We start from the raw sequence: 72,089 nt of genomic DNA, 5'->3' as shown, positions 1-72,089 counted from the left end.
TCCCTACTGAGTGACCATTAGAATTTTTTGTTTTTTGCTATAATAAACAGTCCTGCAATTATTATCTTTGTACATGTCTCCATGTATAAGAATTTTTCCAGGATGGATCCTTAGAAGTAGCATTTCTGACTCAGAGAGTATACATATTTTAAATTCTATTGGTTATTGTCAAATTGTTGCCCAAAGTAGATATACCAATTTATATTCCCACCACTGGTATATAATATTAACTCTAGCTTTGTTTGAATATCTCTTCAACATTTTTTTATCTCCATTGTCTCTGTGTTCTCCTTCTGAAATTCTGATTAAACTGGAATTAGATTTTCTTACTCTATCCTACATATATTTTAAGAGCTCATTCATATTTTCTACCATTTTCTCCATTTCTGTTTCATAAGGGAATTCTTTTTCAGAATCTTTAAATTTATAATTTTTCTCTTGTATTAAATTATAATCTCAATATTTTATTTCTTGAAATTATATGGAGATTTTAAATAAAACTTTGTTACACTGTGTTATGTCTTGTTATATAGTTATAATTTTTATTCCCACTTTTATTTCTTGTTACTCATTACATATATTTATTTTAAAATTTATAACTAATATCTTCAGTCTTTTCTGTTTTGTACTATTTTGTATGTCACTCATATTAGCTTGCTTCTTTAGGAATTTGGTGATTTAAAAATTTGAGCTCATATTTCTTGTAATTTTATCACCATGAATCCTTTGATGGTTGAAAAGAAGATGTGTTCCTTTAGAGATTTGGATCTGCTTCTGCTGGAGGAAACAACAAACCCAAGTTGCCTGAAATCACATGGAATGTTAAATGTTTGAGGGATCAAGTAGGTGGTACATTCTGGCCTCAAATTTACATAAGGGCAGCTTCCAGTTGTAATTTTCAGAAAAGGCTTTTTTTTTTTTTTTTTTTTTTTTTTTTTTTTTTTTTTTATCTATGCTTCTCCCAGAGCTTGGGATAAGACAGGTAAGTCTCCTTACATTCTTTCTTTGTGGGCAGGTTTTGATTTGGGATTTCTCCATTTGTTTGAATGTTTATTTGATTTTTAGTTTGCTTCATGCAAATGTCTTTGGCCTTCCTCCCATCTTGACTGGATCCTAGCCTTTGTTTACTTTCCCCAGTGAGTGTAGGAAGGTTCCACATGATGGGATAAGAACAATCTTGGGAGAAAGATCTTGAATTCAAGCTAAGACATAGTACGTATTTATAAAACAACCAAAGAGACATGACAAGTTAGGTGCTTCAGGATACACTGTGAGCAAAGAAGTGAATATGAGAACAGTATTTGAAGCCTTGGCTGTTCAAGACACTGGTTACAAGTAAGAAGAGATTTAGGAAGAGAGACCAAGGTACACCTACCATGAAAGTCAAGTGAAAAAGCATTGACCAAACATAGTGTGTATATTCCATGCATGTTTTAAATAATTTGAGTGCATATTTAAAAGTCAGGGGAATTAATATGAAAATACAAAATTCCTGCTTCTGTTGAAAAATCAGAGTTCTGTCATGAAATGGTTCATATTCAAAGAGCATCAGCTAGAGTTAAGTGAGCCTATTTGCTTTAAAGAAGCCATATATTTTCTCACCTAGATGGCAGCCATTATCTACAGTACCTGCTGGCCTCTTCATGCATTTGCACTTATATCCTGACCTAAGCTAATAATGGCTCTATCATGTTATTGTTGAAGAGGACATGGACCTAGATGACTATGGATAGAAAACCACAAACTTACTCGCACATTGATTGGCCTTGAATTGGCTTTCCCCAAACTGGAAAAATATAAGGGGTTCTATATTTTATGGGAACCATGGCTTAGGTTGTAGGGTTCCTGCCCGTTTACATACAAGGCCCCACATCAGGGTATGACTTCAGTGTGTTTGCAAGGCCTGATATTGGCCCAGAGGGAATCGAACACACAAACCCATAAACAGGAAACATGGGCCAAGCCAAGGAATAACAAAAACATAAATGTTTAAAGGTGTCTGTTAATACCAGTGGATGAGAGAGTTCCACCCACAATAAGTTAGGAATTGTGTTGGAACCACTTGTAACACACGTCCCTAAAGAATGATTTAAGCAACTTTGTGGTTCAAGAGTTATGAGCAACTGAAGGGGGAGAAGAATCATCAAGTGAAAGTCAGATTTATGTGACAGCATTAATGTGAAACAAATGTTCAGAGAAGAGTTTGAGGACTGAATAGATTTTGTGATGATGGACTATGAACTTGAGAGAATCAAAATGGAAGTATCTCAGGAAATGGGAACAGGTGAAACACGGAGCAGAAATGGGTTCACGTAGATATCAAAATGAGATAGATACATGATGAGCTTGGAGTCTATGGACTTTTGTGGCATCATAGACATATATAAAATGCTTAGTGATTTATCCTGGTGGATTTAAAGTTATGATTGTTAGAAGCTGAGGGTGACTGATGGGAGAGTAGGGTGTTCTCTGATCCTTACAGCAGAGTTGAGAATGCCTGGGGAACAAATTGTTCCTCTGAATGGGATCCCATCAGAGGAGAGAAAGACTAGGGAGCATAGTTAAGGGGCTTGCTCTCGACCCTGCTGGGAGAAGGGCAGTCTTATTTTGTGTGAGCAAGAAGGCAGCAATCAATAGAACTGGAATTATAAAAAACTCAACAGAGAAAACAAACAATTATTCATTAATATAATTCAGGAGACTTGGATGGTGTTTCTCAGTGGTTAGAGTATTGGCCCAGACACCAAAGGGTTGAGTTCAATTCCTGGTCAAGGGCACATACCTGGGTTTCTGGTTTGATCCCTAGCCCCATTTGGGGTGCGTGCAGGAGGCAACTAATCAATGTGTCTCTCTCACATCCATGTCTCTCTCTCCCCCTCCCTCCTTATAGTCCACTCTCCCAGAAAAATCAATAGAAAAAAATATCCTTGGGTGAGGATTTAAAAAAAGAAAAGGATGAATACATATATATATATAAAACCCTAATATGCAAATCAACCAAATGGCAGAATGACCTGCAAAACGACCAGTCTTTATGACATGCACTGCCTCCCCAAGAGGGAGGCGATCGGCAGAAGCGATCGGGGGCGTGGCCAGTCAGCTGGTGGCTCCAGGCCACCAGCCAAGGTGGGTGCCAGCGGGGACCCTCTGATTTCCCTGCCCGCAGGTTGCCCCACAGATGGCCCTGATTGCTGGTCAGGCCTAGGGGCCCTACCCTATATATATTGTGAGCAGTCTCTTAGATTTAAAAATTAAAACCTGACGCGGTTACTCTAACACTTAAAAAAAACAGGATGATGCAGCGATGACATGCATGGACTCTGGCTTGCAAATTTTGTGGTCAGCCCTGATTCTGACACTTATAACTGTGTGACAAAGCCAATTACTCAACTTCTCTCTGCTTCAGTTTTTTCACCCATAAGATGGGGAAAATGGTACTACTGCCTCAGAAGGATCATGTTATGTACTATTTTTTATAATCAGGGCAAAAAAATGTAGCTGCCATAAAATAGCAAGATACCTTTCACCTGTATGAAAAGTATGGTCACTGGTGCATGCAGCATCCAGGTTTGCTAGAGAGATGTCCAACTGCCAGTTTAGGCCCAACATCCTCTGAGGGGTCCTGGATTGCGAGAGGGCGCAGCCCGGGCTGAGGGACGTCACCCCCGCCCCCACCACAACACTGTGCATGAATTTCATGCACTGGGCTTCTAGTATATATATAAAATTCAAAAAAAATTATAAAATAGATAAATTCTGAGTCTTTACATGATGATATACTGCCATATATCAGAATATTTTATACAAATCAGTCAACAACACATTTCCTGGTTATTTGATCTAAGGCCTTAGACATTTTTCAGGCATCCATTTAGATAGCAAAAACATATATTTCCTACAAGATGGAAAAATTCAGTCTGGCTTCAACCTTGTTCAAAGCAAAAGTAAAAATAGAAGAATATTGAGCAATTGTCATAGAATCTCCAAGATAAAGAACTTGTGATCCAAGAATTACATCCAGCCAAAGTGTCATTTATATAAGGCAACAGGCAGGTAGTTTTAAACCTCAAAGAACTAAGAAAATGTGGCACTAATGATCCCTTTTGAAAACACAATTTATCAATAAATACCATTTATTAATAAATTCAGCCACTTAAGAAATAATCCATAAATAAATAATTTGGGAACTGAGGAAGCTATGTTAAAAGATTTGCTTCTGAGCTGTGAAACTTATTTAAATACACTATTAAAGTACGTTGGTTTTACATTTGGTCTTTATAACTGCTTTGAGAGATGTGGTGGACACATTATTCAAGATATTTCTTAGGAAACTCCCTTTGTGTCAAGAGGACAAAGGACAGTACCTGATTAGCCTGAAATATTATTTGATAAAGAGCACCAACTTAAAATAAAAAGTATAAATTTGGGCAACATCACAGGGGGAAAAAAAGCTTCCACGTTTACTGTTTGTGGTGTGTGGTGTGTGTATGTTTTTCTCCCTAAAAGGACACAAAATCAGCAACAGTGAAATTCTGGGAAGACCCTGGAACCAGATAAAACAATCTTATTAAGCACTGAATCACTGTTAAAGGACAGTTACCCAGCAACGAACGACCTAGTCATTTTCTCCAAATCTTCCACACTGCATTTTTTTAAACAACCTCATAAAAGTAGGACAGACTGAAAAATCATGGAAAGAGGTGGGAAATGAAGAGGGCTGAGGGAGGGAGAAACCTAATATTATTTGACTTCAAATTTGATCCAGATACTCAAAGACTACACAAGGTTAAGCAATTCAGGCAACAAAACACATGCAATATCCTTATACCTCAGTCAGCTGAAGAGCAGGCAGTAGGAGAAAAATAAATGGGCATAGAAGCTACAAAGGGTACAAGTAACAAAAGAGATTTACAAACACTGGGACAGGAAGGAATCTGAGGCTCCAAATCCCTTCATTTGGCAGGTGGAAGGGAAGCTCTGTGACCCACTGCACATAAGTGCTCAGTAGGCATCTCACTAGTGGGTCATTATTCTTTCTACCAACCACACTGCTTCATACTAAATACAGGTGTTGTTAAATGGCAACATCTATCATTAAGTAATTATTAACTAGTTAAATTTGGCAATAATGGCAATAACTCTCTGTTCTCCTAAGAACTTAAATATTATAATACTACTAGAGGCCTGATGCACGAAATTTGTGCAAGAGAAGGCCTTCCTTCCCCTGGCTGCCGGCACTGGCTTCCCTCTGGCACCTGGGACCCAGGCTTCCCTTGCAGCCCCAGCTTCGTCTGGAAGGTCATCCAGAAGGATGTCTGGTCTAATTAGCATATTATGCTTTTATTATTATAGATTCTTAAAAAAGGCAGCTTTCATTGGTTACACAGTTCTAGGTTATGTGTATTACTGAAGTTTCATAAATCACTATTTTTTGATGACCACAAAGATGTTGTTCACTACTTAAATGTCAAATTGGTAAGAATTCTTCAGTGTAAACACCCTGGCAATCAAAATTTGAAGCATAGCCTCATTCTTATGGGTGAATATCTGTCCAGGCATTCAAGTATCTTTAACTAAGGGGACCTAGAATCCAGTCATTTTCTAGCATTGATATGCCATTAAAATACTGTCCTACCAACAAAATCACTGTATAAAATACCACTGAGTAACTATCTTAAGTCAGTTAGGGCTACTATGATAAGTTTCCACAGACTTGACGGCTTAAACAAAATTTCTCTCTGAAGCCAGGGAATCTGAGGTCAGGGTGCCAGTGTGGTTGGGTTCTTGGTGAGAGTGCCCTTCCTACTTAAGTCCTCATATGGCTCCTCCTTGGTGTGTGCATGCGGAGAGAGGGGGGTGGAGAAGAGAGATGCAGAGTCTCCTCTTTTTGTAAGGACACTAATCCCATCATGGGAACCCCACCCTTATGACATCACTTAAACCTAATTACCTCCCAGAGGCCCCACCTCCAAATACCATCACATTAGGAATTAGGGCTTAGTATATGAATTTGGGAAAGACATCTTTTCCACTGCAATGACCTACTTATCTTATAATCTACCTTTAAAAACAGTACCTTAGGCCCTAGCTAGTTTGGCTCAGGAGACAGAGCGTCACTGGCCTGTGGACTGAAAGGTCCCAGGTTCGATTCCGGTCAAGAGCACATGCCCGGGTCGCAGGTTCAGTCCCCATTAGGAGGTGTGCAGGAGGCAGCTGATGAATGATTCTCATCATTAATATTTCTATCTCTCTCTCCTTCTCCCTTCCTCTCTGAAATCAATAAAAATATTTTTTAAAAATAGCCTTAGGATTAAATGAACAGGAGGCCTTTAACACCCATGGGTTCTACATCCTCAGATTCTACCAGCAGCATCAAAAACATATTTTTAAATGTCGCTGATTGTGTACTATGTAGTTAGGCTTACAATGGTTATATCTGTATTGAACATATACAGACTTTCATTTGGGTGATTATTCCCAAAACAATAAATTGTAACAACTATTTTCTTAGCATTTACATCATTTTAGGTATTATAAGTAATCTAGAGATGATTTGAATTTTGTGGGAGGATGTGCATAGCTTATACACAAATACTGTACCATCCTATATTATAAAAGGCTAATATGCAAATCGACCAAACAGCAGAACAATCGGTTGCTATGATGTGCACTGACCTCCAGGGGGAAGCCACTCAACACAGGAGCTGCTCCGTGGTGGTCAGTGCGCTCCCACAGGGGGAGTTCCACTCAACCAGAAGCCCTGAGCCAGGCTCATGGTGCAGCTGCAGTGGTGGGAGCCTCTCCCGCCTCCATGGCAGCAGTAAGGATGTCTGACTTCTGGCTTAGGCCCGCTTCCCATGAGAAGTGGGTCTAAGCTGGCAGTTGGACATGACACAAGGGTTTCCTCAACTTCGAGAGGGCACATGCCGGGCTGAAGGAACCCCCTTCCCCCCGAGTGCACTAATGTCATGTACTGGGCCTCTAGTTTTACATAAGGGACTTGAGCATCCATGGATTTTGGTGTCTATGGGGATCCTGAAACCAATTCTCTATGGGTACTGTGGGGCAACTATACTTTCTATAAACACTAGAGAAATCACTTAATTTATAATAAGTTAAAAGGATTATTCTAGAAGATCCTTTTGAGTTAAATAGCGCTTTTGTAAACAGAGAAGGGAAAAGAATGTTCTAGGTATGGGATATGGTGTGAGAGAAATCTTGACATTCAGAGGGTAGGATAAAATACCTACCCATGACTCTGAGGCTGGAGTTATACTAAGTGCTTTATATAGATTATACAACTGTAATTAAAACCCCTATACATTTGATTATTTTATTATTGCTATCTACAATGGAGGAAATTTAGGCTTGGAGACTCTCAGCCATATAACCCAAGGTAAATCTGACGAGTAACAAAGCCAGGACTTAGAGCTAGGATTCCTGATTCCAGAGCTAGGCTCTTGGCCACCTCCCTCTGTAGCCTCTCTCATAATTTCATAGAGTAAGTTTACATCCTTAGAGTAAACTTGCTTTTTGAAAAGACTGGTTTCATTTTTTTTTTTTTTTTACCTTAGCATTCAATAGCATGCTTGATTTACTTTCTTTTTTTCAAGAAAATTAATAAGTAATTAATACATTTTTAAAGCTAATAACTCAATTCACCATGATTTTCTTTTTAGTAAATATGGCCCATTTAAGACAATATAGAATAGACAGCTTAGGTGTACATATCGGTTAACAAAACACTACGTTGAGGAAACTACTCATTAAGAAATCAAGAGTGGAACCAGACATAGAATTTAATATAAATCTCAAATTTCTGTGTTAAGTTGAATTTCAATTTTGAATTGAAATGAAGAAAGCTTAAATGTGAAATAAATAAGAACATGTGAGTTTTTTCAAATTTTTGCAAAAACATTAAATTTATTACATCCATTTTTGGCATGTTTTACTTAAGTCCATAAATAACTAACAGGAACACTTGAAAACAAAAAAGTATAAACCAAGACATTTTGAAAATTACAATTGACTAAATAATTACTAATTTTAAATTTTTGGAATAAAATATGAGCATATTTGTAACACAATTTTTCAGTGCTTTTGAGAACTATTTTTAATTTCCCAGAAAAATATCTTAACAAATAACTATTAAAAAACATAGCACAGTAATCCCACTTGCAGGAATACACCCCAAGAAATCAGAAACACCAGTCAGAAAGGACATATGCACCCCTATGTTCATAGTAGCACAATTTACAATAGCTAAGATTTGGAAACAGTCTAAGTGCCCATCAGCAAATGAGTGAATTAAAAAACTGTGGTACATCTACACAATGAAATATTACACTGCTGTAAAAAAGAAGGAACTTTTACCATTTGCAACAATATGGATGGACCCAGAGAGCATTATGCTAAGCGAAATAAGCCAGTCAGAGAAAGATAAATATCATACGATCTCACTCATTTGTGCAATATAATGAACCACATAAACTGATGAACAAAAATAGATCCAGAGACAGAGAAGCATTGAACAGAGTGTCCAACCTATGAGGGAAGGCAGGGGAGGTTGATGGGGGGGTGTTGTTAGAGATCCACCAAACGACTTATATGCATGCATATTAGCATAACCAATGAACACAGACACTGGGGCGGTGGGGGCTTGTCCTGGGGGTGGGAGTGGCCAGGGAGGGGTCAGTGGCGGGGAAAAGGAGACATATGTAATACTTTAAACAATAAAAAAATGCCCCCAAAACCCACAAAACAAAGCATTGTACACTTTTTGTTTCTTCGGCCTACATTGTAGTACTTCATAATAACCCGCCTGAAAAAAAATACAAAATTACAATTGGATTTTCCCAGGGCACTCTCAGGTATATGAAAATGGGAAATTGAACTTTTAAAAAATTTTATTTATTTATTAACACCTGAAATGATTTTATCGACTTCTGGGAATCACTCCTTATTCCTTAAAGATCTTAGCTCCTTTCTTACTATCTCTCTCTAAGACATTAATCCCATTTTATATTTGGTGAAATTATATATATATATTCTTGTTGATTGGACTGAAAGCTTCATCTCTCAATTCCTCCATAGCCTCTTTTCCAGCGATTCCCCATGATCATATCCCTACCCTGTCTTTACCAATCACGGCAGATTCTCCAAAATCTCGATTTCAAGTGTCTTATTCTCCAACCCCTGCTTCCTATCTGTCCAGCTTACTATCTCTAGTATGCTAACTCCAAAGATCCTCTACTACATTAATATCTAAGATCTACTGATGCTACGACCTGTCTATTAAACTTCATGGTCAATTATTATGATCTCTCATATCAACTCCATTCTCCATCTCTTAAAGACTTGCATGCATTTGACAAAACCCTCCCTATAGTTAAATTCAATTACCTAGCTTCTCTGCCCAGTACCCATGCAACTGAATATTCCTGGGGAGGGGACAGGAGAAATGAACACTTGAATTTCAATGACTACAAATCCTATGTGAGTTTTTCCCCCCTAGGTTTACTGAGCTGTAATTGACATGTACTATTTTATTAGTTTAGGTGTACAACATGATGATCTTATATATGTGTATATTGCAAAATAATTACCACAATAAGTTTACTGTAATTAACATCCATCACCTCACATGATTACAATTTTTTCTTGTGATGTGATCTAATCTTTTAGCTGTCAGGGCCAGCCTGACAGGGTTGAGCCGGGCTGAGGCAGGGAGGTGGGAATTGAGAAAAGAAAGAAAGACAGGAAAGCGGGGTCGGGAGGACTCCAGCTCTCTCAATGAACTGAAGCGAGTTTATTAGCTATACAATCCTATTTATACACAACACACTGAATCGGAGGTCTGTCAAGAGGAATGTATTCTTTGTTCCTCTTAATCTCTAAGGGAGAGATACAGCAGAAGGACAAGTTCTCAGTACAGCATATCTCAGTAAATAGTCACAGACTTCTTGGCAAGCTATGAAAGGCTGTTCTCATTCTACAAATGTTAACCCCATTCTACTGATAATCGCCATCCAAACAAGTCTGGGAAAACTGTGTGGGTAAGGGTCCCAGCCTTCCTAGCCCCTTCAGGTGCAAGGACCTTGCCAGCTTACATCTGGCCCCCAACATTTAGCAACTTTCAATTGTATAATATTGTTCATTTTAGACACCAAGCTGTACATTACCTCTACAGCACTTATAACTAAAAGGTTGTACTCCTTGACTACCCTCACTTATTTCACCCAATTCCCAATCTCTGCCTCTGGCACCACCAATCTGTTCTCCGTGTCTATGAGTCCTGATTTTTAGTCTCTGCATATAATGAGATAATATAGTATTTGTCTTCTCTGACTTATTTCACTTAACATAATGCCCTCAATTTCTTTCCATATTGTTACAAGTGGAAAAATTTCCTCCTTTTTATGGCTGAATAATATTTCATTATATATAACTAGAGGCCTAGCTTGCGATTGAAATTGTGCGAGGAGGCACCCCATGGGGGGCCGGGACCTGCTCCTGACTCACTGCAGCGTTGTGTCGGCTGGGGTGGGGGTGTGCCCTGAGGTGCGTAGCGGCCGCTCAGAGCATGCCCCTGGCCGCCACGTTGTGTCCGCTGGGGTGGGAGCAGGCGCTCCTGTGTGTTGTGTCTCCACTCCGGCCTGCCCCCAGCCCCAGCCTCCCCGTGGCCGCTGGGGTGAGGGTGGCATGCAGTCCCCTCCCGCCCATCTGCGCACAGTTCCTCCTGAGCAGTCATGATGCTCGGCTAATTAGCATATTCCCTGTTTATATAGATAGATATCACATCTATCTATATAATAAAAGCCTAAGTGACCATTACCACAGAACAACCGGTCACTATATGTGCACGGACCACTGGGGTCAGACGCTCAGTGCAGGAGCTTCCCCCTGGTGGTCAGTGCACTCCCATAGGGGAGCACCACTCAGCCAGAAGCACAGCTCATGGCTGGCCAGCACAGCTGCCACCGCGGGAGCCTCTCCTGACTCTGCGGAAGCACTACCAAGCAGCAGCAGCAGGTGCAGCAGGCTGGGACCAGCTCGAGCTGTGTGGCGCCTGGTCCTGATTCGGGCTCCTCCCTGGCCGCCTGCTGCTTGGTGCACTGCTACAACCCCCAAGGGGTCCCAGACTGTGAGAGGGATGTCTGACTGCCAGCTTAGGCCCGATCCCAGTGCCGTTCTCTGTAGAAGGCAGTCAGTCTGAACAACTCAGTGACTCAGGGAAGCACAGGGAACTCAGGGTGAGCCTGCCTCCACGTTTGACTCACCCACTCAATGGTGTTTGCAGGACAGACCATGGTGGCCCAGCCCATGCATGTGCAGCAGCTGCTGAACCTCAAGCAGCAGGCTATGCAGCAGCAGAAGGCCATCCAGCCACAAGGCAGCAGGCAGACATCCCCCCAAGGGGTCCTGGACGGTGAGAGAGTACAGGCTGGGCTGAGGGACACCCCCACCCCCAGTGCAAGCACCGAGCCTCTAGAACAGGGGTGGGCAAACTTTTTGACTCAAGGGCCACAATGAGTTCTTAAACTGGACCGGAGGGCCGGAACAAAAGCATGGATGGAGTGTTTGTGTGAACTAATATAAATTCAAAGTAAACATCATTACATAAAAGGGTACGGTCTTTTTTTTCAATAGTTTTATTCATTTCAAATGGGCCGGATCTGGCCCGCCGGCCATAGTGTGCCCATGGCTGCTCTAGAATCTCTAATATATATATATATATATATCATGTTTTCTTTATTTGTTGATTAACACTTAGCTTGTTTCCATGTTTCCATGTCCTGGCTATTATAAATAATGCTATATTACAATATACATGAGGTGCAGATATGTTTTTAAGATAGTGATTTTGTTTCCTCTGAATATATATCATATTTTAATGATACCTAGTATAAAACTTTATTTGCATTCACAATCCCACAGTTGTTGATAACTATTTACTAGTAAATCCTCTTTCTCCTCAAAGCTGTCACACCTTCTCTCCCAGTCCTCAATCTCAGCTCCTGACTCATTTTCCTGATAAAATAGATGCATTCAGAAGACAACTTCCACATGTTCCACATCTACAGCATCAGCACACACTCTGCCTTGGAGCCTCTTACCCCTGGATAGAACAACCGCCCAAACTCATCTAAAGCCAGTTCTTCCACTCATGTGCTAGCCCCATCTCCTTTCCTGGAGACATCGCTGCAGCCCCCCTCCCTCCTGCATCATTAATCCCCACCTCACTCTCCTCTAACCCCTCCTGCATAATTTTACTAACATATAGCATTTTCTTATGTTCCCCATCCTTTCCATTTTGATAAGGTGCTTTGCTCATGAATCTCATTAACCACTTTTCCCCACAGTCAGATATATAGATAGCCACATCTTTTAGCATAAAGTACCTCCATTTTACATTTGTGCAGCTTTAAATGAGTTGTTTAAAGCTAATAGGGAGCATGAGTTAGTAATAAATGAAGATCTCTATCTCAAAAGGAGATCTTAATGAGGAGGTATACTTGATAAAATTATGTCCTGGCCCTACCTTTATATCACTCCATCATGAATGTAATGCAACTTAAACAGCTGACTACTGCAAAAGCAAGAAGAAGGAGCGATTAGGCAATCTGCTGGAGAAGTGTTTCCAGATGTGTCTGAGGAGCAATGCTAATAGGGACAGCCCTTTCCTCGAGTTAATAGGGACAGCTCCTTTAATCTAAAGGACATCATCAACAAATGATGAGGATTCCAGCAGCAAGGCAAACAAGCTCCTCAAGATAATGCTGAAAGTTCATGCATGCACACAAAAATAAATAAATATGATAAAGCATCTTCTTTGAGTCATGGCTCTCTCAGTTAACTTATGGCATTCAAGAGCAATCAGTTGGACACATCATTTCCTTGAAAATGATGTCTATTTTTTGACAGAGCATTGGTTGGATTGCAACCCATACTAAATTATGAAGCTTTATAAGCTTATCAATGGCAACAGAACCTTTGATGGAAAATGTTAAAGAAATCGCCAAATGTAGTTCAACTGAAATTCTAGATTTGTCTACATTTATTCTGTATTTCCAAATTATTTTATGCTTGACATTACTTTTCCAAGTTTCTTTAATGGCAGATTAAGTCTATTAAAAGTGTGTGTGTTCAACACAAAAGAAGAAAGGGCAGACACATCAAAGGGGAAGATGCTATGTGGATCATTCAGCAGTATTCTCAAGACACTGCCTCGAAACATTCTCTAAAATGTTTGCAGGTTAAGTTAGATAGAGTGGCTATCTCAATACCTTTGCTAAAATAATTAACAAAAATCCAAAAATAATCAATATCGCTAAAATGACTCGGATATTCCCTAATTAAACTTTACAAATACTTTTTATTTGTACTCTTCATTTCTCTCATTTAAACCCTAAACGCTTAAATGTGCTTTAAACCATCAACCTCCGTTTACCTCTCCCACTCCATATCTTGCTATTCTCTGGCCCAATTCTACAAATTTAATATTCTGAGCAAATTGAACTCATTTTTTATTTCCCAAATATGCCATGCTCTCTCTCCTCCTAATTCCTGCATATTCTCCATCTGAAAAATGTTGCCTCTTCATTTTCCCTAGTTATCTTTAAACTCATACAGGAGGTGCCACCACCGCTCAGAAGTCTCCTCTGCTTCTGTAAGAATGTATTAGACGCCACCCTACATTTACCTAGTACACTGTCATTGCCTATCTACAAGGCCCATATGCTCAGGGGGTCTCTAATTCATCCTTGTAGTCCTAGAACACAGCCCGGAATTTTCTAACGGATTTTGAAATATACAAGCTATCACAAACATGATCTCATCTGATCACCACACATCTTTGTGAGTGGGCAAAACCAATGTTATTTCTATCACCTCCGTTTACAAAAGAGGAACATGACATTCAGGGAGGTGAAATAGCCAGCCCAAGAAGAGACAGATAAAAGGGGCAGCAAGAGTTTGGTTCTGGATCTTCATATTATACACCATATACTCGTTTCATGTAAAACGTCTAAATTAACTACACTGTTTGAACACAAACTTTGAAAACATGAGTGATAGGTGTGAAAGTATGCATTGATTCCTGAAAATTTATTATTGATCTCAGAAATTAACCAGCATTCAGTTACAAATAGTGACACTGGCACTTTGATAAGGTTGACACAACTCAAAACTGAAAGCATATTAATTCTAGAAAAGCTAATTCAATTGTTTTCCCTGAATAGGTAACATTTAGTGTTGTATTTATGAATCTTGTCTGTGAGGAGACCAAAAGTTTTAATATGGGGACTTGTTGTGATTTCCCTATGTTATTAAAACCTCACTGCATTGGACATCCGTTTTTGAAGAGGGAGTAATTACGTTACTCCCTTAACCTTCTCCACCAAATATGCTGCCTACCAAATCTTCACATTTTACTTACTAACCTTGTTTTATGAAAAGGTACGAAAGTAAAATAAATAGCAAACAAACAAAAACATTGCATACTTGCTTTAAAAACTCACAGAACCAAGTGAAGTAAACATGATTGAAAATAGCTGACAAAAACCACTCTGTCCAGGTATTGTTTTATGGCTTAACATAAGTGACATTCATTAGACAAAGACAGTCAAATGGCTGATTTCTGCACAGAGAAGTTGGTATAAAAAAAGTAGGTTTTATCTCTTTTGAGCATTTTTCTAACCTGCAGAACTTTAACTATGTGTATCAAGTTTTCTGAATCAATGTAGAGAATTTCAAGAAGTTCTCACATGAGGTGAAGTTGCTACAGAATCAGGGAATGCAAAAGGAAGTGGGACTCGGTGTCTATATCCCATTTCCTTCAGCTTTCATGTCAAATAATATGTAGTACTTTGATAACGTGGGTATCTACTCTTGAAAAGCTACATGGATGTTCTATAAACTGGATTTTGAACCTTGAAATTTAAGGACTTTCCCTAGTGAAGTTGTGTTACATAGCAGGCACTGCAATACTTTTCATGGCATTGCTTTCTTTGTATTTCACAGTGTGTTGAGGTAACATGATCCCAGTGACCCTCCTTATAGGATCTGGGGCTAACTATGGAGAAAGAAGATCAGCACAGGGTATGGAAGGCTACTTGAATTTGTGGCTGGGCTTTCTGTCCCCACAGACATCCGATGTATTAACAGAATCCCTGCTTTATATTGCTCTTAAAATCACAAAATCTAAAGAACATCAGGATAAGCAAGATATTAAGAAACCACCTAATCTTTTACTTTCCCTGGTGAATAAAAATTAAAAGAGTTCTCTGGATATATATATATATATATATAATTATGCATGCCATATCCTCCTCTGAAATCCTCAAAAGTATCCTGGTATGTGAAAAGTTTTATAAAAATGTTCATTAAAGAAATCTTTCTGACTTTGTGTAACCTAATCTTCTCCCTTCACTCATATAACACCATCTTTTGCCATCCTCTGAGAACATACTTGGAGACGTGCTGACCTAGCCAACCCCTTTTCTGATATTTGCATCTCAGATGACATTGTCTCACTGCTGTTGTATCCTTCCAAAATGTGGAAGAGGTGTCTGTCCCCTCCCACCTCATGGCAGGACATGACAGTCTGTCCCATGAGGACATTTCAGCTCTGGGTAGACAGAACAAAGAAAATGTGTCCAGTGTGAAATGCATGCCTCTCTCCAAATCCTTTATTCAGAATTGGTTTGCTAAGTGTCACCGGTGGTGGTAACTATTGGGTTACGTGGTCTGTTTGTGCGTGTGTGTGTTTGTTTTGTTTTGTTGCCCAGACAGCTTTCTCATGTCCCTTCTTCTGGAAAGAGAAACTGCTCTCCTGCACTGTAGATTCAGTTATTGGATCATCCTGTCCTCTTCCTGGTAGCTGTGATGACTCCAAGGATGAGCACATCACAGAACAGGGCAATCAGGGTCCTTCTAGGAGATTGATATGTGGGGAAGAGCAACGCTCTTACGGCAGCATTCCTTAAACTGGGAGGACGTAATGTCTATGGCTCGCCATGACCTGCTTCCCAGGCTCAGGAAGAGAGCCCATGAAGCCAGACAGAAACAAACTGTGGACAAGGAGAGTCTGGTTAGGCTGAGTTCCTGGTTCTCATGCCCGAGAATCTGAGTTTCAAAATACTTAAGATACTGCGAAAAACAGAAATATGCTTCCCTGTCTGTGGCCCATAAATTAAGTCAGTGAAGGTCATTTAAATAAAACCTATGATTAGGAACACCCTTCTTCAAAAGGATCAGATTATCATTGCATAACTTGACTCAGAGATCCTGTATACAGAATAAAATTTAAATGTAAATTGCATTTATGGGAAATTATTTCTGTATTATACGTACTTTTACAATGAAAGATAGTTTATTTCTCAAGGCTTAAAGGCAGGCAATATTTTATCTTTATATAATCATTGTGCACTGTATTATCTCGATTTGGTCATCTTAGGTAATTGTTAAAATTTGTAGATGGAATGGACCCAGAAATAGTAAATATGGTTTTCCCTGTGGAAATATCAGTAGTTTGCATTTTGGTGCATGTTGGTGGGGGAGGAGTTGGAGGAATAGAGGGGGTGTAAAGAGCAGAATTCTTTATTCTGACTTCTTTACAACATCCTTCTTTGAACAGCCTGTCCTAGACACAGAAGAAAGTGTCTCCTTGCTCTCTGTGCCGTTCCTGTTTAGCAAAAGTTTTCCTCGAAGATGTTATCGACTGAACAAAATGTTTTCTGTCTAGAACATTGGGTCAGCAAGTCAACAATTACTACAGTGAAAATCAAAATGATGCCCAACTGGCTTAAACTCCCAGAACTCGCCGCATGCTGATAGTGTTTAAGAAGCGAAGTGGCGGAATGCCAGCACATGTATGCTCGTGACCTGATGGATGCGCCCAGAGACGTGCTTAGTGCTTGGGTTCCTTCCCGCGTGGCACCTCCTGCTGCAATTTATTGACACCAGATGTTCTTTATATCAGTCAGACTTGTAGCGATGTCTATTTAAAGTTAAATGGAGTAATTGAAGCCAGAGCATTGTACTTTGAGTGAAGTAAATCAAAGCCCATCACAGTCATAAAAATGCAGACGAGGGAAAGCATGAATGAGAGAAACCCATTATAAACAGAAAGCCAGACTGTGAGAGACCAAAAAGCTCTGATTAAAATTTATCATCTCACACAACACTGATAGAAATCAATTGGTAACTGGTCAGAGCGCTGACGCCAGAATGAGTGGGCATGCCTCACTATATAAATTAAGCAGGAGGCTTTTGTCATAATGACCTCCTTCTCCTTGACAGCTCATGGAAAACAATTCTTCACTTGAATCGCGGTGGGGATCAGATGCAAGAACTCTGGCTAATGATAAGAGACATGGACTTGAAGTCCAATCATTTTGCTAGTGTAATGCTTGAGACAGAGGTTTTAACAAATCCAGGCTTAACTAATGATTGATGGTAGGAAATGGAGACATGTTTTAAAGTCTGATTTAAAAGAAAACTATGACAGGAAGGACAGTGTGATTAGAAAGACTCAAAGCAAACCATGAACCATGAGCATTAATAGATGTGGATTTTAATAGATACAGGTCTGGCAGCCGGCAGCCAGCAACCTGCAAGAACTTAGATTGCAAAGAAATGAGAAAGTATTACTCCTATTAAGCGGAATCATCAGAGGCAATCATAAACACACCAAATTATAATACTAATTTAAAAATACAGAAATCAAAGCTATCATGACTAAAACTATAAAGTACAAGCATGGCAAGATAATATTTTGAAGAGGTTAACTGACGTTTTCCCTTAGGGAAAAAAAAAATGGTTTCCAGGAATTTTCCCTATCTATTGCCTCACACAGGCAAATGCTTGACCCTGCATTCACCATTTCAGCAAAGAAAGGAGACAGGACACATGGCAGAAGCAGCCCATCAGCCTCTGCCTTTTAGTGCTCCGCGCGCTTACATGCCTGTGGAGAAACTGTAAGAATTTAGAATAAAGTGCACAGGAAAAGCAAAGGGAAAAAAGGGTGTTTCATGCCCTGATTCCCCAGCAGAATGCTCACAGTGGGCTCTGGGAGGGCAGCAAACCTACAGTGAGGGGAGGGAACCCCTGTGAAATGGGTCCGGGCAAGCAGAGTTCTGGACAGACAGGTAGAGTGCTCACTGCCATGTGATGGAGTAGAAGCTGTGGGACCATGTCCACACCTTGAGTCTGCCTCTGACGGGGAAGATAAATGCTGACAGACTAGAAGGAGCCTTGAGGTCAAGAACATGCTCACCTCAAGAGGGATCTGTGTGGCTGGACTAAGGACTAAATAGGGAGAGGTAGGTCTCTGGGCATCCCTGCTCAGATAGATGTGCCACGGAAGCCCCTGGAAGAGCCCCCTCGTACTCCCGCAGAATGAAGTTTTAAAACCAAAATTAGGTTGTGACACAGAAAAACAAATTTTTTAGACTTAAGGTTGAGGACTCATATTTATAACTATTATAAAAGAATTGCAAATGCCTCTGAAGGGAAAAACTGTCCTATATAAAATGGAGGGAGGTATAGAAAATATTGAAGAAAAGGAAGAAATAGCTACTGCATGAATATAAGTTGTTCTAGAGTGGCGATTTTCAGCTGGTAAAACATGCAATACCTGACTATTTAGTCAGGGGCACTGACTTCTTTTCCCTTAGACTGTCAAATTAAAAAAAAAAAAAACACAACAGCCAATAACAATAACAGCCATCTGATGTGAATGAATCAAAATTATACCTATTTTTTTGTCAGATTGGCAAAAAATTTAATATATTTTTTGGTGTGCTACAGAATTTTAGTAATTAGTTTATGTGTGCCATGAAATGCAAGAGGTTGAAAAATCACTGTTTTAGAACATCAAAATGGCAAGTCCAGCAAAGGGAAATGTGTGGCTTCCGTAATCTATGGAGTTCCCCATCAAGGTAGGAGGAGGGCATCTAACGCCTTTTCTTCGTAATGGTTTTGAACCAACCTAGCCCTTGGTAATGGCCATGCTGATACATGACTCCATCAAATCACTATCCCATTACAGCAACCTGGGAACTTCAGGCAAATCCGCCAAAGGAAAGTCATCTTTCTTCAAGGTAAAAGCTGTATCTGTCGCTATGAAGGCTTGGGCTGCGCTATTGGCAGATCATACAGCAGAGCAGAGGATAGAGGAAGGCATCAGTTATTTATAGCATCCTATTGAGCCACTAAAATTCTAAAACAATAAAATGAAAAGACTAACTATTACACCTCCTAGTTGTTTTGTTTGTTTGTTTGCTTGTTTGTTTTTAAGAAATTACAAATTGTGTTAGGACAAACAGATTTGCGACAGTTTTAGGAAATTTCTCCTATTCTTTTCAAGTGGAAAGAAATTATTCATTTTTGACAGAAACATGTTAAGTGTTCTCAAAGTATTCAGAATATAGACAAAATCTTGAGAGAAAGCAGAAAAAAATGGACTAAGGCTTACTAAGGAAAAATGCTAAGTATGTGGAAGCATATGCATTCTTTTCTCTTCACTGAAGTAACTATAGGAGGTTAGAAAAAAACATAGGAAATAACTTTATAACCTCCAGATAAGAATTTCTGAAATAAGATGCCAGAATCACAGACCATTAAAAGAGGGTGGATAAATTTGTTTTTTAATTTAAAATAAAAGACATGTAAAATTAAAGGGTGAAAGGCAAGTTATTGGTCAGCTGCCATACTTATAAAATATACAGAATAAAGCATATGAATTTCCCAACTATGCTAAAATTGTGCACATATACACATGCATGGTGAGATATCATTTTACACACTCATAAGACTAGTTACAATTAGTAAGTCTGGTTAATACCAAGTTTAGAGGAGAATGTATGAGAAAAAAGACTCATGTTGGGAGAGCAGGTTGATGGCACAATGTGGAGGGCAGTTTGTTAGAACCTAGTATGGCTGAGAACACATATTCCCTATGAACCAAAAGTCCTGCTTCTCTATTTCCAACCCAGGGAAAGCATTTATTACAGCATTATTTTTAATAGCAAAATATTGAAAATAACCTAAATATTATCAATAGGGGAGTAGTATAAGTAAAATGGGGTGAGTAATACTATACTATGATTACAGAAATAACCTAGATTTCTCTATATAAAATTTATTAGACCTCAAAAATATTTTAGTGAAAAAGCACGTTGTAGAATATGTTACAGTATGACACACATACATATATTTGTGCATATAAAAATACTTTGCCAGTATTCAGAACTAGTGACAAAGCACATTATTTGTGAGATTTGTACGTCTTTTAAAAATGAAGAAAATATAATAAAATATTGGCAAGAATTAATTTTGGATATGAATTATTTCTTTTTTTGACTTTGTATTTTTTATATTTCTTAAAATAACCAAAAATAAAAAGCAGAGCAGGAATAATATAAATGCACTCTTTTCCATTCTAAATAAAATATTTAAGAGATAATTTTGGAACACCAGACCCCAAATTAGACGGATTCCAATTGTCACTAAAAATTCACACAGTTGTTACATCAGACCAATTTTTGTGTATTAAAATAAGACCTCTTTAAATGTCTTAGGAGAGTAAAAGTGCTGATGTTTTGCTAACTTCTTGGGTCATTTTATTAATTTATTCTTTAAATACCCCAAATCCATTCTGGACTCCAAAATAAACAAAACTTATAATTATTCTATTTAAATAAAGAAAGCTATCTGCTAGGTGGAAAGGAAAGGAATGAACCGAAGTAAAGGCTTTTTTAGCCTTAGAAAAATATAAACCTCATTTATTATACACAGCATCAAATTATAGCAATTACTTACGCCAATATTATGTAGGTATCCACACTGCATAAGGATGACATTGAATAAATGGTAACTTTGGTTGGGGAGAAAAGATATGTAGGTAGAGAACAATAGTAATTGTATGATGATTACATCGGTTTCCTAGGATGCCAGAACAAAGTGCCACAAACTAGCCCAAGAGAACGCAAGTTTATGGTCACACAGTTCTGGAGGCTAGAGCCCAGAATCAAGGTTCCTCTGAGGGCTCTGAGGGAGAACCTGTCCCCTGCCCCTCTTCTCCTAACTTCTGGTGACTGAGCATTTCTTGGAGTGACTGCATCACTCCAATCTCTGTCTCTGCCTTCATGTGTCTATGTCTGTGTTGTTCCCTCATTTTACAAAGATACCATTCATATTGGATTAAAACCAACCTAATGACCTCACCTTAATTTGATTAGATCTGCCAGAGTCTATTTCCAAATAAAGTCACACCCACAGGTACTGGGAGTTAGGAGTTCAATATAGAGTTTTTTGGGAAGACACAACTCAACTCATAACAATGATATAGTTCAGAATCCCTGAGAAAGGCGATTAGAGCTGCTAATGGTGGAGATGACTTCTGAAAAGAAGTGAGACTTGAGATTGAGACCAGAAAGAACCAACCAGCAGAGAGCATTCCAGGTCAGAGAAACCAAATATGAAAAACGGCAGGGACAGAAATCACATGCATTTAAAAGAATCACTTTCTTGCTTAGAATTAGAATTGTCAGTGCTCAAAAGAATATTAATAATAATGTGATCCAGCCCCTCGACTTGGTCTTTTCATTAAGCAACTCACTCATTCAATAACATTATCAAGCAGTAGGTAGCTGCCTAAGTGCAGGAGATATAATATTGAGTTAGAACAGGCAGAGCTCCTGTCCTCATGGAGGAAAGAGTTAATGAAGTAACCGCAGGAACAAATGCAAAGCTTGTTGACAAATGCTGGGATATAAAAAATGCATGCAGCTCTCTCATATGTTGCGGCTCTATTTGAGAACACATAAAAGCCCCATTTGATCTAGTCAAGGCAACAATGTTTGACTGAGAAAGTGACAGTTCGATCCACATCTGAAGCTGAAAGGAAATTTCACTCGTCAAGAAGGAAAAATTCAGCTTTCTAATGAAGGAAAGGCTGTGCAAACACCCAGGCAGAAAGGAGCTTGGGGAGAACAAGGGACTGGAGGGAGCCATGATGGCTGAGGCAGAGAGGGCGAGAGTGGGCATGGTAGAAGATGTAGTTAGAAATGAAAGAAAGAGCCAGAATATGCAAAGTTGGATAAGATATATTAAGAAGGGTTACTTTTATTGTGGGAACAAGAGAAAGCTTTAAAGATTTTTAAGCAAAATCGTGGAATTATTAAATTTACATTTATAAAAATTACTGTGGCAACATATTATAATTTATAGGTACAAACCCTAAGAATCAAATAAATTGTTTTGCCAAAGTCAAAGAGCTATTTAGAAGCAGAATGGAGCCAAAACCAAGCCCCCTGGCCTTTTCCTTTGTGAATAGCAAAACTGTAGGGTTATGTAAACACCTAGAACCATGTGACTTCTCCTTCAGCCTTCTCCATCTAAGTAAATGCCATCTACCTAGTTGCCCAAGTCCAAATTATTTTAGCCATTTCCAGCTCTTTTTGTCACTACCATATCCAATCTGTTAGCAAACACTATCAGTTTTTGTAAATGTTTCCTTGAATCCATTCATTTTCTTTAATCCCCCTGATCCCAAACTAGTCCATACCATCCCCACTAGTGGCCTGGACAGTGACATAGCCTCCCAAAGGGATTTCACCATAACCATTATTGACCCTTGAAAAATCTATTATCTGTGCTGGTACCAAATTTGTGTTCTTTTTAATGAAAGTAATAGTATATCATGTCACTCTGCTACAAAAGCCCCTGTGTGGATTATCAAAACAATTTACCATGGCCTGCAAGATCCTCCTTGGTCGTGCTCCTAGCTACCTCCTCAGGATGAACTCCGACTTTTCTCCTTAACCATACTTGGGCCTTATCCATTCCTCCAACATACCAAGGTTTTTCCCATCTCAAGGCTTTTTGTACTTGCTGATCCCTCCCTGGAATGTTCTCTTAGCTCTTTACAAGATAGAGTTCTTCTCATATTTTAGATCTCAACTCATGATTCAACATTTGAGAGAGAATGTTTTGGACAATTCTATCTAAGTAGACAGTTAATCTCTAACCCAAAAGCCTGTTTATATATATATATATATATATATATATATATATATATATATATATATATGAAAGAGAGAGCGAATATCTCCCAAAATTCTCATCAAAAGAAATGACTTTTGAAAAATCCTCCTTGGAAAAAAAAATGCTTATCTCATGGGAAATGTTAAAAATATTTTAATAAAGAGTTTATCTTTAAGGTCATAATGTATTTTTTTTTCTAGAAAATATATCTGAAACAAGGACACTGTGAACAGTGGTATAAGGACAGTTGGAATCTTGGTCAGAAGATACCTTGACATATTGGTTTTCAGGAGGCAATGCGGCAGCATTCCCTGTGTTAAAACAAGGTGTAGAAACATATCTGATTACTAAATGAGAAGCATTTGGGATTTAAAAAACAAAATTTTTAATTTGAGCTTCTTATAAAACTGCTTTTTCTAATGACTCAATAAAAAGGATCCAAATTGCTGATTTAGTCTGGTTCATTTTCTATAATGTAAACAAAAACTAAGTGGACCATTTCAATTTGAATGTTCTTTCCCCAAAGTTACTCTGTCTGTAAAATTACTTAGAAAATAAGAAACTATAAACAGATTTCACATGTCTGTGTAACATGTGTTTAACTTCTGATCATCTAGCTAAAAAATTATACTGTTTTATTGATTAGAGTATTATTTATTCATTTGTATCATTTGTTTTCAATCAATAAAAATGTGTTTATGATGGTAGATTTTCATAATTGAACATCAAATATTAACAGAATAACTACTATGTCCCAGATCCTGTGTAAAATAATAGAGATACAAACAAATAAAATACAGTTTGCTTCTCCTAGTCCATAATTTCAGGGTACAACCTAGAAGTGAACAGACAAGAATACAGATTCTAACACAGTTAGTCATTGTTCCTAACTAACTGAATGATTCTGGGGAAATTTTTTGAAATATTACTTGGTTTTCTCATCAGTAAGATGGGGATAATAACAGCACCTATATCATAGGGTAATTAATATTTAGTACATTAAGTAGAATTCAGTTACCTAATCTAGAAAGTGAGGGAAATTGTTTTGGAAAGGAAGCAAAATTTGAGATATTAGGAGAAAGGCAGAATTTGTGTTTAGAGAATGAACCACTATTTTAATAGTATATATATATATGTTTAATTAATAGTATATATTTAATCTTCTGCATGATATAGATAACATATAGAAACCATATGAGCTAAAATATATATATATTTCTGATGTTGATCATTTGTATCTTCTTTTCTTGTCCTAATCAGTGTTGATAAGGCTTGTAAATTTTATAGATCCTTCATTTGTACTATTATTATGCCTTATTTTTGAAGAAACGAAAGTAAAGGTAAATTAATTTACCTAAGATCACAGAACTGATAAGTGGTAGGAAAGGAAATAAGAAAATCTCTGCTTAATCTATGAACAACTCGAAATGCTCAACCTCACTAGTCTATGGGGACAGCAAGAAACACTTGCCCTACATAGAACTATAATCAGAAACAGATTCCTCTACACCACCAACCCCACCAAGAAATAGAATCAGAATCCTTAGCCTGCCCCGAATAAGGGTGAGTAGTAAGGTGGAAAAACCCTAAGCTGAAAGGCTAACACAGAGGCTAGGCAACAGCAACTTAAAAAACACACCCATCTTTTAGGAGAGTTCCCAGAGTTCAAGGTAATGCTGGGACTCTTATTGCAAGATATTCAGAAATAACTTTCATAGAAGATCAGCTAAAGTTATAAAATATATAAAAAAAGCCTATCACCAAGAAATAGAATCTATAGGCCCAACACAAGGAATACTTTATACCTGGGAATAGAGATAATGGAGCAATCTTAAAATGACTTTACATAACCATATTTAAATTGTTCAAAGAGATAAAATAGTATTGTCCATTTTTTCAGCATTTCCCATTTGCCCTGAATTATACTTTACATGACATGTTTGATTAAACTTAATAACTATATGAGGTAAAAATGAATGTTTTTCCCCTATTACAGAGTGAAGAAAATGAGAGGTTAAGTAAGTCATCCAAGGTTATACATCTAATAGATGAGGAAGCCAGAATTTAATTTTTCAGAGGCAATTTTTAACAAGAGCCACAGTGTCTTTAAAGGTCTAGAGCCACCCAATTTATTTCATTTAATTCAGCGGTTCTCGACCTGTGGGCCATGACCCCTTTGGCTGTCGAACGACCCTTTCACAGGGGTCGCCTAAGACCATCCTGCATATCAGATATTTACATTATGATTCCTAACAGTAGCAACATTACAGTTATGAAGTAGCAATGAAAATAATTTTATGGTTGGGTCACAACATGAGGAACTGTATTTAAAGGGCCAGAAGGTTGAGAACCACTGATTTAATTCATCATTTAATTAATATGCATCCACTGCTTGTTAGAAATCTGAGGACTTACTGATAAGAGAATGTAGTTGCCCTTAAGAAGGTTGCCATTTATAACAAAAACAGAAAGGTAAGTTGATAAATTAAAAAGCAGCACTATCAACCAAAGGACTTGTATGCATGCATGTAAGGCAAACCAATGGACACGGACAACAGGGAGATGAGAGCATGAATGAGGGGGGGAGTGGGTTGGGGGTTAATGGGAAATGAGGACACATTTGTAATACCTTAACCAATTTAAAAAATTTAAAAAAGCAGCACTATTATGATTTGTGAATGCTTTTGAATAAAATTTACAACATAAGTCATTCAAACCACAGGTTTTTAGAGGAAGATAGTTGTTTAGAAGGAGAGAAAGGGAGTCATTTGTAGAAGAAAACATATGTGGCAATGTCTGGTATAAGTCACTGTGCAGGACCAAGAAAGAATAAAACTCACTCCTTGTTAACTCAGAGTGTAAAAACACAACCAAAACACGTCAACTACAATAAGGGGCCCAATACAAGATAACCAGTTCTCAGAGATCACGTTTACCTTGAAGTGGAAACTGTATGCACAAAAGACTTTGAATTTCTTTAAAAAAGGTTCCATAGAGAGAGACATAGGGTACATAGGCCCTCAGACTCAATGGAAGACTCTGGGTCCCATCTTAGTGGCCATCCTCATTCTGGAACCTATTTCCATGACCTGCCAATTTGAGTGGGAGGCAAAGGGAATAAATTATGGAGGATTTGTAGCCCTGGAGGAAGCAGCTTGGAAGCAGGTAACAATCAGCCAGGAGCTCTGGCTTCCTTGTGCACCACTCAAAACTAAAGGGATCATTACCTCAAGACACACAGCTTGGGGAGCTCTAGTCCTAAAGACCAAGAGACCTTACAATTCATAGTAGATAATGAATGTTTGGAGATATTATTTTGCCTTCTATTTAAGGGAAATGATTTATCTACACCTGTTTTCTTCCACCAGAAATGAGATCAGTACCTGCACTGTTCTGGCTCTGTTACTTGGTTTATTCTGCTCCAGGGAGAAGTGAGCTATGTGATTGATGAACTTGGTAGACATTTCTTCCTCATTGGATATACCTTTCACCAGGTCTCAGCTATCCCTCCAAAGATAGGCTTCTCTACAACACAGAGAAAGCTGTGCTTATCCACCTCTTCCATTTTTTTTTAATATATTTTATTGATTTTTTACAGAGAAGAAGGGAGAGGGAAGGGAGAGGGATAGAAAGTTAGAAACATCGATGAGAGAGAAACATCGATCAGCTGCCTCCTGCACACTCCCCACTGGGTATGTGCCTGCAACCAAGGTACATGCCCTTGACCGGAATCAAACCTGGGACCCTTCAGTCTGCAGGCCGACGTTCTATCCACTGAGCCAAACCGGTTAGGGCACCTCTTCCGTTTTTGTATGAATAAATCTGGATAAACACACTTGCCCACAGATAGAAGCCATGACTTCCAAACTCATCTCTACCTGTAAGAATAGTGATATTTTGATATTCCATTTTCTATGTTGTAATATTCCTCAAAAGAATCAGTACACAGTGTAAAAGAAAGATGGATTTCATTATACTCTCTATATATCAGCAGTGTCTGATAGAACATCGTGTCATGATAGAAATGTTCCATAGCCTAAGCTGTCCTATGCGGTAGCCATGTGTGTTAGCGAGAACATGAAATGTGGCTAGTGCAACAGAAGAACTAACAAAATGCTGGCTAGGATATGGAGGAAAGGAAAACCCTCATGCCCTGCTGGTGGGAATTGTAGATTGCTGCAGCCACTATGGAAGACAGTACAGAGTTTCCTCAGAAAACTAAATATGAAACTGCCATTTGACCTAGTGATCCCACTCCTAAGAAAATACCCTAAGAAACCTAAAACATCAATCAGAAAAAATATATGCACCCTTTGTTCATAGTAGAGCAATTTACAATAGTGAAGACCTGGAAACAGCGCAAATGCCCATCAGTAGATGAGTGGACAAAAATGTTGTGGCACATTTCCACTATGGAATACTATGCAGCCGTAACAGAGAAGGATCTCTTACCCTTTGAGACAGTATGGAGGGAGCTGGAGAATATTATGCTAAGTAAAATAAGCCAGTCAGAGAAAAACAGCAAATCCTAATGCCTCCCTTTTATTCTCCTTTTGTCTTTGAATCAGAGTGAATAAATGTAATGGCTTATAGGGCTGGCTAAATAAAAACAGTAGGCCCCCCTTTACCTACAGTTTATCTTCTATGGCAGTGGTTCTCAACCTCCTAATGCCGTGACCCTTTAATACAGTTCCTCATGTTGTGGTGACCCCCAACCATAAATTATTTTCGTTGCTACCTCATAACTGTAATTTTGCTACTGTTATGAATCTTAATGTAAATATCTGATATGCAGGATGTATTTTCATTGTTACAAATTGAACATAATTAAAGCATAGTGATTAATCACAAAAACAATATGTAATTATATATGTGTTTTCTGATGGTCTTAGGCAACCCCCGTGAAAGGGTCCTTCAACCCCCAAAGGGGTCGCGACCCACAGGTTGAGAACCGCTGCTTTATGGTTTTATTAACCCATGGTCAACTGTAGTCCAAAAATATCTAATGGAAAGTTTCAGAAATAAACAATTCATAAGTTTTAAATTGCATGCCATTCTGAGTAGCGTGATGAAATCTCAAGCAGCTCAGTTCTGCCCTGCCCTGGACGTGAATCATCCCTTTGTCCAGCCTACCCACATTGTATACACTCCCCACCCCTTAGTCACTTATTAGTTATCTTGATTATCGGGTTGACTGCCCAGTGTTTGTATTTAAGTAACCTTTATTTTACATTTTACTTAACAATGGCCCCAAAGCACAAGAGTAACTGCTGGCAATTCGGATATGCCAAAGAGAAGCCATAAAGTTCTTCCTTTAAGTGAAAAGGTGTATGTATGTGTGTATGAAAAAAAACACAAAAAACACAGCGTGTATAGTGTTTGATACTATCCGTTTCGGACTCCCACTGGGGGTCCTATAACATCTGTGGCTAAGCAGTGGGGGAGGGATACTGTAATATGTTTATACACAAATTCTATCTTGACTTAATCCCTAGCGAGTGAATCATGATGGAGTGTGAGGGTGTGAGAGAAACTGTTAATAAAATGTTTGGAACCACCAAGGCCAGAAAGACTTCCCAGAGATGTGTCATTGAAGAAAAACTTTAACTAGCTTAAATGTGGACACTAGATAATAGGGCCCTCAGTGTGAGTCTCTGTGAGAAGAAAACAGTACCTACTTTAAAACTTTGCCCAGGGTTTTAATCAGTTTGGTTGCAAGAAGCCAAATACAAATAAGCAGTCCTCAGTAGAAAGAGATGTTATTGAAATTAAACAGGTATCTCTGTAGGTTGTATAAGGACCATATCTGTCTTACTTATTCCTCTTTCTTGGGTGTTGGTGGTGATAGTAATACATGGATGAAAACTGAAATGATACTCTACAAGGCAAGGGAGTTTAGAAGGGTTTCACTAACAGCTAGACGTGAACTAGTAGTTGAGGGACCTGTTCACTCTCTGTCAAGAGCCTCATGGTTTTTCCTCATCTCAGCTTCTCTCTCTACAACTGCTTCAGTTTTCTTTCCACAGGCAACTTCCTTTACTGAAACATGGTCTAACCCCACTCTACACAATCTCTGATCTCCCTGTTTAAGGGATCTAGACTAAACATTTAGTGTCTGTGTTCCACTTACACATTCCTCTTATTGATTCAGCTGAAGCCAAGAGCCCCAACAGGGGCAAGGCAGGCAAATTATCACTATAAATGCCACCCCTAGGATTAGCTTTGCTAATGGGATTTAATTGAAATGGATGAAAACAGAGTACAAGGGAATTAGTCTAAGGGTTCCATACACATTATTCATTTAATCCTAAAAACAAACAAACAAAAAAAACCCTCCAAGTTTACTTATACTATTTTCTTTCTATAGGTGATAAAATAAAAGTTCAGGGATGCTGAGGCCCATGCAAGATTTTTCCAACTGAATTAAACATGGAGTGAATATTTTGTGCTAATTGAAGCCTAAAGTTAAAGTAGGCAGTACTGAGAAATATAAGAGCAGGAGCTATAGATTCATACTTCTATGGATACAATCCCTAACTTGCACTTACTATCTAGTAATCCAGGGCAAGTTATTTTCATTTCTGTGAGCCTGTTTTCTCAGATACAAAATGGGTATTATACCGAGCTAATAAAGTTGTTTAAAGATTGAAATGATGGATCTGAAATGCTTATAGTGGTGCTTAGGACACACGTCTAGCAAACATTTTCTACTGTTATTAGCATTTTGAGGCTCTGAAAAAATAGAAAACAAAAATTCAGAAGTGCAAATACTGAATGGTACTAAACATGAGTCTGTACAAACTCCTCCAAACAGGATGACTTTTGTGCATTTAAACACTTCAGGTGATTGATTTTTATCCTCATTGACAATTTTTTTCCCCTTCAAAGGCTATTAAAGTCATCTCTGCTCTCTTGCTTATCTGCACACTCTAAGGCTTGGATGTTTAGGCAGTGCTCACTTCACCCTCCACAACTATTTAAGGAAAATCAAACACACGCCGAAACCAGTTTGGCTCAATGGATGGGGCGTCGGCCTGCGGACTGAGGGGTCCCGGGTTCGGTTCCGGTCAGGGGCATGTGCCTGGGTTGCGGGCACATCCCCAGTGGGGGATGTGTGGGAGGCGGCTGATCGATGTTTCTCTCTCATCAATGTTTCTAGCTCTCTGCCTCTCTCCCTTCCTCTCTGTAAAAAATCAATGAAAAAATATTTTTAAAAAAGAAAAGAAAATGACCAACATTTATAAAAAAAAAAAAAAGAAAGAAAATCAAACACACATAGCATTTGGCTAGCCATCCCTTCTTTCTTTCAAGGACAAACAAATTAAGAGAGTTTTGGTGAAATTGCAATGCTCTCTTTTTTTTAAATTATTCTTCTATTTTATTCATATTTTATTTCTAATGATATATATATATTGAATATATGTTCAATATGTATACTAGTAGGTATAATAAATAGAGATATAATGGACATATCTCATTATGGTAGTTTTGATTTGATATATGTATGTTTTGCAAAATGATTATCGTATAAGTTTTGTTATTATCTATCACCATACATAATTATATTTTTTCTTGTACTGTACTTTTAAGATCTACTCTCTTAGAAACTTGCAAATATATAATACAGTATTCTTAATTATAGTAACCATGCTGTAACATTACATCACCAGGATTTATTTATCTTATAACTGAAGTGATGCTGATTTGCACTAAAAGCTACCAAAGCAAATGCTCATGAATAGAAATCTACATTTAAAAATATTTGAACTTTAATAAAAAAAGGAACTAGGGTTACTACCATAAAGGATAAATCTGCAGTAAGAGCAGAATAAAAGGTTCTAAATCTTTCCACATTAAAAGCATGTGTGTGTTACTCATAAAAGTGACACACACACACACAGGTCTAATTGTTGCATAAGGAATCTCTATAAGAATTTACAGTTCAGAGGGGCCCAAGCTGTAAGTCATTATAAGCATCAGAATAAGACTATGTCCTACCTAATCCAAAATTCTTCTAAGAATATTGACAATATAATTAAAAGTAAAAGCAGAATGTTTTAGTGCAAAAGCCCTTGCTATTAATGCTACCCTTAATATCTTGGAAATTCCTTTGTCTCCCAAGATATAGTTATCTAAGTTTTACAGCTCAGCTCATGGTAGCTAAACATTCTGAATATCCCTGTCTTCATCCCCCGGTATGCCCCCTAAGTAGCTGACTATCTCATCATAGTAGTCGTTTATAATATAATTGATTGTATTATAATTTAAATAAACCATGGTTCATCCATAAGAAATATGTATGTAACCACTAATGCATATGTTACAGAAGAATACCTATTGACATATAAAATGTTTCACATTATGCTTTCAAGTAACAAAACAAAATATTCTTCATTATCCCCTTTGGAAAAGAAATATATAAGAATATTAATGTTGGTTACTTTTATTTAGTTGAATTGCATGTGTATTTGGTTTTGCCTGAAATTTTCTACAATCAGTTTAGATTGTTTCTGCAACAACAAAAAATATATGTAATATATAAATAACATTTATTTATGTAAAATATATAAATAAAATTTATTTATGTAATATATAAAAATAAATCATAGATATTATAAATATGTAATGGGAACTCTTTAATATTAAAATCAATTCCACTGCTTTTACTAGATATTTTTCAGGTAGCTGGGATCCTTCTCTAATTCAAACCTCTATAGCACCTAGTGCCTCTACCATGAGTGTGGCATGTATACTGGCTTGCCTTATGATTACTTTGTAGATAGGTTTTACTCTAAAAGTAGTAAGAAGAATAAAGAATGCTTTCCCTAACCGGTTTGGCTCAGTGGATAGAGCGTCGGCCTGAGGACTCAAGGGTCCCAGGTTCGATTCCGGTCAAGGGCATGTACCTTGGTTGCGGGCACGTCCCCAGTGGGGAGTGTGCAGGAGGCAGCTGATCAATGTTTCTCTCTCATTGATGTTTCTGGCTCTCTGTCCCTCTCCTTTCCTCTCTGTAGAAAACCAATAAAATATATTTTAAAAAAATAAAAAAATAAAGAATGCTTTGCACATGCTGTTACTATCCCCAAAGCCAAACAGAATACTAAAATTTCAGCTAGAAATTACAGCTCAAGGTTTCCTGCTTCCTGGTTAACCTCACACTTTACCAATCCCTGTCTATTGCCAACTCACTCACAAAATTACTAAATATATAGACATATGTCTAATTATTAAGTATATAAGTATATGTCATGTATTTATAACTATATCACATATCATATTGGAATTCAGCAAGCCTTATCAAGATAGCTTTTTAGTTCAGGAAAAAATATATAATTTCAACAACGTGGAGTAAAAAAAAAAAAATTAAGTGATGAGGATCCAAAGAAAATATATGTTTAGCATCATTGTTGTATATCTGGACCCTTCAGAGCCCTGGAGACTTTCTCCAACAATGGCCTACTTACCTGAAGGATATCATGGACTTCCCCTTAAATTCAGTTCAGAAAAATTATTTGTCACATGTAACATCCAAAATGTTTTTTAATATTAAGCTATATAAACAATATGAAGAATGTAAAATAGAAAATTTAAAATGGGGGTGTGGAGGTTAAAATATTATCCTGAGTCATCTCCTAGCAGATGCCATAGGAATTTTGTTGGCATAAGTTCAAGCCAGTGAATATTGCACTCTTAGAACATTTGACATATTTTTGGTGTCTTACATTGCTGACAAAATGTCTTGTATAAGTCAGAGTATTGAAAATTATTTTATATATTCTACATACTGAGCACATACTAACTGCTGAAACAACTGGTAAGCAAAACATTCATAATTCTTGTCCTCATGGAGCTTATGATTGAGAGAAAGGCATGAATCAAATAGTCATGTGAATAAACATACAATTGTATGTATGTATTACAAAAGAGAAGTACTTGGTTCAATAAAGAGTGATTTTGCCTAATCTAATGCCTAGGGAAAGCTTCACTGAGAGAACTGAAAATTGAGCTAATAGAGGGAAAATTAAGAGGCGTTCAGTAGACAAAGAGAGATGAAAAAGAAATTCCAGATGATGAAAATAGCATAGGCAAAGGTCCAACAGCAAGGAGAAACAAGAGTTTGTAAGAGGCAGAAAGAGGCAATATAGCTGGAGGAGAGAGAACAAGGAGAAATGGAATGAGCAACTGCCAGGGAGTCCACGTAGAAAGTTTAGTTTTACTCTTATAATAAGAACAATGAAAGCAGTTGATGGTTTTCAATAAGGTGATATATTCAGCTGTTCTTTTCAAGGGAGCATTCCTACTATAGAGTGAGAACAGATTGGAGAGAGATGAGATACTGACAATCCATTAGGAGGCTCTTGTAAAGTTCCAGATGAGAAATGGTACCTTGACCAGGGTGCTGGTGGAAATACAGCAAAATAGATGAATTCTAGAAATGTTTAAGAGGTCAAATAATAGAGCACGCTAATGCATTATATGTGGAGGTAAGGAAGAGAAAGGTATAATTGGTGATTCTAGAATTCTGACTTGCAGAAGATAGAGAAAATTGAAGGAAAAACAAGAGTAAGAGGTTGAAAGGGTCATGAATTTGGATTTAAAGATGCTCAGTTGGAGGTGCTTTTGAGGCTTTCAAGATGAGAGATATGTAAAATTAAAAGATATAAATTTGTGAGTCATTGACATATAAGTGGTACTTCAAATTAATGACCTGAACGAGAATCTGTAGAAGAGACTACAGAGGGAAAGGAGACAGCCTACACTGAACCATAAAGAACTCTAATATAATGTCTGGGTAGAAGTGGGTAAGCCTAAAGAGAGACAGAGAAAATCAGTGCCTAGCAAAGAAAGAAACAAACATAGCAACCAGTGAAAAATTAGTGTTTCAAGGAGGAGCTGACAAAGAAAAATGCTATTGGGAAGTAAAGTAAATGAAGACAGAAAAATATTACTGGAATACAGCAACATTAGAGATCATTATTATCTTAAATAAGAGCTATTTGGGTGAAATGAGGGAGGCAAAAGTAAGATTTTAGAGAACAGTAGTGCATAAAGGATGAGTAAATGAAATAGCTGGTGACAAAGATTTTTTTTTTAATATATTTTATTGATATTTTACAGAGAGAAAGGGAGAGAGATAGAGAGTTAGAAACATCGATGAGCGAGAAACATCGATCAGCTGCCTCCTGCACATCTCCTACTGGGGATATGTCCGCAACCCAGGTACATGCCCTTGACCGGAATCGAACCTGGGACCTTTCAGTCCGCAGGCCGACGCTCTATCCACTGAGCCAAACCGGTTTCGGCTGGTGACAAAGATTTTTATTTTGCTTTTCTTCATGAGAAAAGCTAATAGGAATGATCCAGAAGAAAGGAGAGTTTGCATGTACAAATGAAAGGACTAATCTATAATACAAGAAAGCCAAGAGACATATGAAAACATGCTCAAAGTCACTAATCATCCGAGAGATGCAAATCAAAACAACAATGAGGTACCATCTCACACCTGTCAGACTGGCTATCATCAACAAATCAACAAACGACAAGTGCTGGAGAGGATGTGGAGAAAAAGGAACACTCATGCACTGCTGGTGGGAATGTAGACTGGTGCAGCCACTATGGAAGACAGTATGGAGTTTCCTCAAAAAACTAAAAATGGAACTCCCATTTGACCCTGTGATCCCACTTCTAGGAATATATCCCAAGAAACCAGAAACACCAATCAGAAAGGATATATGTACCCATATGTTCATAGCAGCACAATTCACCATAGCTAAGATCTGGAAACAGCCTAAGTGCCCATCAGTAGATGAATGGATTAGAAAACTGTGGTACATCTACATGATGGAATACTATGCTGCTGTAAAAAAGAAGGAACTCTTACCATTTGCAACGGCTTGGATGGAACTGGAGAGCATTATGCTAAGTGAAATAAGCCAGTCAATGAAGGAATAATGCCACATGATCTCACTCATTCATGGATAATAGAGACCATTATAAACTTTTGAACAATAATAGATACAGAGGCAGAGCTGCCTCAAACAGATTGTCAAACTATTGGGGATGGTTGGGGGGCAGGAGGGAGGGGGGTAAGAGATCAACCGAAGGACTTGTATGCCTGCATTTAAGCATAACCAATGGACATAAGACACTGGGGGGTAGGGGAGGCCAGGGGATTGTCAAGGGTGGGGGGGAAAAAAGGACACATATGTAATACCCTTTGTAATACTTTAAGCAATAAAAACAAACAAACAAACAACAACAACAAAAAGAGTATTTCATTAGATTATAACTTTACAAAAGGTAGGGGTCTTTATCTAGTCTGTTCACAGATTTATCTCTAGTAGCCAGAATATTACCTGATTTATAGTGGCTAGTCAATAAATATGTAGTGAGAGAAAGACACAAATCTGTAATGTTTTTTAGGGGCTGTGATAGGAAGGAATTCAAAGCATATGAGGAAGGATTAGCCTACTGAGGAAGCGGAAAGCTTTTTTATTATAATTAAGATTACAGTATAGAGGCAGATCTGGGAATATCTCAATGCTTAGTGAAGTTTCTAATCTAAGGCTTCTATTTTCTCATAAAGTAGATGACAATGTTGGGGTTCGCATTCAGGTGAGGGAAAAAGAGAGGAAGTTAGATAAAAGGAGAGAATTTCTGCAATTGTCATTGATGAGTGTGTGAGAGATACGTAGTAGAATTGACTGGTCATGATGAAGGCCTCTTTGAGGCTGGTGATCATGAACTCATAGTGGAACTCATCTCCACTTCTGTGACTTTTTCCAGCATTACTTGGACTCTTGTAAACAGATAGAGAGAGATGATTTGTTCATTTCAGGGTTGGAATTGGGGCACACACCATAATGAAAAGACATATTTCCAATTTCTATTGAAATTATTTAGAAAACTCTGCTCTATCTACTGTCACTGTCACTAGCCAAAATGGTGATTGTGACTACTAGTAAATGTATAAAGTGGTATAAAATAGTTGAATAAGATAACATTAGCTGCTATAGCTAAGAGGATTTCTAATCATAGCAGAGATAAAAATAAGCAAAAATAAATAGGTCTTCCTAGTAATAGAGAAGAATCTTTCAAGTGATATTCAGCCAGAGCAATAACAATAACAACAAAATTTCCCTGGATTAAACCCAAGAAGCCAAAAATCCTCCTTCAAAGGTAAAGGGATTTCATAATAGCCATACTGGGCATTTGATAAAGGAGGTGTTTGCATATCAACTAAAATGGTTAAAATTTTTGCATTATTATCCTGTTTCTTTATGTGTTTTTTCTGCAAATAGACTCAGTGGGATAAAAATAAGAATTTTGCTTAAATAAAAATAGGTTTGTGATTAGGTAAATTTAAAACACTGGATTAAACAGTGAGAGAGACTTTTGTACATAAACATATACCAGGAATGTCTAATGTTTGATTATTGTATACAGATTTTCTAGGACTGTTTGAATAGGACAGCCTTTTTTTTATGAGAAGTAACTTAACATTATTATACAATTTTGTTCCAAAAAACTAATTCCACATTTTCACATGGAAATTCATTATAGTGCTAATCAGACCGTATTTTTCCCTTCTATATAACCTTAATTCTTCATACTTACAGTAGAGTCTCTTAATGTGGAATTAGATTACCTATATCACCATCCTGTAGCTCCTCTTAAAACTGCAATTTTTTGTGCCTTAACTTAGAGCTGAAGAATCTCTGTGATGGAGCCCAGGAATCTGCTTTTAAGCCAGTGCCCAACTATCAGCTTAAGGTTTGAGAACTGAAGATTTAAGTCTACGTCCTCTAACCATCTGTCATCACCTGAGTAGTAAACTTTTATATTCACTTGGAAACTGATATGCAGTCTCTTCCTTTTACCAGAACCTGATTTTTACAGGCTACCTATGACCCTGCGCTTTTATATTAGCATCTGGCAAGAGATTCCTTCTTTATATTTTCCATCTCCAGTTTGCTTCTAATTCTTTTTTAGTGATATGAAATCTTTTTTAAAAAATATACTTTATTGATATTTTACAGAGAGGAAGGGAGAGGGACAGAGAACTAGAAACATCGATGAGAGAGAAACATTGATCAGCTGCCTCCCGCACACTCCCCACTGGGGATGCTCCTGCAACCCAGGCACACACCCCTGACTGGAATCGAACCTGGAACCCTTGAGTCCACTGGCCGATACTCTATCCACTGAGCCAAACCGGTTAGGATGATATGAAGTCTTTTAAAAGTAGAATTTGCTAGCTAGACACTTCATGTAAAAACTTGCCTGCTAATGGAAAACAATACTATCTATGGTCTATACCAGTAAAGAAGAGAAATAAGAGATTTCATCCATTCAAAAATCTAGACTGACTTGTTTGATAGTAAACAAACAACTTTTTTCTTTTTTCTTGATGAGAAATAAAAATTACAAAATTCACCAGAATCCTATATAATAATATGCAATTCGACTGAACAGCGGAACCACCATTCACTATGATGCACACTGACCACCAGGGGGCAGATGATCAATGCAGGAGCTGCCCCCTGGTGGTCAGTGCACTTCCCCTCAGCCAGAAGCTGGGCTCATGGCTGACAAGCACAGTGGCAGTGGCAGGAGCCTCTCCTGCGTCTGTGGCAGCGCTAAGAATGCCCAACTAACGGCTTAGGCCCGTGAGGAGCAGGCCTAAGCCGTCAGTTGGACATCCCCCGAGGGTTCCCGGACTGCGAGAGGCTGCAGGCTGGGATGAGGGATGCCCCCCAGACTGCACGAATTTCATGCACCGGGCCTCTAGTATGACATAAATTGCTGTTTTATTTACCTGTATAAACAGAGTTTAATGTGATTAAATTTCCAAGTTCTCTGCTGACCAAAAGTTCAGTGAATAAAGTATTTCAATTCTTATCAAGCTAGAGAAATATTTAAAACAGCCATAAATTTAAATGCCATAAAACACTCCACATTAATGTTGTATTAAAATCCAATGAATATTAGTGATTCAGAGTATAATTCAAGCCATTTTCTGGATGCTAATAATTTCTTCATTATCTTTGCATTTTAAATTTCATAAAGTTTCTGGTAATTTGAAATCTAGACCAACAGACCAGAATTAAAAAATCAACAGAATTCACCAATGTTTATTCTTATTCTGCAACTAACAAACAAATCCTTACTCTCCCCTGGGTCTCAGTTTCTATAACTATAAATTGGAATAGGAGAATTAGGGTATATTTAAGTTCCCCTATAGTTTAAAACTCCAATTTCAGTATGTTTTTGTATTGTACATTTAAAGCACACCCAGAATTTAAACATGCTAGTCTGAAAAGCACTGCTTATGTATATCACACTCCTCCAAAGACATGAAAGAGGGTCTCCATTAAATTTATCTGTAGATGTTAAAATTCTTGCCTCCCATCAGTAATAAAGTCGATATTGCTTTTCCTCCCGTTGACTCCAGTGAAGTGTTAAACTAACCTTAAAAAGGGAGATAGTTTATTCCATAGAAAGGACAGCAACTTGCTTTCAAATGTGGGCATCCATTGCCTTTACATTGCACTTAATTAGGGTGAGGAGTGCACATTGGAAACGTTTGTATGGTAGTGATTACTATTTGGAATGCAGTGCCCCGATTGAAGCAGTAATAACTACAAGTCCACACAACTTGTATCAATAGTTGCAGCCATGCAGGAGCCACAGCTCCGATGTTATGTCTCTTGTCACTAACATGTGCCATTGTGAACCGGCTGCAGCATAAGGCCTGTCTGCTTCCTCACAATAGCTCTTGCTCCCCGGGGAATAGAAAGGCAGACAGCAGCTTTTCTCCTCTTTTCAACAGACACTCCCAGGGTCTGTTACTCATTATGTTTGGAAGAAAGGACACAGGTTTCCACAAGCAACTTCAGCTTGTATCAGTTCCGAGATCAGAGAAAATGAGGTAGGTCCTTGAGACTCTTTGGAAGACAAACTTTATTGTTGTTGCTGATAAAAGTAACATTCACAAACATTCAGCAACTTCCAGGAGATTCATTTACTAACATCTTTATGATCATCTCTTTTGTGGAGGAAAGGAGTCTCCACTGGAGAAGTTGGGAGCCCACTGGATAGGCGGGGTATTCATACTAAGAGATGTCAAAGGAGAGGGAGAGGGAGAGGGAGAAAGGAAAAGGAGGGGGAGGGGAGAGAAAGAGGGGGGTGGGTGGGAGAGGGGAGAGGAACAGAAACTTGCTGAACCCCAAGAAAGGGTTACAATTTGAGGAACATCCCTTTATTCTCAACTACACAACATGGGTTGACATTTACCATAATGGCCTTTCTTATTCGCATCAGCAAATTGATTTCATGAAGCAATCATAGTATTTCATTTTATTTATTTACTTTTTCTTTTTTTTTTTTAAGAAAGGGACAAAATGGCATGGAAAAGGGAATCTTGAACTGAACTCTGGGAGACTGGATTCTAATCCCAGTTCTGATACTGGCTAACTGTATGACATTAGGAATATTGCTTAACATCTCTGCGCTCTAGTTTCCCTGTAAGGTTAAGACCTTCCATGAGATGATCTCTAAAGTCTCTAAAAGTGAGAAAATGTAGCTTTAAAACACATTGAGCCATTGCGTCTATTTTCTTTCTTTGTTCTCATGGAGCTATAGATTTCTAATATTTTAAATTAATACAGATTTACTTGGACAAACTAGATGCCACTCAATGTACTTACACTTTCCAACCAAATATCTATGCATCTTTCAGCAGGGCCACCTAGGAGCAAGAATGAAAACCAGCTGCAGCACCACACTCTCAAGGACGGGCCTTGGTAAAAGTTCTGAACGTGTCTGTTCATGATGAAAACCAAAAGGAAAAATGAAATGTTACATTGCGTTTTCATTGGCTGGAAACTAATAATACATCGAATACAACAGAGGCACCAACCCAGAGGCTTTCTTCTTTCTTAACTAGAGCATCTGTGTGGACATTGCGGAGCCATCGAGACTGAATTCCCCAAATCCATTAGGAAAATGCCCATTGTATTTGGAATGATAAAGCCCCAAGTAGAAAAAAGTGACTGACAAAAAGGGGGTAAATTGTGCTGAAAACAGACATATACGATCTTTTACAGCCTTTGGATAAAATCCCATGGCTAATTACACTTCCTAAGTGCACAGTCCACAATCTGTCCTTGTTTAGGCTCTGCTAATGGCATGTTTATTGTATGGAATCAACCCCAGCTTGTATTTATCTCCTAATTTTTTTAAACCGAAATGAACATTTACCAACATTGTTATAAAACAAGATTCAGATTGACTGTGGAGCCGAGAGGGTTGATAAGTGTGTGGCTGTGGGGATACCTAGAGACTGGGATCCTGAGAACCCTCCTCAGTGAACGATGAACTTCTACTGAGGCCCCAGGCCCCAGGCCCCAGCCCACCCTCATCTAAAAGAGACACATGGGCACATGGTGTTTAATCCCCCCATATATACTCAAAGCCAAATTCTGACTCTTCCCTCACTAGAATAGAAATGTCCTTATTTTTCCTATATGTATCTCAAACAATATTTTTTTTTTGGGGGGGACATACAAAAACAGCCATCACATATCTACAATGTAACTTACCGGTCATTGGTAAGCACTCTAGCTCACTTATTCACTGGACCAGCTGTCCATCTATTTATTAAATCACTGTCCACTGATTATTGCTGGGGACTTGAGGGCTTACATCATCCCATTCTCTCTTCAAGTTTTAGGCCGGTTTATAAACAGGTACAGTAATCAATGGGGAAAAATATGATATTATATTTATTGGAGGCAAGATAGAGCTGAATAAAATATGGTTAGAACCCAACGAAGTTGGATATTTTAATCCTTGCCCTTTAAATTGAACTCAGCCCGTTGCAGGCAGAGATTCAGAATTCTATTCCTCTACTGCATGGGGAGAAATGTCAAATGTGTCTAAAGTGTTTATCTATTTATCACAATTATATTTATTGAAATGCACCCCCTTGCAAATTACCTTAAAAAAAAAAGCACCAAAACACCAAAACCAGAATTTAATCCCCCCTCTTTAATTTTTCTCTAGATTAAATTGTCTTGTGTCTTTTATTGTTTTAAATCATAATAACAAGTATTAAAGTGTGATCCTATTAAAATATAAAGGATATTTATAAAATAATATTAGCATTTGCACAAGTAGGTGAGAATAAGATTTATTAGTGACAGAACTGTTATGGGGTTCACTGTTCTAAGAAAAGATCCAGAAAACTGGGTGGGAGGGGGAAGTGAACAAAAGTATGTTTGAAGCTAAAGCTGTTTCAAGTTTGTGTTATGGCTTTCTGGAAACATGCCAAATGTTCAAGTGTCTTTGAAAAAAACAACTGGATTTCCTGGTAGACAAAAGTAATTAAGAAAGCCTTCGAGTAGTGGTAGGAATTGGCACTCACCCACCATTTACAACATTATCCTAATGATATGCTTAGAAGCCACCAAAGTGGTACATCAAAACCCTGTAAGAATGTTTGTTAAAACAAAGTACCCAATTTAAGATCCTTACTGTTATCAAACTTTCAATTATGCAAAGTTTCTGATTCATGATGTTTTCATGCCTATCATTGTTTCTTTACTACCACAGCTACCCAATAAGATAGAAAGGCAATGAGGTAAAGACTACAGTTTTTCTCAACATCTATTATCTTCTTCTATAATAGGGGGACCTTCCATTTACCAATGGACTTACAGCAGTCTAAAATAAAGATCACATTTCGTAACATCCCCTTGAGCCAGATATGGCCACGTAACTGAGATCTGACCAATGTAATGTGTACAATTTCAGGGAGGTGTCCTTAAAAGATGTGATCTAGCCCTAGTCCTCCCCTTCCTTCTTTGTGCTGGTGAAAAGCAAGTGAAATGCTTGGCGCTCAAAGAGCCATCTCACCTACCAAGTGAATTTAGGATAAAAAAACATGCAAGACAGAGTCTTGAGGTAGAAAACGCCTTGGAGCCGAACAGCATGCAGCCATCATAAAATCTTGCAACTGCTTGTCTCTGGGCTTTTGCATCAGAGAGAAAGAAACTTCTTATTTGAGCCATTTTTTTATGTGTGGTTTCTATTAATTATAACCATATCTAATTTGCATATGGGTAGGTAGAGAGCTTGCAATCCATACAGAAAGAACAGATATGTTTCAGAAATGAAAATTTGGGGATTTTTAGCAGGATAATATAATGTATAAAATGTACATTATATAACACACCAATGGGATATGAAGCAGTAACCCATAATCAAATTCATTAATATTTTTGCAGTAACACATTATAATACTTATACTTAGTGGGAAAAAATAAAAGTACAAATAGCTTCTTATCCGTTCATTTTTGAATTTTGCCAATAAATCAATAGAGGTCTGGTCAAGTTTTATCACCAAATGAGTATAAAAAAATTTTAATTTCAGAGATTTGGAGACTGCAGTATTGTGGCAAAAGGGACATATACCTATATTATTTCCTTTGTACAGGTAAGAGGGCTAAGATATAAGAAGTTAATTTGTTTAATGCTATTTGGTGAGATAGAAGTTTAAGTTGAGGTTTCCTGATGATGCACATTTCTATTTTTCACAGTTCCTCACTTGTGTATTTACCTATTCTAAAAAAAAAAAAAAAATATTTACTAAACATAAACCATGTGCAGATCTTATACTCCAGGAACTATGTTCAGGGGACTATCTTAAGGCCATGCTTCTCATCGGGGTATGTGTACCATAGAAACATATGTTCATACAAACACTTGCAAATGAGTGTTTATGAAAGCTTTATTTGTAATATCCAAAGTACAACCCAAATTTCTATCATTAAAATGTCTACCATTCTATTGCATGGTATCTATCTATATAAAAGTCTAAGCAACCACCGCAGCCGAACGGACGGCAGAACAGGCTGCGTGGAACGACCAGGGTGGCAGGGGTGTTAGTGAAGGGTGACCAAACAACCGAGCAGCAGGCTACATGGGGCGGCCTGGCCAGCAGGGGGGTTAGTGAGGGGTGACCAAATGACCGAGCAGCAGGCTACATGGGGCGGCCTGGCCAGCAGGGGCATTAGTGAGGGGTGACCAAACGACCGAGCAGCAGGCTACATGGGGCGGCCTGACCAGCAGGGGCATTAGTGAGGGGTGACCAAACGACCGAGCAGCAGGCTACATGGGGCGGCCTGACCAGCAGGGGCATTAGTGAGGGGTGACCAAACGACCGAGCAGCAGGCTACATGGGGCAGCCTGGCCAGCAGGGGGGTTAGTGAGGGGTGACCAAATGACCGAGCAGCAGGCTGCGTGGGGCGACCAGGCCAGCAAGGTGGGCCTAAACCTGCAGTCGGACATCCCCCAAGGGGTCCCAGGTTGGAGAGTGTGCAGGCTGGGCCGAGGGGAACCCCCCCCCCCATGCACAAATTTTGTGCACTGGCCTTTAGTATCCATATAATGGAATAATACTCAGCAATAAAAAAGGAATAAACTGCACATGCCATAACATGGACAAAATAATTATGCAAACAAAAAAGGCAGAAAAGAGCACGTACTCTTTGATTCTACTTATAGAAAACCCTAGAAACACTAGGTCATCTGTAGTGTCAGAAAGCAGATCAGTGGTTGCTTGCAGGGAGAGGTGTGAGAAGGGTAGGAAGGAGGAATTACAAAGGGTCACAAGGAAACTTTAGAGTGATGTTATCTTCATTGTGGTGATGTTTTTGCAAATGTATCTATAAGTCGAAACATCAAATTGTGTATTTTCAAATGTGTCATTATAATAAGTCTTTTTTGTTGTTTTGTTGCTGTTGTTTTAAATATACTTTTATTGATTTCAGAGAGAAAGGGGGAGAAGGAGAGAGAGGGAGAAGCATCAATGATGAGAATCACTGATTGGCTGCTGCAAGCCCCACAGTGGGGATCGAGCCCGCAACCCAGGCATGTGCCCCTACCGGGAATTGAACCTTGACATCCTGGTTCATAGGTTGATGCTCAACCACTGAACCAAGTCAGCCAGGCAAGTCTATTTTTAAAATATGAAACATCTTCTTGCAGTGTGGTCTTCACTGGGAGGTTTGAAAGGAAAACTCGAGGGTTTAACAAGACTTTTTCCCCCCCTAATATTAAACAGAAGAAGTACTATAATGTACAAAGTAAAATTGAGTCACTTCTCAAGATAAAATTCTGGATGTCAAAATTTAATGCTTACAGTGGGGTAGGTCTAGCTAACTCCTTAAGATACCTCAGAATCTGGTTAATTTCACTCTTCTCTGAAGAGAGCAGACTTGGGTGGCAAAGTTTGAAGTTCTGCCAGAGGTTTACAAGGTCACACAACAGATGTAAAAAGTCTCCCAACACCTATAACATACCACTGTCTCTAAGTTTCCTGTGGCTTTAGTTCAGTCATTGCATCTTCTTAAATCATTGACTTGTCTCTCTCTCTCTCTCTCTCTCTCTCTCTCTCTCTCTCTCTCTCTCTCTCTCTCTCTCTCTTCTAGGAGCACTAGTTATTTATAATCAAAGAAATAGAAACAGAGTAATATTCCTTGTGCTACCATAATTGTGCTATCCGGGGACATGAGGAGAAAGAACCCTGTTACATAAATACCTGAATTGTGTTTCCAGTATTTTTTTCCTAAAAATCACAGATTGAACGGAAGGCCATTTTTGAAACACCCAACAACTTTGACATCATAGAAACCATAAAGTCCTGCTGACCCATCTGAGTAGTCAGAAATGTAGGCATTTACCACAGGTATCCCTGATTTCATCAGATGTTTCCTATTAAGAATGTGTAATCTTGATGAAAACAACACCATCTATAATAATAAAAGCATAATATGCTAATTAGACCAGACGTCCTTCCAGATGACATTCTGGACAAAGCCAGGGCTGTGAGGGAAGCCCGGGTCCCGAGTGCTTGAGGGAAGCTGGTGCCAGCATCTGGGGGGAGGAAGGCCTACTCTTGCAAAAATTTCATGCATTGGGCCTCTAGTGATTCTACAAAGTCCTAGACTGTATAAAAGCATAATTTTAAAAATTGAGATGAAACCTATAATTATAGGAGTGAACAACTCTCTAGAACAGTGATGGTGAATCTATGACGTGTGTCAGAGGTGACACGCGAACTCATTTTTTTGGTTGATTTTTCTTTGTTAAATGGCATTTAAATATATAAAATAAATATCCAAAATATAAGTCTTTGTTTTACTATGGTTGCAAATATCAAAAAAATTATATATGTGACATGGCACCAGAGTTAAGTTAGGGTTTTTCAAAAGCTGACACGCTGAGCTCAAAAGGTTCGCCATCACTGCTCTAGAAGATGGTGTATATTAGTATACAAAAGAGAAAAAAAACACACATTATTCAATGCTTCAAAAGAAGGATCCTCAAATCCAAAAGGGCCTAGCAAATATCTTTCAGAGAGAATTGAAGGTCATATTAGCAAAGAAGATAGTAGCAGGGTGCCTAGTCACTCCAAAATATTCAGGGTTGAAATCCAGATTAGAACATCTCAGGGTACTGAAAAGACTTGCCCATAAGATCTTAGAGCCATACTTTGTAATCTTGGAGGGGAACAAATTACGGAAATTATGAAGGAGTAAAAGCAATATATATACATAAAAGCCTAAGCAACCATTTGACTATTTGACTGTCCAACCGTTCAACCGGTAGCTATGACACACACTGACCACCAGGGGGCAAATGCTTAATGCACAGGCATGGAAATATGGAACAGACTGATGAATCTCAGAAGGAAGGGGGCAAAGGGGAGGGTGGGAAGAAATTAACCAAAGATCTTATATGCATACTAGAGGCCTGGTGCAGTGGGGTCCCTCAGCCTGGCCTGCGAGGATCAGGCTGAAACCAGCAGTCTGACATGCCCTGAGGAGTCCTGGATTGCGAGAGGGTGCAGGCCAGGCCAAGGGACCCCCCCCACCAGTGCACAAATTCGTGCACTGGGCCTCTAGTGTTAATTAATAATAATTTTTAAAAAATGCTAGAACTAACTGCTAAATGGATGGTCAGTGATCCCTTTAAAAAAAGAAGAAATTTGATTGGCATGTAGCATATGCTAATTAAAAATTTGTGTAAAATAGCCCTAGCTAGTTTGGCTTAGTGGATGGAGCATCGGCCTGTGAATTCTGGTAAAGGGCACATGCCTGGGTTGCAGGCTTGATCCCTATAGTGTAGGGAGTATGAAGGAGGCAGCAGATCAATGATTCTCTTTCATCATTGATGTTTCTATCTCTCCTTCTCCCTTCTTCTCTGAAATCAATTAAAAAAATAAAATTTTGAGTAAAATAATGTTTCATTTAATAGTAATATGGGCCATGATGGGATGTATCTTCAATTCATTTAAATTCAGAAAATAACAATTTCAACAAATGAAATAGTGTCTTATTACACATTGATAGATGAGGTGAAGATATATGAGGGCTGTTACTTTAACCACAGAAATCCTAAGTGGGTTTTCTAGTTGTTTTCCACAAGACTATACTTGGAGGGAAAAAAAAACTTAACAGAAAAACACTGATAAACTAAAGTGAGTTAGAGGATGATAAACAGGAAGGTAAAGGTTCTGGGAACTATTTCAAAAATGGATAGTTGAAATAACTGAGATTATACATGCATAGGAAATTTTAGATGATGCTTCTAAAAATATTTGAATGTATGTTAACATTAAAATGGGAAAATATTTACTTTTTGTTTTTCCAAAGGGAAATGAAATAACACAGGGCCAGTAGTTGGAATTTACAATAAGACTAATTTTAGTTTTATATAAGAAAGATTTTATAACAATCATAAATATTCAACAATAGGTTTGCCTGCTTCAAAAACTGTCATAGCCCTTACTTGACAATATCTTTCAATATTCTAAATGAACATGCTTTTTGACAAAGGATTTCTACTTTAAGAAATTCATTCTCAAGCAAAAACATACACATTTTCTAAGATATATGTATCAGTATATTATTTGAAGCATTGTTTATAAAAACCATCCAAACAAATTATTTTTTAAGATCCATACAAAGGCATTCTAGGCAGCAGCAGTTACAAAGAATAGGGGAGAACCATATGGGAAGCTATTGTACTGTTAAGTGAAAAAAGATTATAGAACATGATGCCAAGTTTGATCTCATTTGTGTAAAAATAAAAGAGTATATACATATATTTTATACGATCATTTGTATATGCTTATATATGCATAGAAAATTTTCTAGTATATCTAAGAATTATAGTGATTTCTCTAGACAAACTGGGGAACCTAGAGGAACTTCTTTTCTCTTTACATCTTAAGTACCATTTCCGTTTTTTAAAACTATGAATGTATATTATTTTTGAAAATATATAAAATCATTTTAAAGTATCGCATTTGTTACTAAAAGTGTTATCTACTTATCTGTTAATTATATCCGATTAGCATATCAGTTATTTATATTACACCTGCTATATACAATTATTAGTGTTAACGTAATTATTATCTAATTAGTAATAATCAAACATATAGTATTTTAGAGAAGCTGTTTTGCTATCAGAACTAGAGCCTTTGTTGTGCACCAAGAGGTCACTAGTTTGATTCCTGGTCAAGGCACATGCCAGGGTTGCAGGCTCAATTCCCAGTAGGGGGCATGCAGGAGGCAGCTGATGGATGATGTTTCTCTCTCATGCATGTTTCTCTCTCTCCCTCTCCCTTCCTCCCTCTCTATAAAAAAATCAATAGAATAGTATTTTTGTATTTTTTTTAAATATATTTTATTGATTTTTTTACAGAGAGGAAGGGAGAGGGATAGAGAGTTAGAAACATCGATGAGAGAGAAACATCGATCAGCTGCCTCCTGCACACCCCCCACTGGGGATGTGCCCATAACCAAGGTACATGCCCTTGACCGGAACCAAACCCAGAACTCTTCAGTCCCCAGGCCGACGCCCTATCCAGTGAGCCAAACCGGCTAAGGCAGAAATGTGTTTTTTTAATTAAAAATGGGTATAGTCATTAATGATATTAGGGCAACAGGGATAAATGGTACTGTTTGTAACAAACTGGGACACATTATCACTTAACTTAGCCCATAAAACATGAGACTGCATTGTAAGGCACATAAAATGGTTGGCAGAGTACTTGTGATATAATGCATCCTCATTAAAAAGTAACATCAGAATTATATTATATGTAACAGTAGTATGGAAGGAACTGGAGCCCTGGAAATGTGGGCCATCTGATTAGGGTCACAGGATGGGCGAGGAAAGAAAGGAAGTGAAGGTGGAGAGAAGAGAAATCCATAGCCAGAGGGGCTCTGCCACACTAGTCATCAGGCAGCTGCTAAGTGTTCTGATCACCACAGCTGCCCTCAGCTCTCATGAGTCCCCTGACACCTCTGTACACTAATGCAGTGAGGTGACTGTCTCACCCCCAAATCATTGCCACGTTTCAAATTCTACCTCAACGGAATGACTTGGAAAATCTGCCCCTACCCACTATAGACTTGTAAAATATATTACTGCTATTGATCTGAAAGAAGAGATGTGAAGATACTGGGAGATGTGAGGACAGATTCCTGGGAGAAATTGTTCTTATCCAACCACTGGACAAGAACCTCTTAGTCTGAGAACTGTAAGGGACTTCGGCCTGACCAGTCAAATTCTCGTTTTTTATAGTTAAAGAAACCAAGAGCCAGCAACATCACATCTGCCAGGTAAAATGATATCTAGAATAAGAATAGTAAATACTTAATTTTATATAAAAATGTTTGGGTGGATTTTGTCCTTATTTCGGTTAACCTATATTAAGTGTAGTATATTTAATGTATTTTATATTTCCTTATTATCAAAATAGTTCATACATAATAGAGAAGCACTGTCTTCAAGATATTGTATTATTGATACAGGACAAGGAATTTACACCCAAGGTATCTACACATATCTGACTACAGAGAATAGGGAGTCTTCCAAATTTCTGATTTTAGAAGAAATATTAAAGACATATTTTTAAGTTACCAGAAACCTATTTCATGTTTACTATTGTCAAGTATGTATAAAAGCACTTTCTGTATATTATCTCATTATAGCTCCATTATGCAGATATTATGCTTTCATTTTTCATAAGAGGAAACTAAGGTTAAGATACATTACATAACTTTCCCTGGAGTCCACTTACTGTGGACTGATATACTGTGGCAAACCAGGGTATTGTACCAGAAATTCTAATTCCTAACCTGAAAAGTGCCTGTTTTATGCACTTCAAGGACTATAGGCAAGTTACCTCATCCTCTAAGTACTTGCCAGACAAGAATATTGTTAAAATAGTTTGTGAATCTATGAAAGCACAATTCATAATAACTAGGTACATATATTCAAGCATTTATATGACTAATGAATATCTACTTTCTCCTTTTATAATTTAACCAGTTTTCAGTGTATGTCTTCATAGGACAAATGGTTCTTATGCTCATTACACAAGACCCATTTCAAAGGCCAGGTAATTAAAGTCTCATGCTGTATGTGTCAGTCTTGAGACCAACATAAAAATAAGGATTGAGATTCACTATTTCTTTCAGCTCTTTTGTTTGGTCACAGATTAATTTATTTTATTGGTTGGAGTAGGAAAGATTGTTGAAAACATGTTTTTTTTCTAACCCAATTCAGTCCTTTGGCAAGAAGTTATTTCACGTGTTGGGATGCACCATGTAAACTTTTCTAAGATGTCTGTGATCTTATAGTAAGCACCACTGAGACCACTCTGAGAATATATTCATATATATGCATACATTAGGGAAGAATTAGAGGCCTTTTAAAAAGACATATAGAGTAAGACTGTTAAAATATAAATTAAAATTTAAAATGTTCTTAAACCAGAAGCAAATATCTAGGCTAATATAAGTAGTACCATGAGAGTAATATTTAGCTCTGAATGTCATCAGGATGAAATAAAAAGCATAATATCTGAAATAAGAAAGTATCACCGTTAATCAAGTGATAAGAGGTAAGCACCTTTTCTCAGGGTCATTTTGCAAGGGACATTTGCTCAACATAATAACTGTATATTTGAAAATACCTTTGAAAACGAATTCATAACTAATGCATTTTGCATATTACTATTTCTTATAGTGGAACTTAAATTGTCACATTGCTTTTGAATATTTTACAGGAAAGAAGTATACAGTTTGGGTTGAAATACCTCTTTGCTAACCTTTGCTTGTGAGGATAAAAGCATTTAGGGATAAAAAAAATAGGAAGCATATAGCTATAAAGGTATTCTGTAATAGTAGTTATTACCAGTTGTCTACATTTTAATATCTTGCTGCCCATGGTAAGAAAATAAAAGATTATTTTCTTCATTAATAAGTAGCTGCCTCTTTCTTTCCTTGAATTGTACAAGAAAAGAGTAACAATTATTACTTCAGATCAAGAAGAATTGATAAGAATTTGGAATGGTAACTGCATCCTCAAGGTCCTAAACTTGCCAAACTGCTGCGATGATTTCTAAAAATTCTCAGTAGAAAAAAAAAAAAGACTAGAATCTGGAAACTGTGAGTGATATTTTGATCAAAGGTAATGGAATGCATTAAACAAAAACATTTCCTTTTCAGTTACTAGGTTTTGATTGTGGGTTTTCTGTGTTCTAGAACATGGGAAGGTTATTGCAAAATGTTTTACTAACAATCATATGTGAAATTCCTGCCTTTATTTACTCTGTCCAGATTTTTAAACTGGAATCTGTAGGCAGGTAATTATGTGCAGGTTTTGTTTTAATTAGGTAAATATACAAATTTAAAGGTCACATATTTAAAATAGACTTCATCAGGTAAGAAACTTGTATTATAGGTGTATTCTCAACAAACAGTAACAGTTGAGTTTGATCTTAAATATAATTTAAATATTGAATTAAATATTAAATGGTTTGCTAGGTTATTAGCTACTGAGGAATAAATGTCAACTTTAAGAAGGAGGAAGAGATGACTGAAGCATAATTATGGGTTTCTCCTGGCCTCAATATACCTGCTTCCTCCAGAATGCTATCAGTCTTACCTTCCATCCATTATGTTTTAAACAATTTCTCAGCAGGTAATGGTTGATGAGGAGGGGATAGGAGGAGATAAAGAGTGGCAGATTCAGATTCCAAAACTCATTTCAAGAAATTGTCACAAATATATATGGTATCTGAAACTCAGGACAATAAATTAATAAAACTCTACCAAAATGTATTTCTCCAAAAGTTATACAGTATTGCCATGCATTTAAAAAAATTTTTTCATCCTCAACTGAGGATATTTTTATTGATTTTAGAGAGAGGGGAAGGGAGGAGGCAGGAGAGAGAGAGAGAGAGAGAGAGAGAGAGAGAAAAACATTGGTTAGTTGTCTCCTGTAAGAGCCCCATGCAGAAATCAAACTTACAGTCTAGGTATGTGCCCTGACTGATAATCAAACTCCCAACCTTTTGGTGCATGGGATGATGCTCCAACCCACCTACCCACACTGGCCAACATCAGTTAAAATTTTTGCTTATTTTGGTATATTTAAATGCAACTTAACATTTTCATCATGTTCCTGTTTTACTACATTACTAAGCTATTTAGTAATTTCAGGCAATATCTTGGAACTTAATACAGTACTTGGTAAATAACAGTAACAACAATAGCACAAGTAACTGCAATAACTAATATTTATTGAAAATATTCCCTGTGTTAGGCCCTGTTCTAAGCAATTTTACACATAATAACACACTTAATGGTCACAATTATACAATAAGGCAGGTGTAATTAGTATTCTCATTTTATAGATGGAAAAATTGAAGCATAGAAAACTTAAGCAAACAAGATAACCAGGCTAATTAGCAGAGTGCATTTGAACACAGCAATATATCTTCAGGGTCCATGCCTTTATGTAATCAATCTATACTAATAAAAGGGTAATATGCTAATTAGACCAGGTCGACCAGACAGCTGCCGGATGTCTGACTTCCTTCTGGACAAAGCCATGGTGGTGGGGGCCTAGGCAGAGGTGGTTAGGGGCGATCAGGCTGGCAGGGGAGCAAGCAGTTAGGGGCGATCAGTCCGGTGGGGAAGCAAGCAGTTAGGGGCATGATCAGGCCAGCATGGGGGAGCAAGCAGTTAGGGGGCGATCAGACTGGCAGGGGAGGGCAGTTAGGGGGCGATCAGGCCTAAACTGGCAGTCGGACATCCCCTGAGGAGTCCCAGATTGGAGAGGGTGCAGGCTGGGCTGAAGGACACCCCCTCCCCTATGCACAAATTTCATGCACCGGGCCTCTAGTATATAATAAAAACAAGCAAAGCATACATTGTTTAGGAGCTCATGTTACTTGCCTCATTCACATCTCAAATATGGGCAACTTCCATAGCCTGTATTAGTAATAGTTCATTGACCATTTACCATGAGCTAGGCATTGGCTATGCAATTCACGTTAGTATTCTTCCCATTTTACATTCAGAGAAACTGAGATTCAGAATGATTAAGTTATTTTATTAATGTCTCACAGCTGATGAATTGAATGTATAAGCTTTTAAAAATGGACATTATCGCCTTTTCAATACTGTCCCCCTGCTGTATACTAATAATTATGAAGCAACTGTTACAGCTTAAGTTGATAACTGGTCTGAGGTAACTGATTATTAGAAACAGGTAATTTTGAAGTTAATAATAGTTAATGCATGTTTTATCATATGGTCAGTGCATTTACTTTTTAATAACTGAAAAGGAAAGTTATTCTTACCTAATACAAATCCCTCAAGAGAACTGCCAACTGGCATTAGTCAAATTTCAACAATTATTTATGCAGAAAGGACATACAAAGGGGAGAAAAGACCATTTCCTACGTTACCTAGTGGACAGTTTTAAGTTCAAAAGTAAAATAACAATTAGAATGTTAGAACAAGATCATAAAATGGACTGATCAATATTATGTCTGGCTTGTAGATCTCAACCAGAGAGGACACATGTAAATAGTTGTCAGTTCTGTGTCCAATATTGTCACTTAGAGTTTTGGAAATTTAAGTTTCTAGACTAGAACATCTTTTTGGTAGGCTATAATACTTTTTCCACCAGGTGGCGATAGAGAGTCATAATTGCTTGTCAGTTTTTCCAGGCCCTTTGGTAGAAACCAAAAAAAATAAATAAAATTTTTTGTAATGCATCTTTACTTTACTTCTTGCACTATTTTTAGTTTTAAAATTTATTTATCCTTATTGTCAAAAGTATTACAGCTATCCCTCCTTCTTTTTTCCCCCCATTGACCCCCTACACACACACACACACACACACACACACACACACACACACCCTTCCTTCAGGCCTTCACCACACTATTGTCTGTGTCATGGGTTGTGCATATATGCGTATAGGTTCTTTGGTTACTCTCTCCCCACCTACTAATTCCCCCCTGCACACACACACACACACACACCGATTGCTCTGAGATTTGTGAGTCTGTTCCATGCTTCTGTGTCATTTTTAACTATATTATCATAAAACCACTGAGTTATTTTATCATGAAAAACAAAAATTAATCAGGCCCACTCCAGAAAAAAAAACACAACAACAACCATAAAACATAAAAGTTGCTTACATCTTCTGTAAACAAAAGTGCACCAGCACCAATACTAAGTATAATTACTATTTTCAAACAAGGCAGGAGTGGTCTTCTATAGATGGTTTCTTAACCTTGGCTGCACATTCTAATCACATGGGGAGCTTAATTAATGCCCAGACCAAGTGAGTCAGAATATCCTAGAATGAGGCCCAGGAATCCATATATTTTAAAAAAAACTTCCCAGACAATTCTCAGGTACAGCCAGGATTAAGGCTTGCTACCTGAGTTAGTTGGTTGGTTTTAATGGGATTGCAATTTGTTGGAAGGCGTTATCGCTGGGAACATAATGTGACCTTCAACTCAATAGATTTATAATAATAACCAAAATCAGACCATAGAAAACTGATTTATGCCAACAAAATCATAAGATTATAATTGATAAGCTAGAAAGTCAATATACTGGGGTGGTCAAAAGTAGGTTTAAGGATGCGAGTATGTAAAACACACTGCAGATGGCAAGAATGTGTAAATAATGAAGGCAGGTAATTTTTCCATACTTACAACTGTAAATCTACTTTTGTCCAACCCTGTACTAGTTTACTTCAGGGTAAGAAACTCCGAAGTGGGCCACACTAATTATATCAGCCAAATAAACCTTCCCAGAGGAGACAGGACATTCATTCTTTCACAATTTAGAAACAACAAAAATGCTGGGAGCTGTATAAACCAAGATAAGATCTAAATTCAGGTAATTTTATGCATCTAGAAACAGAACAAAGGATAGGAAATACTCTTCAGAGATAATGGTACCAACCTATGCATGATAGTTGATGAGTCCTTCTTTGTTAAAACAGTTTTATAGGCCAAAATAGCTCTGCGGGTCAGCAAAGTCCCCTCTTTCCTGTGTAAAGCTAAACAGACACTAATATTTTTTAAATCCCCCCCTTTTTTTTTTCTGCTTCATGACCATCAGACTCATCTGTGAGAGGCTGAAAGAGATAAAAGAGTTTAATTCATTTTCCAAAGAAGTAAAATCAATATGGAGGTTGAGACATGATGGTATGTGTGGCCAGAAGAAAAGGTAGATGATTCCAGAAAATAACCAGGCTGCTAGGCTGCCTTGGTGATGGCAGCTAAAAGTTCCTGAACAAGTGTTTCAGGATTGTAGCAGACATAAATATGGCTCGTATTTTATTTTAGGTACTTGAATTTTAAGATAAAAATTTACCATATGAGTTGAAACAAAACAAAACCAAAATTAGCAAGAGCAAGGCCAGACTAGGGGTGCCAGCTGTGCGTTGATGAAAGGCACTGCCTCATTCTGGAGGGTGCTCGCGACACAAGCAAATCTACTAGGCAGGCTCCATGCAATGTTAAGAACCTGGCCTCAGGGGTCAGATGACCTGGGAATTGACTTTAGCTCTGTGCCCTCCAACCTGTGCAATTTGAGGCAAATTTATTTGAACATTTGAACATCTGTCACTTCCTCTGTAAAACGGGGGAAATGATTATTCCTATCTCACAGGGCTGGTGTGAGAATTTAAAAAGCTCACCTAGGTAAATGACAGTGGTTCTCCAGTGCAGGGCTCTAGAGCGGCAGCAGGAGCCTTACCTGGGAAATGCGGGTTTTCCAGCTCTACCCCAGATCTACTGACTCAGCAAAACCTGAAAGTGGGGCCCAGTAACCAGTGTTTGAATAAGCCCTCTGGGTTTTTCTCATGTTCACCCAATTTCAAAAACACCTGACTTAGACCCTAAACCTGGGGTAGGGAACCCTGTTTCTGCCAAGGGCCATTTGGATATTTATAACATCATTCGAAAAATATTTGGCATCAAATTCCCCTGGAAATGAGGCCCTGGTGGGAAGGCATCCTGCGTATATTTACTTAGTCATTCTAATTCCTCTTTTGTCTAGATTGAGTAGAATCAGCTTCTTCTCAAACCTACAATATCACCCTTCTACCCCCAAGACATATTTTTCCTGGTCAGTGTCCTCTTAAAATATGACGTGGTACTGTAAAACACTAAGTCCTTAGAACATATCGATCATATATCCATTCCACCACTCCGTATCTGCTAGTCCATGATGTCACATTTTCACTGGCTGTCCCGCTTCCTTGATTATAAGACCCCACAGCCCCAGGATCTGTCAGTCTGTCTTGACCCCTCATAACTGTCACAGAACTCTAGATTAACATTTTTTAAAAATTTCCTAAGAGATTTATATTATGCATGATGATCCTGCCATATTTTAACCTTATACAAATAAAAACACTTTTTTTTAACTATCAGATCACTATAATTAGCCCACGTTTACCTGGATAACCTAATATTTTGTATTTTTCTTTCTACTTGTGGGTTTCAAACTAATTTCTGAAAGAAGTATGTACCATATACCTAAACAATATCCAAATACATCATAGGTGTAGGTTTCATGTAAAGATCTGTGACATTCCCCTCATTTTAAACTGATGCTACAGAGAATACAAATGTCTAAAGTTGATATATATTTTGAAATTATAGGAATGTGTACAATTCATAAAATCAGTTTTCTGAGACAATGGATTAAGCATTTTAAGGACTGCATATCATCCCTTTTGAACTTAGATATAAAGTATAACATTTGAAAGTGACTATTTTTATAAGAGGACTTTCCAGAAAACACATGCATTTGGCGGCCAAATGATTAACACATTCCTGCCCTTTTTACTTGGCATCACACAGATCTGCTGAGGGCTAGAATACTGTGTTAGATTTAATAGAGACACGTGTTAAAGTGAAAACAGTTGCAAAGCATTCAAAGAGCAAACCTCTGTAAGTTCCCTTAAAACTTTATTAGAAGCACTTAAGCCAAAGAACCTTTGGGATCACACCTCAAAAAAATAAAGGGACTGTGGTTATCAACCCCATGCCCCAAAGCAGATTGAAATAGCAAAATGTGGTGAAAAGAATACAAACTAATCCAGGCCCATGGTCTTCTTATAGACATACCAGGGGCCCGGTGCACAAAATTCATGCATGGGTGGGATCCCTAGGCCTGGCCGGTGATCAGGCGTGATCGGGGCCAGGCCGATCAGGGCCGGGCCAGAGAGGAGGCGATGGTCACCAGGCTGGGTGCAGAAGGAACAGGTGCCGGCTGCCACTGCCACCTTTGTTGGTGCTCAGCCACCATGCGGTTCCCTGCCTCCCCCATCCTCCTTCCCTTGCCACTGTGAGGCCACCATGGTGGGCAGACGGCAGGCCTATCAGGGCCTGCTGGTCGGGGGGAAGGATGGGGCAAAGGAGGTTGACCACCAGCCCCAAGGAGGGAGCCGGCCCTTGGCCCCCCTGGGAAAGGGGCCGTGTCTGCTGCCACCCACCCCCAGTTCCCCTTCCCAGCCTGGGAGCCGGCCCCAATGGGGCAATCAGGGCCTGCTGGCTGGGGGAGAAACTGCAGGAGGTTGGCCGGCTAGGGGAGGCTGGCTGTGGGAGCGCACTGACCACCAGGGGGCAGCTGCTGTGTTGAGCACTGCCCCCTGGTGGTCAGTGCACATCATAACAACTGGTCGTTCAAGTTGTTCCAGTCATTCTGGCCATTTCAGTCACTTAGGCTTTTATACATATAGATAGGTAATCAAACTAGGACCAGATTGCTAATAATGGAGATTCCAAATGTGTTATTTTTGAAATTATTCCAATCTTTCTTCACTACTGAGGTTGATAAAACATCCTAACTTATGTTCTTTTAAAAATAATTTCATGCCGAAACTGGTTTGGCTCAGTGGATAGAGCATCGGCCAGCGGATTGAAAGGTCCCAGGTTCGATTCCAGTCAAGGGCATGTACCTTGGTTGCAGGCACATCCCCAGTGGGAGATGTGCAGGAGGCAGCTGATCGATGTTTCTCTCTCATCGATGTTTCTAACTCTCTATCTCTCTCCCTTCCTCTCTGTAAAAAATCAATAAAAAATATATTAAAAAAATAAAAATAATTTCATAAATTATAGCCCTCGATGTTAAAAAACCAAATGCAAGCAAACAATAAACAGTCATTAATTTTTTTTTGTCTTTATAACTAATCTGTATCGTGCTGAATAGTCAACTCATGGAGTGTTATTGTTTTTTTGTTGTTGTTCTTTCACATTATGCTTCACACACCCTTGCTACCCTTGTTTAAAAACTTCCTTGATTTACTGATAAGAGGTTAATATTCAAAATGTATAAAGAACTCATATTACTCAACACCAACACACACACACACACACACACATACACACACACACACACATTCATTCACACACACACACATTCACACAGACACACACATACATGCGCGCGCACACGCACACACACACACACAAAACAATAATTCAATAAAAAATGGGCAGAGGACCTGAATTGACACATCTCCAAAGAAGGCCTACAGATAGCCAATAGGCATATGAAAAAGTGCTCAATGTCACTAATCACTATTTGTCAGAGAGATGCAATTTAAAATCACAATGAGATATCACTTCACACCTGTCAGTATGGCTGTTATCAATAAACCCAAGTGCTCGTGAAAAGGGAACCCTCATGCACTGTTTGTGGGAATGCAGATTGGTATGGAAACAGTATAGAGGGTCCTCAAATAACTAAAATGGAACTGCCTTATGACCCAGAGATTCCACTTGAGGGTATATATCTGAAGAAATCCAAAACATGAATTCAAAGGAATATATGCACCCCTATGTTCATTGCAGCATTATTTACTATAGCCAATATACAGAAGCAACCTAAGTGCCCATCAATAGATGAGCGTATAAAAGAGTGGTGGTACATATACACAATGAAATATTACTTGGCCATAAAAAAATAAAAAAGAATGAAATTTTAGCCTAGTTGGCATGGCTGAGTGGTTGAGCGTCAACCTATGAAACAGGAGGTCACTCCCAGTCAGGGCACATGCCCAGGTTGCGGGCTCAATCCCCAGTAGGGAGCATGCAGGAGGCAGCCAATCAATGATAGTCTTTCATCACTGATGTTTCTATCTCTCTCTCTCCCTTCCTCTCTGAAATAAATAAAAATATATTAAAAAATAAATGAAGAATGAAATTTTACTATTTGCAACATCATGAATGTACCTAGAGGGTATTAGTCTACATAAAATAAGTCAGTCAGAGAAAAACAAAGACCATGTGATTTCAGTGAAGTATAGAATCTAAAGAATAAAATAAATATACAAAATTGAAACAGACTCATAGAGAACACAATGATGGTTGCAAGAGGGGAGAGAGAGTTTGGGGTCTGGGTGAAAAAGGTTAAGGAATTAAGAAGTACACACTGGTAGTTACAAAATAGTCATGGTAATGTAAAGTATAGCATAGGGAATATAGTCAATAATATTGTAATAACTATATATGATGCCAGGTAGGTACTGAAAATATTGAGGGGAACACTTTGTAAAATATATGATTGTTTAACCATTATGCTGTATACCTGAAACTAATACAAAATAATATGGAATGTAATTAAAAGTAAATATGTACATAAATTAGGCTTAAATTTTACTTTTGTTTTTATAGCAACCCCCTCCCCCCCACACCAAAAAAAACCCACAAAACTTTCTTGATTTAGATGGTTTGTGAGTGATTTTTTTTACATTTAAACTTTTCAAGATATCTCAAATGTTTTCTAATAATCATGTAGTATTTTTAAATATCTAATCTTGTACTCATTCTTTTTGTTTCTCTAAGTAATTCTTCTCCAATTCTTTACCCTGTATTATTGTCTAATTGTACTCATCTTCACTGGTATTCTTTGAATTCTCTTCAAATGTAATTCTCTTCAAATTCAGCTGCTTAGGTCTACACCAGCTGAATATACCTTTAAAATATAATCCCATATCAGTTGACATCTCTGTAACTCTTTCAGTGTTTTAAATCAAAGAAGTGCAAGAGCCACTGTTGCTGTCAGTTTTCACCGAGTCACCCGGTGAAGAATTTCACCAGACTTAACAATTTGCTTCTCTTCAGAGGTGACGGTATACGGACATTGCATAGTTTTTCTTTACAGTTCATTATCACTTTCTTATAATAAAAAAATTCAATGATTTTGATTTGAACATTTACATTTGAAATGCTGCGTTAAAAGAAATATGGGAGGCTTGTGTTAATGCCAAGAGATTGAGGCTCCACTTTGGGCAGACCAGACAGCTAAATTCAACCTCAATGAGACACCAGGGATCTATGAAAACCCCTAATGTAATGACTTAGTCATCCTTTTAAAGTTCACACACATTTTTGTGGAAGTTCAAATTAAAATGTGAACTGGAATAATAAATACAGAAGAGCATATCCATGAATGCAGGTGTCCCTAATTTGGATAAGAGCTGAGTTCTTGAAATAGAATTAGTGTTTGGAAAGAACCTGCTATGTTATTACTACATCTTAATGATCAGATCGGACTTTCGGTGGACATGATAAGTAAGCGCTACAGAAAACTCTTTAGATAATCAGAGGCGTGTGTGTTCCTAAGGCTTTTCAGTTCTAAAACACTGCCACAAGGGGAAAGAAAAGATGTCCTTTTAAGAGAAAACTTGTTCTTAAGAAATTTGCATCTGGTTTCTGGGTGGACATGTTACAGGGAAAGTCTTGGCTACTTGTTCTTCTTGGGCCATCAGTGAATGCCACCAAGTAGCCCGTGATGATGAGGGCCTCTCTGGGAGGAGGACTACTGCAGTCTCATGCTGGGGTTTCCAGAACTTCACAATATCGCCATTCATTTTCACTTTCGGACAGAAAACTGTCTGGAAAAAACCACTGTTGAAACTCAGTCTCTTATTTTAGCATCTGCTCAAAGGGACCATCTCAGTTGCTTTTATGGCAAATTAGTGAGTGCATGGATTTGATTGGAAGTTCTTTCTAATTGTGTGTGGCTCTAGGAGCTGTCAGTAGCCTTTGCTCTCACCAAATAAATTTCTCTTTGGGATGGCTTTCACCTCGCGTTAGGCCTGTTTTGATCCCAGTAGTATTTCTTTCTGCTGTTGCCCAGTTTTTCTACTGGAACTCTCAGCTGTACCAGTAAGATGATTCCTAGATTTTCTTCATTTTCTTTTTATTTCCCTCCCATTCCTATCAAATCAAGTTTATCTCACTATTCCACAATGGTGTGCTAAGCTTTACACCCCTAGCATCCTGGGAATAAACTTGTCCTTGTCTTAATTTCCTCTATGAACTTGCTACTCAGGGAGCGGTCTTTGGTGTAACAGTGAATGCATCACCTGGGGGCAGAATCCGGGCCCCACCCAAGCCCCGAGATGGTACATATGCACATTCCATTTTGAAAGCATTGCTCTGTGATATCACGGATATTGCTAATATTCTCTTTAACACCTTCAGTGATACAGAATTTCCAGTTCATTATTTTATCTTTGGGAAGGTTCCACCATAAGAAAGACCTTCTTTACATTGAAATTAATTGAATATCTCCATAAATGTCATCTGTAGATCTGAGTTCTACCTACTTGGGCCAGTCCAAAATTTAATCTTTTGTTTACATGACATTCTTCAAATGTATTAAGATAAATACCACAACCTCCTCCCCTCATGGTTTTTATTTAAAAATGTGAAGTAGGTACATTCATCTAGTTCAGTGGTTCTCAACCTTGGCTGCACATTAGAATCACCTGGGAATCTTTTTAAAATTCCTCTGGAAATTCTGTTTCTTTGTTACTGATGTTGTGGCCCCACCCCATAACAAAGAAACAATTTCCAGAGGATGAGGCCCAGAAATCAGGATTTTAAAAAGATTCCCAGGTGATTCTAATGTGCAGCCAAGGTTGAGAACCACTGATCTAGTTGCTTCAACAATAGCTCATATCACATAATTTCAAGTTTCTCCTCCAATGAAGACATTCCAGCTTAAGTCCACCCCCCCCCGAGAGAAATCTTCCTAAGGTTTGAGAATCTCATGATCCAGCATTCAGGGACCAGGTTATTGGTACAACCTCAAGTTAGTAAGACTGAAGGGTGGGATCTTCTTTACAATATTTTTGTTGCCATATTATTTTCATCAAAATCTTAAACACCAATCCACTAGAATCACTTGGCATGTCCTATGTTGGAAATCTCTTACCTGTCTACACATCTATGTATTTGCTTTCCTTAAAGGGCTTTCAAATACAGTCAAACCCACATATAGTCTAATAAATTTACCTAAACTTTTTCACTGTTTAAAAAATATAAAACATATTTATTAGGCCCTTTGCCTTGTATGAGAGTGATGGTGTGTGTGTGTGTGTGTGTGTGTGTGTGCTCTCACTGAAAGCATCACTGCCACTGGGAGTCTGATTTGAATTCTCTGAATTTGCATCAAATAAAAGAAAACCCTTATGTGGACTCAGGGAGGAATACGGGCATAGAATTAGAGGAGGCGAATCTTAAAAATAGAAGGCTGTGTTCTCATAGGGGAAAGTGCAATCACAAACTCTGTGATGACATTTGGCCCTGAGGAAATCCGAGTGCTCTCTAGCGTTCCAGCACTTAGACTCCAATTCATGGTGGTCTCAAGCTATGTTTTTGTTCTGGCACATTAAACAGAATGAAGACATATGTCTAAATTTAAGACATCCTTTTAGTGCTCTGTGCACGAGAGCCAGCTGAGAAATTTGAACTATTTCAAAGCACAAGAAAAGGAATTGTAGACACATCCTTTGTTTGGCATATATTTTTAATTATCCTGCCTTTTAATATTCTTCTCCATTTGAGGATAATCAGACAAAATGGATCCTTCTGGGTATTGTCATGCTTAATAAAAGTAAGACTGAACATCTGCAAATATGGCGACAGTGTGGCGCATGCATTGCGCCAGTGACTGAGCTGCATTCTGATGTAATTATAACACCACATGGAGTTGTAATAATGTAATTCCCTGTTTATATTAGCTCTACCCCTTGGAGTAAACTCTTCTTGCGTTAGGTGCTAAGCAATTTCAACCAGGGTAGGCATGTAGACTAATGAAGAAATGTCCCACCCATCTACAGGGTGGGACAAATGTAGGTTTACAGGATGTAGATAATGGCAAGGGCAGGCAGATAAAAGGCTGCAGATTATGATGGTTGATTCTGCAGGCCAGGGGTCCACTCCCTGGGTTTAATCCAGCTTCATCAATTATTAGCCAATAAAGTAATCCATTTCCTCATCCTCTGTAAAATGGAGCAAAAGTCCTCAACTTCTATGAAATGGACATGATAGGAAGGCTTCAATGTAATAGTATTTACATTACTACATTGTATTTTCTCTTCTTTCTCCTCTTTCCCACTTTCATTTTTTCCCCCTCTTAACTTCTTTAAGTAAATATTTATTGCCTTTTTTCTTTCCTTTATCAGAAAGCCATTAGGAAAGCCCAGATGAAGTAGGTGACGCAGAGTTGTCAGGCCTCAGGGACAGTTGGAGCCAGTGTGCAAAGGGCAGCATTTGTCAGAAAACTGGCTACATTTAGGAGTCTGGATAATGAGAGCTGGATTCCTTGCTTTCAGAGATGGGAGGTACAAATGCAGAAAAGGAGAAGCTAGAGTGAAGCCTGCGGTGTTGGATTGAAATTGAAGGTAGTGGCAGAAATGCAGCATTTTTTAGGCGGTGTGTATATAAGCAGATATAGATATAAATGTATGTACTATCATCTGAATGTTTGTGTCCCCACAAAATTTATATGTTGAAATTGTAATGTCTAATGGGATGGTGTTAGGAGGTGGGGCCTCTGGGAGGTACTTAGCTCATGATGGTGGAGGCCTCATGGATGGGTCAGTGTCCCTATAAAAGAGATCCCAGAGAGCTCCCTCATCCCTTCCACCATGTGAGGATACAACGAAAAGTCTGCTGCTAAAAAGAGAGTCCTTGCACTGGCCAGTGTGGCTCAGTTGGTTGAGCATGGTCCCATGCAATGAAAGGTGGCTAGTCTACTTTCTGGTCAGGGCACATGCCCAGGTTGTGGGTTTGATCCCCGTTTGGGATGGGTATGCAAGGCAATCAATGGATGTTTCTCTCTCACATCTATGTTTTTCTCTCTCCCTCTCTCTAGAAATCAATAAAAACATATTTTAAAAACATTTATTATAAAAAATAAAAAATAAGGCCCTCATCCATGCCTACCTAGGACTTCTAGCCTCCAGTATTATGAGGAATAAATTTCTGTTGTTTATAAACGACCTAGTCTCTGATATTTTGTTATAGCAGCCCAAACAGATTAAGACAGTGTGTATTCATGTATACACATACGCATATATATACAGGATGGGGCAAATGTAGGTTTACAGTTGTGAGTACGAGAAACACAGTTTATTCTTTTACTATTATTTATTACTAGAGGCCCGGTGCATGAATTTGTGCACAGGCAGGGTCCCTCCTGGCCCATTGGGGTTGATCAGGGCTGGCCAGGGGGAGGGAATGTGGGAGATTGGCTGGCGGGGGAGGTTGGCTGTGGGAGTGCACTAACCACCTGGCCAGCTGGGCGAGCAGGGACTGCTGGAGGTTGGCCAGCTGTCCCATGCCCCCAATCAGGGCTGATTGGGGCGGGGGGGGGGAGGGGGGGCGGCTGGCCGGCCGCGGGGAGGGGAGGGACCTTGGGAGGTTGGATGGCTGCAGGAGGTTGGCCAGCTGTGGGAGTTGGGTGTAGGAGTGCACTGACCACCAGGGGTCAGCTCCTGCATTGAGTGTCTGCCATCCTGGTAGTCAGTGCGCGTCATAGCAACTGGTCGATCGGTTGTTCGGTCATTCGGTCATTCTGTCACTTAGGCATATATATATATATATATATATATATATATATAGTTTTATTTTCCATACAAAGAACTGTACACCTAGGTTTGCCCCACCCTGTATATACACACATGCATATAATTCTTAGTTCAGTGCTCTAAAAGAGCCTGAGAACGACAATATCACAAGAGCAATGAGCAAACCTAGTGTCCAGACCTTGATTTCCAAATCCCATTCTCCACTGAAAGGAACAAGGACTCCTTAGAGAACTGGCTGATTCTAATGCTGGGTTAGGAAAAGAACAGCGTGACCCTAGAACGGGGTGGGCAACCCCTGGCACATGTGCCAAACATGGCACACCAGTAACTTTGCTGGTACGCGAAACCCTCTCTTATAATCTTCCATTTACAATTTTTTTCTTAATATAGACTTATTACTAGGTTGAGACTGAAGATGAAGGGTCTAAAAGTGGCATCTAACTGCGTGAAGTCTGAATAGCGAGGTAATTTATGAATGAACCTCTGTGACTTCACAGTCTGCACTGGGTTGGAGAGAGCTTCCCAATGTCCATTTCAGGGAAAGTAGGGATGAGGACCAAAGTGAAAAGGGATTCTCCCTGCTGGGCTCCCTAACTTTCTCCTTCATTTAGATGTGTAAAGTATGCTTCCTTTGTGATTATTCTAGGCCCGTGGTCAGCATACTGTTTCTTGCGAGTCAAATGCAGCTCTTTGGCCCCTTGAGTGTGGCTCTTCCTAGACTTTTTTATTTTTCAGATAAATTCAGTGTAGATGCATCTTAGATAAATAAATAATTTTACATAACAAGTTATCTTAAAGACCATAGACATGGATTGACGAGAGAGGGGAAGAGCAATTTCTATGCCTCTGCCTTAACTCTCCCTGCCTTCCTAGATCCGACCAGTGTTTTGGTTTCATCCACATACACTTGTGAATCTTTGTTCTTAGTGATGAATTTTGTTAAGTCGTGTAATAGGAGTAGCTTGATGGATGAAACTAGTAGATCATGCATATCTCCGAAGGTCACGAAATATAAACCTGATGTAAAATCTCTGTCATCAGTGATGCAGCAGCAAAAGTCCCACTGATAATATCAAATGGAGTCGTAAAGTTTTCTGTCGGACTATCAGTGTACATGTATACATTAAAAAATAAATGTATTTTTTTATCATCATATACTGTGTTTTGGTCGCTCGAATGAATTTTATTATTTCTTCAAGGTTCTTCACATACATACACCTTAAGAGATATCAAGTAGGTGTAACATGTTCTCAAAAATTAGGGTTGGCATGCAGAAGAATTTTGAGTCAGAGATTTTGCTGGTTTTGGCACGCACTCACAAAAAGGTTGCCCACCCCTGCCCTAGAACGTCTAGTCATGCCAGAAGGTAAAGAATACTCAAAGAATGAGGAAGATGTCAAAATAATGTAGAAACTACCTTGAAAGGGCTCCACCTAGTCAAATCTTCGATAGTTTTTGATCATTAAATCACCATAGTAGTAAATTATAGTACATTGGGTAAAACAGAAATCCACAAGTCCACAGCGTATAAAATAAAAAATAAAAAAAAAACATATACACCAACAAATAAATGAATAAATGAATGAATAAGAAAGCTCTGCCTTATCACAGAAAGCCAACTAATAATAAATATAGCAGAAATTATGCTAGTACGAAATTGCCATTGGGCCACCATCAGAATAACAATTCGGAAAAGAACACTAATGATGTTGTGTTTTATGAGAGAACATGCGGTGAAGAATGGGATGTTTATATGGTCTCTAAGTATCCCCCCATAAAATACTTATTCATTACAAAGGAAGAAAAGTGACTTTACAGTGGAGAAACCTGGCAGACATCATCTTTTTCAAGTGATCAAAGTTAGCAGCATCATGTGCCACTCAAAAGGATGTAGCAAGAACACCTTAGCTGTTGGTCCTAATCATGAGGAAATAGGACACAAACTGGACTTAAAGAATGTACTACAAAACAACTGTCCTCTAATCTTCAAGAACATCAAGGTTGTAGAAGTGAAAGAAAGATTACAGAACCTTTGCAGGTTGATGGAGACGAGAGAGACACAATAAGTGGCTACAAATTCATCCCTGGAGTGAATTCTTTGCAAGGATATTGTTGAGATAAATGGTGAAATTTCACTGACGTCTCTAAGCAAAGGGTATGTGAGGGTTCTTTGTTCTCTTTTCTCTACTTTTCTGTAGGTTTGATACTGATTCAAAGTGCAATATTTAATTTTGAAAACGTAGAAAAAATAAGTTAAGTACCTGGCACATAGTGAGGGCACAATCAAATTTTAGTTATTGTTCTTCTCATAGCTGTATCATAATGTTTTTTGGTTATTGGTAATTTATTTGCTTCATCCTATCTGAGAATTCCCTCGAATGATAGCAAGACTAAAAATTGTTAACATCCCCACCAATATTTAACCAATGCCGTTTAGATTTCTTAGGTATGGTCTCATAGGTTAAAGAAACTCAAGCATAAACTTCAGCAGACACTCTAAAAATTCTCCATACAACCAGATTCTTATGTTTTTTAAGAACTAACAAGAAAAAGGAGAAAAACAAAAAATATGAGAATAAATACAAAAGATCACACTGGTTTCTCCCAGTGAAACCTAGCTAAGCATAACGTAGCGGTAAGTCAGTAAAAGCTAAGATCCAAGGGGTTTCACTCATATGCAGAATATAAAACAGAAACTCAGACACAGATAGCAGTGTGGCAGTTACCAGAGGGAAGGGGGTCGGGGGTAGTAAAGGGGGCCAAATATATGGTGAAATAAGATGATTTGTCTTTGGGCGGTGGGCACACAATACAACACACAGATCATGTCTCATAGAACGAACAGTACACTTGAATCCAATATGATCTTATTAACTGCTGTCACCCCAATACACCAATACATTTAATACATTTAAAAAGTGGTGAATAATGAAGTTGTAGGGCTTAAAGTTGAATAAGAAAGACTAATAATAAGAACAAATAGATCATTAAAATTATCATAAGTGATAGGGGCTGTGATGGATTGCTGACAAATGTTTGATACCCTTCCTCAGGGAAGGATTTTACTTCCAGCCCCACTAATGAAAGGCTTTGTCATGTGACCTGATTTGGCCAATGAATGGTGAAAAGAAAGTAGCATAAATTATTTCCCAGAAGAACTTTAAACACCAACATGAGGTTTGCTGTCTCCGTTCCCTCTGCCACGATAATCGGGCAATGTCCCAGATAAAAGCTGCTCCATCGACCTAGGCCCCAAAGTAGTAAAAACATGGGATCCAGCCGCAGCCACCCTGCAATGTACCAGAAGCAGGAATATAAAATAAGTTTGAGGTTTCAAGCCACTGAGATTTTTGAGGTCATTAGCTACCACATGTTCAAGCCTACTCTGATGATACAGTGACTTCGCTTTTAACTGAAAAATAAAAGAGTAACAGTGTGAGAGGCCCCATGATATAGTGTCTAATATGATCTAGGACTCTGCAGTCAGATTACATAAATTCAAACCCCATCTCACCCATTTACCAGAAAAAGCTACCTTAGAAAATGTACCCAGAATCTTCTATGCTTTAGTTTCCTATAGGATAATACTGCACTAACACAAGCATTGTCATGAAGATTAAACACATTAAAATTTGCAAACTACTGAGGACAGGGAATGACACACAGGGAGTGTTACCTAGTGAGTGTTAAACAGATTCTCTGTTGGGGGAAATAACAGGAACTTAATTTGAAGGGGCAGTCAGGAAAGGGATATCCTGCAAACTTTTAGATTATATTTGTTTTACCTTCCACTTGATGGCTATTTTCCCAAGGACCACAAATTTCTGTGAATTGCTGCATATTTAAGCATGAGAAAAAATACAAGGCCGCCTTGAATGTAGGTTCTGGATGCTCAGCTAGTCTACCTTAAAGGAGTACTCCCATAAGCCCATCAGACTCATAGAGCTGCAGGTTCAAATTAATGCCTCCACATACTAGTAGTTACACATGTCTGCACTTCACAAACTTTCTGGAAAGCTTTGGAACTTGAAAGAAGGTGCAAACCATTGAAAGGAGAAGAGGGCAAATGCACCCTCCGTTTTGCTTCGGGTGGGGCCTTAATTCTCAGGAATCCCACATTTTCAAATCACTTACAATTTACTCACATAGCACTTTTCTCAATACGGAAATCTAGCTTCATTGGATCTGTTTGAATTGCATAAACTCTTTCCTAAGGGGATTCTACTGGTTGACAAATGCTGATCTGTGGACCAGGCTCTCCCTCCAGAGGTTTTGATTCAGCACGTCTGGGAATCTGCGCTTTATACTGTGAAATTTACTAACATAACATGTTACATGCAAAGAAGAATAGACTATGTTAAGGAAACATTCTATGACTGATACTGTCCCAATGATCTGCACATTCTGGAAAACTATAATTTTGGTTAATGTCTTTTATCTTTTAACAACACAGTAATGTAACTTTATAATAGATCATGTGGAAAACCACATAGGCAATAAATAATTACCTCTATGGTAACTATATCATTCATGAACATTTTCCAGGCTGTTAAGTAAGTTTTGTTTTGTTTTAAATATATATTTTTATTGATTCAGAGAGGAAGAAAGAGGAAAAGAGAAATAGAAACATCAATGATGAGAGAGAATCACTGATTGATGCCTTCTGTACATCCCCCATTGGCGATCAAGCCCTCAACCTGGGCTTGTGCCCTGACCGAAAATCAAACCATGACCTCCTGGTTCATAGGTTGACATTCAACCACTGAGCCACGCTGGCCAGGCTATTAAGTAAGTTTTATTTAAAATTGTATTTATGGATGCTTATATTCCATTGAGCAAATGTAGTATAGTTTATTTGACCATGGGGGACATTAAGGTTATTTCCATATTATTTTCAACAATATCATAAGCATTTTTAGAGTTAAATATTGAGCATACCCATTAGGATAATTGTTAAAATTGATAACATGAAAATTTTTTAAAGTTTAGAGACTATTGCCAAACTGTAATCTAGAGGCAATACAAATCTGAGTTTGTTCAATCAGAACTTTATATAAATAACACAATGATTTTTTTTTTTTTTTGAGAATTGACCTCTTGACATCATAAAATTCCATGACATAACAAAAGGAACAATAAAACTACAATGAAAGCAGAAAATATAATTTGTGTATGGTAAAATAGTATGCAACTCTTTAACTATTGTAATTCATGGAAAAGGCAGGAACTTGTACAGATATGTTTCTATTTGAAAATGTGGGTATTCTTGAAGGTTTTAGCACAGATTCCACATGAGCATGAATGGTGTGCTGCTCACATAATTTGCTTTCTAGCTACCTAATGTCTCTGTATGGCAAAATATAATATGTTGTGGGCTCTGATATGAATTTCTAATCTATTGTTCTAGACGTGAAGACTACGCAGGTGTGACTAAGCGAAAGTATCTATTCTGATCTAACTTCCCCTCATTCTTTCTTTCTTCCTTTCCTGCAGTTAGCTCCCTTCTTGCTTTTTACTCAGTCCTGTTATTCTTTCTCCACCAGCTGGGTGCTGTTCATTTCATTGTATTGGGTTCCCTACTACTATTTGCAGATTTTATAGTCTATTTTCAACTCCAAGTTCTTCTTAAGTACCAAAGTTTTGGCAACAATGTTTTTAAAGCATGCCAGTTGTTAACTGTTCGGGTGCTCTAAGAATAACCTTTCATTTGGTTTGCTGGGTCCTATAGCTTTGCTCTCTAATGTAAATATTCTGTGTGTGGGTGTTGTTACATTAGTTTTGCTTCTTTGTTACTACTTGTTTGATATAGATAACCATTAGGCAAAAACATGGGCACCATGACATTTTTCATTTACGTAAATAAGCCTTTCTTCAAAATATTATTTTATACCCAGCTGGTGTGGCTCAGTGGTTGAGTGTCAAACTATGAACCAGGAGGTCATAGTTCGATTCCTAGTTAGGGCACATGCCGGGGTTGCCACTTGATTCCTAGTGGAGGGCGTGCAAAAAGCAGCCAATCAATGATTCTCTCTCATCATTGATGTTTCTACCTCTTTCTCCTTCTCCCTTCCTCTCTGAAATCAATAAAAATAAAAAAATGATATTTTATGCCCCAAATAAGCAATATAATGATCAACTATCACTTCCCAAAACTATCTCTACTCATTATGGAGCTCCTATTCCTTCAGTGTAATGTCTGTCACAATTCTGCATTGCTGGTAATTTTGTACATTTGAAGGAAAGTACACTGAAATGGGGGGAAAATCAACAAGAAACAGCGATATCTTTTCTATGCTTTTGTCTAATATTCCAAAGTGTAATACTTCTCATTGAAACAGAGTTTTAATACCAGCCATCTAATTGGTAAAACAGATGCTCACAAACCTTCTACTGACACATAAAGATTTCTTTAGAGCCAACTGTAATTACTAGTAATGTTGTCCTATGATAGAGATAGTGAACTTAATAGTTACTGACCAACAGTGATGAATAGAACAGAATTCTTAGGCTAAAGCTCTTACTTAAAATATTTACTTGCTCACAATGAAATAGGCTTAGTATTGTTGAGATATTTTCATATAGAGATACATTTCACTCTATTGGCTCTAACCTTTACCATCCTTTTTACCAAAGTCCATGGTCAACAACACCGGGGACCAGGGAGTGCAGATGACTCAGACAAAAGCTTTCAATGTGCATATTATAATGCCTCACAGGCAATGAATACAGTAAGTCCCTTTTCAAAATATAACATTTAGACTTGCTACTTGGGGATCACTATTTATTCTCATAGCATAGTTATTTTTAAAATGTGTTTTTTATTAATTTTAAATGAAAATCCTATCTTCCTTTCTCTATCCTTCCCTTTTTCCGCCCCAGGCCTTCCCTTCTCACCCCTGCTCCCTCATATGTGTTTTAAGGTTAATTGAATCAGAACATTTGCATTTGTTATTAAGGTACATAAACCAAGGATGGCCCATAGCTCAGCCATGTGAGGAGAATCAGTTTATCCAAGTATGGTGTTTAACCAGCTTTTAAAGGGGTTTTATTTATTTGGTAGGAACCAAAGCTGGTGAATGAATCATGAGGGTCAATTTGGGGCAGCGCAGCACCAAAAAATACAGACATACTCCTTCCTGCTTTTTAACTCTCCAAACTGGAAACAAAAAAATCAGTTTTAGGCTGCAAATATTGAGTCAGGAAACATTTCCATTTGATCTAAAATGGCATTCAGAGATGAAGCCCAACTAATATTCCCTTTTCCCATAACGTGTCTCACACACATTTCACATTAGCCTGAGAAAGATGTGAAAAAATAAACTCTGGCCATCCATTTGCATTCAAAATTATCCATCAGCTTCAAAGTTGGTTGGGGGGAGGCGGGGGAAAATACAAGCAAAGAGGACATTTTCCAGCCATACAATGGTAAATCAGAAAAGACATTCTGCCGGGTTCTTACGGGACTTATTAACTAAAGAGTGTTTATCTTCCCTCCTTGGCTAACCTGCTCAGAGCAAGTAATGAGCTCTGAGGAAATAAAGCAAATACTGAGCCCTTTCCAATCCTTCCAACTGCTCTGCCACCCACCAGTTCTTTGAATGTTTTCTTAATTCTGTGTTTGTTTGACCTAAGTGCTCCAACTGAACTGAGCAAGGCTTTCAGGAGATGGTTTGGGACAAGCAAAGCCGGTGTCTTTGTTTCCCAGGTGCCACTGGTAAGGGCCTCAGAGATACATGTCTATC

This window comes from Myotis myotis, unplaced genomic scaffold (genome assembly GCF_014108235.1).
Source record: "Myotis myotis isolate mMyoMyo1 unplaced genomic scaffold, mMyoMyo1.p scaffold_m19_p_15, whole genome shotgun sequence".
Lineage (NCBI taxonomy): Eukaryota > Metazoa > Chordata > Mammalia > Chiroptera > Vespertilionidae > Myotis > Myotis myotis.
This window is presented reverse-complemented; position numbering follows the sequence as displayed.